The 72,089-nt window shown below is 36.8% G+C and overlaps 1 long non-coding RNA gene across 3 annotated transcripts; it reads left to right on the top strand.

Moving 5' to 3' along the window:
• Positions 1 to 15,756: 15,756 nt before the first annotated feature.
• On the top strand, positions 15,757 to 56,567 carry LOC107309483 (uncharacterized). Of its 3 annotated transcripts, none has more exons than XR_014942859.1 (5): positions 15,757 to 15,951; positions 27,584 to 27,673; positions 31,882 to 32,006; positions 33,585 to 33,604; positions 55,554 to 56,567. It is a non-coding gene; the product is annotated as an uncharacterized LOC107309483 (long non-coding RNA). The 3 variants fall into 3 exon arrangements; XR_001553197.2 differs by lacking the exon at positions 55,554 to 56,567 and adding an exon at positions 34,314 to 35,747; XR_001553198.1 differs by lacking the exons at positions 15,757 to 15,951; positions 55,554 to 56,567 and adding exons at positions 15,973 to 16,085; positions 34,314 to 35,747.
• Positions 56,568 to 72,089: the final 15,522 nt, after the last annotated feature.

Below are 72,089 nucleotides of genomic sequence, written 5' to 3'. Positions count from 1 at the left end.
ATCCTCTCCTCCCCACCTCTTTAATTCAGCTCCTAGAGCCTGCTATTGCCCATTCTGTTCTACTTGTTTTTTGAAATACCCTGCAATTGAGCAATGAAGCAATGAAGCTTCCTTTACCCTGTGTCCACTCCAGGTCCCTTACCTTTCTTCTCTGTTTCTTTTGCAGGACAACCGCACTGTGCTCTGAAATACTGGTAATTCCTTCTCAAGCACAGATGTAGAAAATGCTTCCAAGCACAGCTCTGCACACAGCATCACAGTCAGTTTCCATCTGCAGAATGATTCAGCTCTACAAGAAATGCCCAGCTCTACAAGAAATGTCAGTTGCAGCTTTCAGCAGGAGCTCCCCATGGGTTATTTGAGCATGGCAGCAGCTCCTACTTCTCAGGGAGATTCTTCAGGTTCGAGTAGCATGATGCATACACGGGTGTGATGGAGACACTTCCAAGCTTTGGCACTGTCCCTGACACTGTGTCACAGTTAACACTGCTTGTAAGAAACAGGGCAAGGCGCATGGAATGCACATCTTTGATGACACAAGCTCAAGAATACCTGCCCTGAAAGAATTATTGGGTTCAGTCACCACAGAAGTACCAGTATGTTCTACCCCAAATACCAGTATGTTCTACCCCAAAACATGAAGAAAAATATATTCTGCTAGATGAATTAAGTGTAAGGGTAAGTGAAGCACTGGAACAGGTTGTTCAGAGAGGTAGTGGAAGCCCCACCTCTGGAGACTTGCAAGGCCAGGCTGGACCATGCTCTGAGCAACCTTATCTATCTGTAGGTGTTGTTGCTCATTGCAAGGGAGCTGGACTAGATGAACATTAAGGGTCTCTTCTGACCCGAACGAATCTGTGATTCTATGACTCTAAAATGCAAATGAATATTGTTTGATTATATCAGCATTGGGGAACTATTAGGATTGAAGCTACCTAAGGCAGGAGGAGAAATTCAGTAATTTGTCCTGAGTCCAGATGGAATGAAAATAATACATTCAGATAGAAAATACTTGAGATTTACCCACTGCATATGTATTACACAAAGGTGCAGTGTCTTAATTTTAACTCCATAAATTATGTTTCAGAGTGCTATAAAATAATCTGTTCAAATATGGAGTAAGAAAAATATTAGAAAATCAAATGCAGAATGGGGGAAAGGCCTACAGACAATCAATAAGAGGTCCAAATTCTTGTAAACAACAAAGATTTTTGTTTACTGTTGAGGTAAATGAGGTCTCTAAATGCCCACAGCACATGGAACTTGGCTTAAAGAGTAACTGAATTTAAGTCAGTTTTGGGTCATGATCATTGAGCAAGTCAGAATTCTCATCCATTCTGGTGCCATGACAGCAAAACTGATGAAGATGAAAAAACACAACAGAAAAGATGCAGGACAGGCACTACTTTGAATTAAAATGTTCAACATTTTCCAACTACTTACACTCATAGAACTGAAGGATGCATTGCAACGCTTAGTCACGTGAGTCCAAGTAGCTGCACAGCCATAGAGTTGCTGCCTCCAGGAGTTCCATATTTCATACCATTTGCCAGTATGTACAAGTTCCTGACAGCCAGAGCTATAGGATCATCTTGCTGTGGTCATTCTAGTGGCATCCTGCTGCACCCACTGCAGTCACTTTCCCAGGAGCCATGTACCTACCTGCAGGCTGTGGTCAGGATGATGTTAATTATATCTTCTGCCTAGGAAAGGCATCTACCCCATGCTGTCCCTTGGGATCTTACTTAAATTGCATTACATGACTCATGTAATGAAATGTTGCTGCAAATAATTGTATTGTTTCAAGTCAACATAAGCATCCTGCAATGAATCAAGCATTCTCCTTGCCCAGTAATGAGTACACATCTTCCAGCTCAAAAAAGCCTAAGTTTTCTTCTGTTTTAAAGCTTAACTTTTAAAGGAAAAGTTGGTTGCTTGCTTTTTTCTTTAGTTTTCTTTTTTTTTTCTTTTTTTCTTTCTTTTTTTTTTTTTTTTTCTGGACTGTTATCAAAGAACTAATCAAATTTGACTGTTAAAAGCAAAAAAAGATAACACTGTAGAAGTAGCAAAACAGCTGGACTTACCACCCCACACTTAGCTCAGGAGCACTGATTTTTTCTGAGCCTTAGTAGCAGACTGTGCCTTTCCATAGGTTTTTCAACTGGCATATATACCTTGGGTTTTATTTTTCATTATTATTATTTGCTTGTTTTGAGGTTAGTATTTTGTTTATTTGTTTTTCCCAATCTAATATACTTTTCTTAGCAGAGACGAGGAAGAGTTAGCAAGTGAAGAAAATAAGCTGAGACAATTCCCCTGAAATTCAGAATTAAGGAGCCTTGACAATTACTCCTCTTCTCTTTCTCCCCTCACATCATCAGGTATAGAAAAAATAACATGTGATGTCTGCAAGAGAAGCAGGGAAATAGGAAATATTTTGTTTGCTCCTAGAGCCAAACCAGTACTTGCTGGCGATTCATTTGAGATTACAAGTGGTTAAACTTTGCTGCTTATTTTAGTCAGCTCCTTCTAAACTGCAGTTCTGTTTTTCCATGTTGCTGTTATCCATAAAATCCTCAAATTTCTCAGAAGAGTTGCTTTTGGAAAATCACGACTCAGCCAAAATGCCTGAGAAAATTAAAAACTAATGCAAAGGACCTTGAAGTATTTTGACTAAGCATATTGCAGCTAGCACATTTTAAAATGTTTAGAGAGATAACCTCAGTCTTGTAATCAGAGATTTACATAGGATGGAAGTGACTGTTGGGGATTTTCCAGTCCAACATCCTGCCCATAGTATATTCCTTTATAACAGGCTGCTTAGAGATGAGTTTGAGTACTCCACGAGCAGAGTCCACACTCTTGCTCTAAGTCACCTCTGCCAGTCTTTCACCACCATGGAGAATATGTATTTCCTTCTCCTGATGAATCACAAATTCCTGTCTTCCAGCTGGTGCTCATTTAGGTCTTTCCCTCTGCACATCTGAGAAGAGCCTGGTTCCATCTTTCCTAAGCCCTCTCAGCAGGTAGTTGTTAGACATCAGCAAAGTCTCCCCAAGACCTTCTCTTCTCCAGGCTGAACAAACCCAGCCTCCTACTCATGCATCCTGGGCTACAGGTCCCTGGGAGTTCTCCACTGGTCCCATTTCAGATTGTCACCTTCTACTCAATGGGGTAAGAATATTGTCCAGTATTCACTGGTGAATCCACAACGGACATAAGCAATGTCTCAGAAATGTTTGAGATTAACTGTCTCCGAAATGACTGACTCAGACTGACCTGCTTGTCAAGACTGACTACACAAGTAATAACAGAGACCAGGAGGTTGCTGGCTTGCTTTGAAGAGCACGCTTCTGACCCAGGTTTAATTTGACCTCCAAGGAATAAAGATCATTTTCTGCAGAGCGGACTTCCATCCATTCAGCTCTCAGTGCATTCTACTGTATGTGATCATTTGTCTCCAAATGCAGGGCTTCATAAATGCCTCTATCAAATACTGACATCTTCTTGTAAGCACATTTTTGAAGATTCTAGAGGGCTCATCAAATAGCAGTCCTGCCCTCAGTAGAGTGGACTGACACCCTTCTGCTCCTCCATTTTTATGTCATACACTAATCTGCAAAAGTACTGAAGTAATTAATAAGGTTGTTAAATGGTATTGGTGTCAGTATTGACCTCTGAGGCATGCCACTTGTAAAAGGCACAGCTGAGTTTGTGACACTGCTGAACACTTTCTGAGCCTGACAATGCAATTGGCAATAAGGATACTATGGAAGACCATGGTCTTCCTATAGATGAAGTATACAACATGTACTGTTTCTCTTCTTCACAGAGCTGTTTGTCTCACTGCAAGAGGTGGTCAGCTGAGTCAGACAGGATTTGCACTCAGCCCTTTACACAGTCTTGTCCTTCATGTAGGGTTTATTTCACAGCCTTCATAGGAAGTAATATTTATCAGAATTCTTGTTCTTCTTAAAGATATTCATAGCAATTGCTTTCTTTCAGTCTTTGGAATCTTTCTCTGATTGACATGACTTTTGAAAAACATGAGACAGCAGTGTTATAATGACATTAGACACTTCTCAGAGCCACCTCCCCTGCATGCTCAGAAAATGTTTCTATATTGATCCCGGGGACAATGTTCCTTTTTCTACCTTTTGTGTCCCTTCATTTTGCAGGTGAGCGGCATTCCAAACACAATAGCTTTTTATGGAGAAAAGATTAGTTAACCCCATACAAGAGAGGTTAAATTGGTCTCCTAGAAGATGAGAAAAGCACTCATTTCTCATGGTGATGAGGTACTACAGATCCATTTAAATAACTGAATAAAGAATATTTCTTGAACTACTGGAAGAGTAGTCTATGAGACTTGAGCGACAACTCTTGGCATGGGAGTCTTGCTGCAGAAAGGCAGAGTGTGTACCATGAATTTATGTTTAATATCTAGGGCTCACACTCTTAAGCTACTCTTAAGTAATAAAGCTTTCTCTAAAACATTCTTCTAGCTTTTTCTGCTTTGCTTCATTCTCTCCAAAGGAGCCTCCCTTGATTAATGTCTCACAGATCTGCTGATGAACTTCATCTAGCAGATGGAGTCCAAGAGCAAGACGGGGCAGAAGTCCTGAACTGGAAGCCACATGGTGGGGGGAGATCAGGGAAGTGTGGGGAAGAGTGAGTATAGCTTCCATACTTAAATGTCACTCATTTTAACATAATAAGAGAAAGTTTAATGAGCTTGTGAAAGACCCAGGAGCTCAGGCTAATGAGATTAGATCACTGTTCCTATTCAGACCATCTTTCAATTTATTTTAGCTGCTTAGGACTGGACTCTATTACTCTCCCATTCTCTCTCCATGTTCTCCAGTTCAGTAGAGGCCATGGAACACCGCTCTCTTTTTGCAGAATATAGTCTGATTAACCACATCAAGTAAAGACAAATTTGGATTCCCCAAAATACAGGTGAGGTTGACTTCTGCTTCACCTTAAACATTTAACAGTGCTCAAGTAGAAGAACAAAATTATTAAATCACCACCAGAGAGATTTAGGAAAGACTGTGACTTGCAGTAAGGAGTTAATCAACCGTAATAATAACTGTATAGTCAGAATCCTATGCGTCAGTTTAAGACTTCACATTTACCATTAACAAGAAATAAAATTACTTGTTGAAACATTCATCTGTTCATTTCATTTATTGAAAAGTAAATGCTCCTTCTATGTTCTCCTGACACACTGCTAAATTTCACCCATTAATATGATTAGTTTGCACATGTAACTGGGTAGCCCTGCAATCCAATATTGACAATGCTAGTAACAGACCAGAAGCTTTGTACTGAGCTTGCAAGGCCTCAAGACTGAAGCTGCTGGAAGTTTTCCTCACCTGCCTGCAGCTTTATTTTACTTGCTTAATCCCTGACAGCAATTACTCTTAGCTGACCACGTCTCTCCCTGTTTGCTAGAACTGTAGTTTTATAAAGACAGCAGTAACAAGCAGTAACTCTATATAGAATCAGGTATTTATGACCCTCCATTGAGGTTCCCTTTCTAAGTTTACATCCTTTCCAGATGATTGTTTCATAATGCATGTATCCTTGGGATATTTCATTAACAGCAACATCTGCTATTGAAACATTTAAGAAGCCTTGTTTTTCTGAAATGAAGTCTGTATTACAAATATGTCGAGAGGGGAATAATCGTTTGTTGTTGAAATGAACAAATTTTAATTACAATCATATCATACAGCTATAATACTAAAGCAGAGGACCCAACTGAGAATCCTGGATGTATGTGCTGAGACCCTGATAAAATCCTAATCTCTAAGAACATCTATATGAAAGCATTATTTACCTTTAAATTAATGTAGATCATCTTTAAAAGGTGGAAATATATGGGTAATTCCTTTCCACGTTTGCACCACTCTCACTGTACAGGGCAATTTGGTAACTGTATTCAAAGAGCAAAAGGAAATGGTAAATGTAATTGTTATGGGCCCAACTCAAGGTTCAGCTATGGGCACTTCAATCTGTTTCCCAATCAGCAGCGTGGAAGTGCATTCTGTTCTGAGCTCATGTCTAAATAGGATCGTCAATGAAACATCAATTACAGGCTTGCAATCACTACAGCTCTGAGGGTTCATTTGGTATATTCAATACTAGAACTCTATCTCTTCAGCTGCATTTGTGCTCCTTACCATGTCTTAGCAGTACATTTCTCTGTGAGGATGTATCTAGGAGCAAACTGTAAGCATGGATTGCTCATAATGGCCATAGAACCACAAAATCAACATCAAAGATATAACATCTAAGATCCTATACTGTTTTTGCAAGGCACCTCCTATTTGAAGACTGAAGAGTACTCACTGATTTGAGCCCTACAACTCTATAGAATATCCCCCCTCACTGTATACTTGGAGGTCTGGCAAACATTCTGGGGCCTTGTATCATTTGTTACTTTTTAAGCTACCATTTAAGCTTTTTTTTGTGAATAAGTATCAATGAATTATTATTATTATTATTATTATTATTATTATTATTATTATTATTATTATTATTATTATTATTTATTTTTACATCTTTAACGTGTCAGTGCCCTCCAATCTTCCTCCTTGCTCTCTTCCAGTATCTGAAAGGTGCTTACAGTAAGAGTGGCGCAAGTCTCTTCTCACTAGTGACAGGTGACAGGATGAGGGGAAATGGACTCAAGTTGCACCAAGAAGTTTAGGTTGGATGTTAGGAAACACTTCTTTACAGGAAAGGTAGTTAAAAACTGGAATAGGCTTCCCAGGTAGGTGGTTGAGTCACCATCCCTGGATGTGTTTAAAAGCTGTCTGGATGTGGTGCTCAGAGGTATGACTTAGCAGAGGGTTGTTAGAGTTAGGGTACTGTGGTTAGGCTGTGGTTGGATTTGATGATCTTTGAGGTCTTTTCCAACCTGAGTAATTCTATGATTCTATTCAGTAAGGCTGTGTTAAAAAGCAGTGTGCATGTAACTGTTCATAGTGCTATAGAGAATAAAAGGAAAATGACAGCAATATTACACTTGCTGCTGGCTTATGCAGAAACAGCAGCAAGATGGGAGATTTAGACTGGATATAAGAAAAAAGTCTTTTACAATAAAGGTAGTGAGGCACTGGAACACTTTGCTCAGAGATATGGTGGAAGTCCTGTCCCTGGAGACACTCAAAGTCAGGCTGGATGGGGCTCTGATCAACCTGATCTAGCTGTAGGTGTCCCTTTTCATCACAGGGAAGTTGGACTTGATGGTCTTTAAGGTCATACCTTTCAACTCAAAGAGTTCCAGCACACTGGAGAAGAACTGCATTTTATGTCACTGCTGTTGTTGCTGCTGTTGTGATGGACTAAGAGTAAGTGATGAGCTGGGAGATGCTGGCATAGAGAAAATATTATGCATATTTCACACTTCCTCACTATGGACAAAATTTCATTTAAACAAATTTTTGTTGATGATATTTTGACTGTAAGCATAGCTAGAAGTATGTATATTCGCACTGCAAGACTTAAAAGAGATGTTTTGTTGGAAAACTGGGCACTGAAATCTACAGTCAGGATATATTGTGTTGATAACAACTGCTGTCATTAGTTAATGGCTCTTGATACATATCAGATTAAACACCGACCACAGCATGAAGCATGTGCAATCCATATTGAGTTCTTATTATGCTACTCAGGTTTTGACACGGGGCAGTTAAACATTGCTTGTGTATTTCCACCCATGCATCATAGGCAATAAATCACTAAAATCCAGCTCTACAAGTGGAAAAAAAAATGTAGTTCGCTGGGAATTTTCACGTGTAGAGAACAGACATCTTTCTTCACTCTTACAAATCACTGAGGTGAAAGATAAGGGAGTACTTTTTATTATGTGAAACAGTTCACTTCTATGTACTTCTAAAGGGTCTTGGACAGAGGAGTGGGATTAGAATTTAGAAAATGAAAACACATTCATTCAGTCTATGTGTTAAAAATAAATAAATAAATAAATAAAAAATGACATGACACCCAACACCTGATGACCTGAGACTTTTGTCAAAATAAGATAAAGGAAAGTGCCTGTAATTGGTAAAGATTTTGGAGCTAAAAAATCAGTCGTACTTGTTTTGAGAAGAATAAGCGCAGAGGGCAGAGATAGCATTATCACAAATTAGAGTCCCAAATGCATTAGGACAAATAATCGTCAATGTTTTGTGAAGATTCACAGTAATGTCAGCTGTCTTTCTGCAGACCCTCCCCTCTTTGAGTCTGTTAAATTACATGTTTAGCTTACCATAAAACAAAACTGACATGGTCAGAAATCACATAAATTAATGAAAATTACATAGAGCGCTCTCTGCTAGGTCACAAGCAAAACCAGCCTAAGGGTTTGAGGACTATACTGTGCTACATTAAGACTTCCATTTTATTTTTCTTCAAGAGGAATTGCTTCTTAGCTGGCTGTTGTTTGTTTTCATCTTTAAGTGGGTCAGTACAAAGAATCTTAGTCACATCTCTGAGGTAGTGGAGTAAATGAGTAAAACAGCACAGGCTATGGAAATGGAGGGTTAGTCACTGCTTTTCAATAATTTGGTTTTTTTCACAGCTTCAGACAAGTGAGCACCTGAACAAGTAGTCATAGCCTTTGTGTCCCACAGCTCCTTCTCCACACACCCATGTGCCAAGGCTGGAAGAGGCTTTTCTCTCCCCTACTCATTTTCCTTTTCTCCCTCTCTCCCTTAGATTTCATCCTACTCTATTGCTTATGTTGCTGTTCTACTTTCTATTTGACTTTCTGTATTATATATAGAGAGTAAAATAACAGAAGCATAGAAAATAAAAAACCTCTAAGCCTACACAAGAGAATCAAGACAATAAAAAAGTATCTGCCCAATCAAGACAAACACCTCAACGATAAAATTCCAATCCAACCTGATGAACTACACTAAACTGGAAAATACAAAGGAGATGCAGTCAATAGAAGGAAATGATAACACTAAACATGCTTCGTTTAATCCTACTCTTATTTTTGTACAGCACAAAGGGAGCTCAATCATAAATATTCACCCACAAGGATATAAAAATTTCTACAAAGTCTGCTGAGTAAGACCAGATATAGTTTATTCTTTTATTCTTTGGTTTGAATCTATGGAAATCCTTGCAGTGAAATGCTTTCCCCTTCACAGGCAGAAGTATGAAGTAATCTGGCATTTACTTTAACCCAAGGTAAACAATGCACATACAAATATGCAAAGCAAGTGTCTAGCTCTTCTCGGAATAATAGTCACATGCTTAAAAAAGGGCATTCTCTGTAAAGAAAAGTGAAGATCTGTGGAAAACCTTTTCATCAAACTTACCTAAAAATATCAGGGTATCAAAGGCTTCAAACCACCCCAGGGAAAAATTCATCTCTTTCTAAAAGTATCCAAGTAGCTATATCAAAAGAAATAGTTACCAGGTGCTGGGGATAAGAACACCATGTCCCTCAGTCCCTTATCCGCATCTGTCTTGATATACTGTAGTCTGGATATGCCAGCTTCCCAACACCTCAAGCATGGATCTGGGAGAAGAAGGACATATTTTTCTCTTGGAGAAGAGTTACAGTAGCTGTGAACAAGGAAGATTTATGGAGAGGACTGGATTCTTGAGCCTGCCTATACAAGGTAAATGTGAAATAAATGTAGTGCTCTGTTAAATTAGAGATCTCCTACTAGAGAACATTTCAAAGCATTTCAAAGAACATTAGGTCATCTTTGTGAGCCTGTATGTGACATTTTGGAAATATTGGATGGTCACTCTGATTCCAGGCAAAGAATGAGTAAGGATGCCTAATAATGACATTTTATCAAATTATTTTATTTTAATTGTCTCTCAATCTCCTGCAATTATGATTTCAAAAATACTTTGCTTAAGGAAAGAGATTTTTTTTCTATAAGCCTCATAATACCTAATTATGTAGAGCGTTTGGTCCATTTTAAACCCTTTAAAATACCTTACCTGTTTATATTATGGTCCGTATTTGTCTGATGTCTTGTAAATGATGTAGTTTGAGTTGCACTAAATTCATCGGGATAGCTTCAAAAATCTATCTTGGAATTCTTCACATGTAATTTAAAATAATATTGCACACTTATTTATCTATTTTGGACCCACGTTTTATACTGGACACCAGCAGCACATGAAATAACTGAAATAACTTTAAACTTAGCTGCGGTTTTGCAGAAAGCAGAGATCAGCATGGATTACTCACATGTGTCTTCTCAGGTTTTTCAAATGGATTTCATAAATGGCCCCAAGTACACCATTGAACTGTTGACATCACATTTTCTGTCTTGAGAAAAGTGATCCATCACTGTCCATTTTAAAGGATTATCCATTTTGCATTAGCTGGTGAGAGTGCTTGAGGGAAGCATGCAATCAGGGCTTTTCTTTTTGTTGAATGAAAAAGTATATTTATAACAAAGTAAATCAGGGTGGTTTTTTGTTTTTTTTTTTTCAGTTTGCTCTTCAAGTGTTTATAGTTATTATTCTCACTAATCCACTTTGACTGCGTATTCACATTTTAAAAAACTGTCTCTTTGTAGAATCAGGTCCTTTATTTATTACATAAAAAGCCTTAAATTAAATTACCCAAATAATACAGGCAGATGGGTTTAGAACTTAGCATCCCTGGAGAACATTGAAAAATTCCTGTAGCTTTCAAGGAACTATAGTCTTTAATGCAGCATTTTTGTATGTGCGTAGTGATCATATACAGAATATATGTGTACATCCCTGTGTACATCCTTTCACCTCATGTTTTATGCTCAAGAAATGTAATTTGGCTGCTGGCTGAACCTATTCTAAAGTAACTGGAAATTACATGCTTGCTAGAAATAGTGAATTACCATAGTAGTATCCTGCTACACGGCAGGATAGCTGTATTGGTTTGTATTAACAAAACATACAAACATCCAGACTGCAAAGCCCAGAAGGCAGTCCAGATTGTGTTCTCCTTTGTGTGGGTACAGCCTTAGTCACACTGGGCCACTGAGTGACTCACTCCAGCAATTGTGGAAATCAGGCCACTGCTGAAATTAGAAATGAGCAAACCTCAGTGGGTTACTAGTAGACTTGTATTTCATACTTTGCCAGCTGAAAGTTTTTGTCATAATAATTAACCTTAAATGGAGAAACTGTTGGCTTTGAAAATAGGAAATAGCTTGGCTTGGAAAGGACCTTAAAGATCATCTATTTCCATCTATTAGTAAAATATAGTAATTTTAAAAAACATTTGCCAAATTGTCATCGAGCAGTGAGAAGCTGCACGGATGGCCTAATAGAGTTCGAGACATTATTTCACAACAGGGTCCTAAAAGCCAATAATGAGTTCCTCTTCAGTTATGATTTCAGTGTTATACGAAAGACAACGTAAACAGCTGCTGGCGGGAATGGATATGAGATACAATAGCGCAAGTATTAGCATGCATACAAACCATCCATGTCTTTCCTTTTAAGCACAACCCATCTATCCCAATCACTTTCAGATAATGTAAATCTTCATTTAAAATGTTCAAGGGTTTTGTCTTGTTTTTCTAAACTGCTAACCTCATGAGCAGCAGACCATTTACATTTTAAAGAGAAAGCTCTACCAGTTGAAGGTTCTGTTTGAATATTTGCATGCATTTTAATGAGTCTGTTCTAAGGTTGTGGTTTTTTTGTTGTTTTTTTTTTCCAGTTGTTAGAAAAACATCATGAATTGAAATACTTTAAAGCTCTGGCAAGCTACAAGGGCTATCAGTTTATAAGAACTCTCTTGGGGGTGGAAGTAGTATGTTGTCCTTTACATTTCTCAGCATGCAGCAAAATCAATTTTTTTTTTTCTTATTCCAATTCCTTTATGGTTAAAAAAAAATGACACTTTTCATTGAAGGGCGCTGACTGCATTGTTATCTGTTGCATAGTTTAGGAAAACATTTTTTGCTGTTTGCATGTCACAGTGTGCAAGTGGCTTATTTTTTGTGTGGCACACGAATGACCAAAGAAGTGCCAAAACCCATAAATGCTGAGCTCTGTAAAATGGCACATCGGCTGCTGCTGTGTTGAAAATTCCTTTTGATCCAAAGAACAGCAGTAGGAATATGCTCTGTACAGCAGTACAGGATGCATTTTGATCTCCCTAGAGGGAAACATATTTTAAGATGGACTATTAGAAAGCTTGTAAAAACAAAAGTGCCTATCTAGTGAAGCAAATGAAAATACTCTTATTGATTTAACTAAAATCAAAGTGGACCCTCTTTACTCATTGTCACTTGGTAGAAGAGTCTCTTGTTTGCATTAAATGTAGCTGCAAAGTACAGGTACTTTCAGTGGGACCTCTATAGGACAGTTTACATTGTGCTTTATTCTACACAACTAAAAGTGTCAGTACCATCTTGATTGTTTGATCTGTTTGGGCTGTGTACAACTGGGGACATTTAAAGAAGCTATGGAAGAGATAACTGTATCTTGATGCTGGTACCTGAGATTAGTACTCTCACTTCTTAGAACTTTGCAAAAACAAATAACTAAAGCACCTTTTCACCCTCCTTGAGAGAAGCAGGCAAGAACTCCTTGTTTCATACAACAAAAGTGAGAGCTGATCAAAAAAGGACCCCAACGTTTTACACACAGAAGATGAATAACTGTTCAGTTCCTAACGATTTAGACAAAAAGCAAAATGAAGTTTGGGATCTTGATATTTCTGTTATAATCTATAGGAATTGCAGAACATGAGCAGCTACACGCAGGGTGCATTAACTGTATACAGTTGTGTCTCAGCAGCAGAGATACTATGATGATTTGCATTCTCCTTCTGTCACAGAGTTATCTTGTGTGGCTCAGAGAAGATCTTACAGCAGAATAACTACAGTAGCATTAGTCTGGCAATGATGAAATAGCTGCTGTGACAGTTTTGGAATTTTTCCTAAAATGAAGACTTCCGGTTGTCCTGAAACCTAGAGGGACGTGCTAAATAATCACGAGTAAGGAAGAAAATGTTTGAGATCTTCAGTAAGAGCCTATGAAATATTATCACTAATACTTGTGCCTTTCACTCTACAGTTTCTCTGTGAGTCTGTTTTTGGGCTACCTTGATGTGGCAAGGTGACAAATCTCACATCAGCAAGTGTTTGATGTTCACTAAAAGTTTGTTTCTAAGCTACCTGAAGATTCTGCAACTTTCACTTTACCTATAAGAACATTCAATTTTTTTTTAATTTTTATTCTTTTTTATTATTATTTTTTTAATCAGGCTCAAACAGAACTTTAAAAATAGCATATTTAGAGGCTTCTCTGGAAAAATCAAGTACATAGCCAAGCCAGATGATGCAGTTCTGGACAAGAAGATAGGTTTGTACACAATATACTGCATTATTTTTGCTGTTTTTTTTTTTTTTTTTTTTAATAAGATGATGAGTAAGAACTGGAGAATAAAACAAGTGGAAGAAAATGTTTCCTTGAGTGGATGTGCGTGTTTATGCATACATATTTTATATCTATTCATCTCTTGTCATGTCACTAAAGATTCATCAAGTGTTTGACTTATTTGTTTTTTTCTCTTCATTATTACTATGTCTAAATCCCTTCATCTGCTATTCCATTTTCTTTTTTTTTTTCAATAAGTGCTAGCTTCAACACAAATTCTTTCAGCTGTGCCACTTTCCACAGGAAGGTCTCTAAAACACCAGTTTGTGGAGGCTAACCAAAACTGTAGAAAAGACATGAAATAGGATACTTCCCCATCTTTCTGCACTGCAGACAAGGCATTTGCCTTGCCTTAAAATCCTACTAAGCTTCTGACTTCAGTTGTCTTCTGAGAATGCATTCAACAAGCAAACATATTTTCATTTAATTAATATAAAACTCAGGAAATTCATATTTTTTATAGGTACTGGAACTTGAAAATAAACTCTTAGCTAACCCAAAGCCTTTTATAACCTTGTTCCTGAATTCCACATATAAAATGTGAGGAAGAAACAAAGATACAGAAGGTGAGAATTCTTAGATAATCTTACCTGTACATACTTATTACTTCTGTTCATATGGGACTGAAGGATGATTATATGCACATGCTATTTCTATACCAGAATTGTACCTGTATCTACATACATCTCTTTTGCTGCCTTTCTCATGTTAGCTTGTGACTTGTATGAATCATCTTCCAACCTTACTCAATAGTGATCTCATAATATCTCTTCATAAAACAGTTTCCTGAATGCTATACACCTAGCAATTCTCATTGTTTGTTTCTGAACACTCTCTACTTCTTCAGTCTTTTTTGGATCGAATCTACAGGGAGTGTTTCATTGATTTTCAATATGATACTTATGTACTTTATATCCTGTTCATTATCCATCTTAGCAAGTTTGCGTCCTTTAATTGCTGCTGTGAAGTGAAGAGTTCTCTTTAGCTTGAGCCATCTGCAATGATAATTACTATTTAATCTTTCAGTGAATCTTTAAATGTAGCTACCTTAAAGTAATTTACTTGAAAAATGTCTTAAGCAGCAGCTTGGTCAATTTGTAGGTTTCGAACTAAAAGGAAAAAGAAGTGAAATGTTTTGCCACCATCTTGGTAGCACATATCTAGAGCATGCAAAAATCTTTTATTTTTGATTAAATGTTTGCTTTTGTTTATTGCTGTCTCTGTCAAAAATCACATCAAATCTTAGAAATATTAGGTTAAGTTATGTCATCTTTTATATCATGTGGCATTCTCATGTTCATGTCCTCAAAAAGGCAGAACCCCGAAGATGTCACTTTCAGAATGTTGGAAATATCCTCAATAATTTTTGTTCAGGACGGTATCTCTGATAAAAGCAGTTTTTATTTGCGATTGCAATGGCAGGCGCCCTGATAGCAGAAGCACACCTATGGACACGATGTTACAGTTCTTATACCTTTTCTCCCATATGTTTTCCCCTCCCCTCTCCCCTTTGGTTGGGTATTACAGGTTACAATTTTACCCGAGGTTTGCATTTGTTAATTACATTCTGAAATTTGTTAGTTCACTAGCTATCTTGTCAGTCGCCATCCTGCTGTTTCTGTTTCCAAGATGTCTCGGTACTCTTATCGTACTGATATGTTGATTCCCTTCAAAGCTTCTTCCATTCTGTCCCAGACACCTTTGTTAAACAAAGAGCCGGGGCGGGGGGGCGTTGATTCCAGACCTTCCAGATATCTCTTCAGGCACATCCTTAGGTATGTCACGACTTGTATATTTTTACAATGCGTACAACAAAACACTAAAACATACATTGTTACTAGTTTAGGCATATTAACAAACATATTGTTAATTATTTTAACTTCTCCTCTTTGGATCCTTTATTACTCAGGACTTATTTGTCCAGCACCAAAAATCAGTAATTCTATTTCAGACAGCTGGACAGACAGGAGCTGCAGTCTTTGTACCTATGACTTCTACCTAATAACTACAAATTTCTTCACTTATATAATGAGACCTTGAAATAAAATATTCTTGTCTTATTCTGAATGCAGAAACAACATTTGATTCCCACAAGAATGCCTAAAACTGCCTGATCTGATTGTCTACTTACAAGGCAAAGACAGGATTGATTCTAGAGTCCAACTTTGATACTCTCACCACACAGCTAAAAAACTCCTCTTGACAGTGACCTTTTGAAGGTGACATTCTTGACATTGTTAAAAGTGTCAACAAATATTTCACATACTAACTGAGGAACAGCATGACCCTACAATTTCTTTGCAGTAAAATTTCACAAGAGGTTAGTACAGGATAACATTCAGCTTTGAGCTTTGAGCTCGTCCAGTTTTTCCCTGTTTGCACAAAAGTGGCTCTGTGAATGAGACAGAGACGTCTATCTTCTTTGCTAGCATTTTAACCAGGGCAGCCTGTACTGAAGACTTATACCGGGAAGCAGAGATATGTGGAAACTGGTGCTGGAAGGATTTTAAACACCTCCATGTATGTGTTGGCTCTAATTATGGTGAAATTATGGAATCTTCATTTAGAATGCAGAAGCCTTGCTGCCTAAACAACTGATTCTGTTTTGATGCAAAGAAGTCACTAACAGAAGAAGAAGCCAGCCCTTCTGCAAGGTAGAATTCAACTCTAAATCATACAGCTTTTTCTGTGTTGGCAAATATATATATATGTTTCTTCTATCAAGTCCTTTAAAACATCAGCATTGTGGCTTAAATACCCCAAGTACATACTTTAAATGTTATAAGCTAGCCATGTATGTTCTGCCTTAAGCTAGTATTATCAAGAGTAGGCAGGAGCAATATTCTGCATTTGGAGTGGAGAAACCACACGGAGCAGTGATTTGAAGAAGTAATTAGGCAAAATATTCTGTTAGTACTTGCTTGCAACACCACAGTAGTCTTTAGATGTTGTTGTTGATAATTGTGATGAAGTATTGTAGATGGGGAGATATGTTGTAAGGCTGTTCTGTTTTAACAAGGCAAAAGAAAAAACAACAGAAGGCCTAAAATGTGACCGACAGCATCAAGATGTTCCCCTTTGTCTTCCTTATCTGTGTGTGCAGAGACTTCTCCAATTGTTCTTGCATTCCACAGCAATCTTTGGGACAAAAGGAGTGTTGGGAGGAAGTAAATGACCGCCCCAAGGACTAACAGTGGACTGAAAGTGGACCATCAGGGTGCTAGAAGGCTAGATGACAGTGAAGATCACCAAATAAGGCTATATCTATTGGGCAATCACTGGGGATGGATAGAATAATGAATTTGGGAATGTAATGAATATATATGTGAAAATATAACATGGTCATGAATGATCAGCTGGTGGAGCATTCTTGGTGAGTTATCTTGATGATGCTACCCCAGTGCTCCCAACAAAGAATATCTTGCTTAACAGTAACAAAACACTGCTGTTAAGTTTATATACATATTGATTTCTTTGATTCAGCAGTGTGGGCTGGGGACAAACTAACAGGAGTCCAACTCTACAGGAAAAAAACCTCTGGATCCTGATGGAGAAGCAGCTCAAGTTAACAGTGCACCTTAATGACGAGAAAGGATATCCAGACACCGTGTGTCTCTAGAATGTAGCCAGAAATTTGAGGGAGGTCACTCTTCTCTGACAGGCCCTTATAAGACCATGCAGGCAAGACTTTGTCTGTTTTGGACTTCTCAGTCAGTGAATGCCAGGAGGTGAATTCCTGGAACAAGACCAGCAGAGGATGTCCCAAGTTGAGAAGAGGTCATTCTTCCATCATTCCTGCTCCCTGTCTCCTTGGAAGTTCCATAAAACAAACATAGGGAAGCTTCAGTGTTCCTGCAGGTGGATTGGGCAACACTCCTGGGTCCAGCACTGTCTTGATCCATGGGTGATCGGTCAACAAAGGTAAACGTGCATGTTCATAGTTATGTAGTCCAGTTAGTCCAAGACTGCCTTTAGGGGTGGTACTCCACTTGTGTCTAGAAGATTCTTTGGTGTCTTTGATGAGGGTCTTTGGTGGTTGTGGACCCTCTCCTCCATTTACTGATGTTTATCAGCTGTGAGGAGCCATGACTGGAAGTGAAGATAAACAGTCTGTCGCTCTGCCTTTGCAGAATGGTTTTCCTTTGGTGTTACAGCTTCCAACTTGAGTCACTAAAGTTCTGTTCTTTCATTCTCAGACAGTTGTTGAGGTTAGTTGCATGAGTCAACAAGTTGCTTGCACAGTAGTTAAGGAAGATTCCATTCTGAGTTTGAGTCAACAAGATGCAACAAGTTCTTTATAAGGCTCAGATGAGTATCAACTTACCTGTATGTCCATGACTTGTCACTGAAGCCAGCAGTGTGATTCTGCAGCTCAGAAGGCCAACAGTATTCTGGTCTGCATGAAAAGATGGGTAGCCAGCAGAAAGAGGAGGATAACTGTCTCTCTCTACACAGTCCTCCTCAGGTCTCAAATGGAGTACTGCATCCAAGTCTGGGGCTCTCAGCACATGAAAGATATGGAGTTGTTGCAGCAGGTACAGAGGAGGGCCATGAGGATCAGAGGGCTGGAACACCTCTCCTATTAGGAAGGTTGAGAGGTGACTTTGAGTAGATCTGCAGAAAACTTTAGCTAGAACATATTTCCAAGCACTGAATTTTTGCAAATGGATGTTTTTCCTAGAAGTGCAAATAGTCTAAATCATTTCTGATTATCTTCTTACTTTCTTTCTGGGACTGTGCTTGTGCTGCCTTCAAAACACATTTTCCCAAGCATAGGGTTGTCTCTCTTCAAAGAAAGGGCTAAGCATATCTGAAGTTTTAATGGTGCTGTATTCCTATAAACTTATGCTCGAGGATGGCTTAATTGCTTTCAATGAAATGATTTTTAAAAATCTACTTACTACAGTCATGACAAATTTTCATTTCAGATAATTATTATGCACATTACAAGCATATTTCAAGCATTCTAATAGAACTGAGAAAGAGGTTGCATGATGAAAAGTGTTTGCCATTTATTGCTTTTTTTTCTCTTCAGTGGTGTATCTAAATGCCTAATTTATTCTGTGGGTAGAATGTCTTTGCTAATAGCAGAAAACTTCATCAGATATAACATGATTTTTTAAAGCTTAGCTTGAGCAGCATATTATCTATGGAACGCTGTTGGAAAGTTAATTTGCTAAATAAGCAGATTTTCAATGACTTTTTCATATCATAAACAAGAAAAAAGAAACTAACTGAAAAAGGATTTATACTGCACATGGGGGACTTAACCAAAGAATGAGAAGGAAGTACGTGTACTAATCAGGGAGGAATTGGACTTAACTAACTTATAGAGAACATCTGCAAATTTTGGTGAGTGACTTTCAAGTTTGCAGTACACTTGGCTGAATCTTCCTGGATTTTCTGCTTGAAATGCTTTACTAACAGTCCACTGAGGTGTGAAAGTAAAATAAGTCCTTAGTGTGGGAGGGAAGATGCATTTCTTAGGAGCATAGCTTGACTAAAAATAGATGACTTTTTCTCTCACAAGGAGTATGCTGCTCTGTCCAACAGGATCAAATTTATTTTTAAGTCCTATCAATGTTCCTTCTTATCAGCTATGGCAAGTCTTTGTCACAAACACAGATTTATAAAAGAAACCATGAGTGCAATGATCTCTTACTGTCAAATACACTTTAAAGGAACAATTTTGTGAAGAATTTAATTTTCACTCTAAACTAACTAAACATAAGCCCAACCAATACAGCATCCTGGTTTGCTTTTTCTAACCTGGAACTTACTTTAATGTGTGGTCATCTTCTGAGGAATGGCTTTATAATTATGATTTTAAAAAATCTTTATGTGGCAATGCAATTGCTCTTCAGGCTCTGGGCAATTTTAGGCAGACAGCACTGTACCTGAAGAGTACCTGTATCAAATAATCTGGTTTTGTTTATGTCAATGAAACATTTCATGGCTTCCTGGAAGATTCATGATGTTGTGATACACATTATTTCAATACATTATTGTGCGTAAAATAATAGATGGCAAAAGCAGGAGCTTTATTTTTTCTGTTCCATATTACAATTTTAATTGAGAATTAGAAATATTTGGATCTGTTATAGCAATAGAACTAAATTAGGTTATACATGGTTTCAAAGAAGTGAACTGTGCACACCAATCCTTTTCACGTTGCTTTGCCAGCAGCAGGTCACCTGATTCAATGAAGTGATTTTCAAAAGCAAAGTACATTTTGCTGAGTAAAGATAATGTTTCTGTGTCTTTAGATAAGTGACACTGTGGAAATGAATACAACTCTGTGTTGTCTCAATTAGAGATCAGAGAATGTGGAGGAAGCCCACAAGGGCACCAAATCTGTGTGTGTGTGTTTATCTGTGTATGTTTTATCAGAGTGTGTCTGAAGCTGGTAGCAAGAGATGCCCTAAGGGACAGATGCTTTCTGTTATTAGTGTTCTTTCAGTTGCATTTAACTTTATCACAGTATATCTGCTTAAATTTAGTGTTTCATGTTTGGTCTTTGTTTATTGTTCTCAGTGTTAACAAATTTTGAACAAAAATTATTCTGCTTTCCCAGAAGTTAGCTTGCTTAGGGGTGAGGCTTTGGCAATGAAAGGAGTCTCTGCTCTTTCCTGAAACAAAAGAGCTGAATTGTGCAATGAAGATGGGCACACTGCAGTTCCTTTCTGTCTTGCAGTGTGTGCAGCACAAAGCCTTTTTAATACTGGCGCTACACTCATCTTAATTTTCCTGCACCAGTTCTATATAGGAGTTGTCAGATAGAAAGTCTGAAAAATAGGAGATCTCAAAGTTGGTCAGAGAATGCTCTTGTTGGTACATATGCAGGAGAATCTGAACAGTGCTGTTGAGTTACTGAAAATACCTAAAATCATGCCAGAATGCACACACAGGCTCTAAAGCAGGCATGTCCAACCTGTAGCCTTGCTTGCTCCTACTGCCTGAGGGTTGAAATACTCCTGTATCCTGCCCTTGGAACCTATGCACTATTTGAAACTAGTGGTTTTGAATTCTACAAATGGCAGGAGGTAAGTTGAAAGTATTAATTACAAACAGTTGGTCATTAAGAATTTGTATTCATAAATACAATATCAACAATGGTAATGTCCTTCCCTGTGAATCAGAAATAAATCCCAAGAATCCCCTTCCAAAATGCGCAGGCTGCTTTTTCAGATAAACTACTTCATACACACTTCATTCATGTGCCCACAAAACTTTTTGTGAGCTGCCAGTCCAAATATCAGAGAGAAGTGAGTAGAGGCTGGATAGAAACAGCAAGGACTGGATGAGGACAGAGGGATTTGTTTTCCATTGCCAAGAAGCAGTTTTTATTCTGTATGTTCTCTGTTTTGTCTACAGTCTTATTCCAATTCTTTCCTTCAAGGGCTCTTGTCATCAGTGTAAGTCATTTACCCTTTGGTGCTGTCTGTCTTGTCTCTGCTGAAATCACAATATTTAGTATCAAGACATTTGCATTAGACTTGCTAGACACCATACTTTTCCCTCTGCTCAATCATAAACACTTTTGCTAAAGCCCAATAAATTACTTGTCAGTTCAACTCCTGCGGATGAAGACAATCATTTCAGGTTTATGAAACCTGAAGTGCCCAAAACAAGTGATGTCCCAATACAGTTGAGGTAAGGTTGAGTAATGCAAATAATAACATGAATAACAACAGTAAAACAGTATCATGACCGCTTTCCAAAAAAATATTAGTTTTGAAGAATGCTAAATACGAAGTAATAGAGAAATTCCATAGAAAAACCTTGCCTAGAAAAAAACTCATGGAAAATCCTGTGTGTCATCTTGTCATTACATCATTGCTCTCTTTTAGTAGGAGTTTAGTGAAGAGAAGATTCATTGATTTATCCTCATCAAAACCAAATCATCTTTTAAGGTGGCTTCATTATACAATCCTAACACAAGTCTAGTTCTTTCATTTAGTATAATGCTCCTTTTTTTTTTAAATTCTTTTTTACCTGTTGTGTACCACTTTCAGAAGATGCATTTCATATACAATTTATTGGGTATAAAAAGAAAATAGGCATTGATTTTTTGAGTACATATAACTTTTTTCCCTACTTGACATTTTGTCAAGTTTCTATGCATAATATCCAGGCCCGGTGAAAGTCACACTATTAGTTTAAAACTTGCAACAATACTTTGTGATTGCCTTATTCATTCTGAAACCTATGGAAATGAGCTAATTTAAAAGAAAACTTCTTCTGAACACAGATATTAACCTAAATCTGTCTCAATATTGCACGTTGTCAACCCACTAAGGAGAGCTAAATAAATAAATCATATTCAGAGTTGCAAACTACCATTTCAAGCACCAACAAAGTCATTTATGAAACCAATTCAGCTAATAGATTTGCATAGAACAAGTCATTAAATGTCTTCTGCACAGGTTGAGGTTGATGGTCATTTAACAGACTCATAACTGTGGCATAACATACTGGCCTGTAATGGTCTACTTCAGAAAAAATAGGTGCTACAGTGATATGCATTTGTTTCTATTTATGCAAAAGTACTGTGGGATATAAATGCAGAAGATATGCTGTGTGAACCATGGTAATCATCTGAGCTGACGTACTCACTGTGACTACAGTTCTACTACTTTCATTTTTAGATAAGTGAGAATGTCCTTTAGATAAAAAGTTCACTCATCAACAGCACTATCCTTGTTGTAATCTTATTTTCCATAACTCAGTAACTACTGAAAGAGAGAGAGAGAAAAGGAGAAATTATTCTCCTTTTAAGTTGTGGCAGTGTGACAGACAGCAGCCATTAGGCCCTACAACTATTCTCAGGCATGCTGCTGTCACTGAGAGCAGAACCTGACCTTTACAAAATGTACGCATGTGGGATTCTTTGCCTGACCTTAATTTAAAACTGGGATGGGGAGCAGCATACTGAACACTTGCTGAGAGGCTGGTATTGTTTTGGGTATGCAGTGAATGTATCCAGGTTTGAGAATAAGAAAATTATGATAACGTTTAGATTACCAAATAGACTGTCTAAACTGCATGAGGTAATTCTATTCAGTTGAGTTTATGTGAATGTATACTAGCATTAAGGTGGGCCAGTATTTCTATGAAGAGTCACATAGTATGAACTAGCACATGCATGAAAGACAAGGGCAAACCTTAGGTTTATCACAAGATGAACCCAAGGCATCTGCAGATTGTGGTTGGGTTAGTGCAAAATGGAAGCACATTCAACAGAACAAACAAAACGGATTATCCATCTGACATACTGGTGTACTGGTGGACTGCTAAATAAAAAACTAATAAATGGTTAATATCCTTTCTTGGTTATGGCAGTTGGTTTTTGTTTTTTTGCTTGCTTGGGTTTTGTTTTTGTTTTGTTTTTGTCACTTCAGCTCCCTTAGAACATTCCACTAATTCTTCGGAATATTAGAGCTTTCCTTAAGTTCATAGTTCTGGTGATTCTCAGGCGATAAGACAGAGAAGAATCATTTGAGAACATCTCATTCAAATGCCACAGTTCCAAACAGAAGAATCCAGGATCACTCTATTAGTTTCCTCATTTGCATATTTTTTTCTTCTTTCTGTACCTTATTAATCAAAGCATGATTTAGAATGTGCATTTTCTTCTTAGTTAGTACACATTGTACTACAGCATCAGTGCTTCAGCATAAATCTTTGCTTTTGTCAGCCTTTGAGAAGATGGTCCAAGCTTTTATATATAAATCAATACAAGCTGATCATCAATTCCAAAGATAGGTCAGATAATATTTTAAATACAAGTGCTACTTTCACTGGACAGCAGCTCAGAGAATGCCTTTGCATACTTTTGGATGCATTGTCCATGAAATATGAAATTATAATAAAGCATTCTAGAAATCAGTATCATAATTTAGGTTTGTTGGAAGATTGGAGGAGCTTTAGAGGCAGGTTTGTGCTTTGGATATATCTAAAACTGAAAAATCCAGGAGTTTAGTGCAATTCAAAAAGTGCTTAACTGAAGGCAGAAATACTGGTAGAAATATTCACAAATATTCACGTTCTCATTCAGTCTGTCTCTCCAAGGAATCATTAAAACTTGATTTTGCCAGTTTATTCTTCGTGAAGACTTCATGAGGGTTGATCCAAACCCATTTAATGACTTTATCAGAGTTCCTGTAGATTACTGATCATGCAAGTTATGGCAAACGCGATGCTAGATGAGGTTTCAGTACTCAGAACATGCTCTCTGTAAAAATACTGGTTGCCCTTAGGACAAAGGTAGATGTGCTATACCTTGTCTACATGGAAGGCAGTAACGAAAGTGGAACACATACAATCATAGTACATTTTTTCACAAACCTACTTTGCATGATAAGAAATTCCCTGGAAGAACATTCTTGACCACCAGACTTTAAGTAAGTGAAACTCTGAGTGCCTGGAGTAAGGCACAAAATCCCATAATTTTCCACCTCCATTATTATTGCAGTTGTTATAACCGCAAGTCCTCTGTGGGGGGACATCACAGTGGGACTGTTCTACTGGAGTTAAAAGAGTTTAAAAATGCATTAATAACTCAGGTATTAAAATTACGAGATCCAGAATTTTCCTGTTAAACTGTAGGTTTCACAAAAAGATCACAGTTTGAGTCTCTTGAGAAATGCATTATTCAAGTTGCATATCGCTTCCAGAAATGCTGCAAGGCTTAATTAATTAGTGATTATAAGCTGCTTCAGGTCTCTTTAGATGAAGGGTACTGTATGTTTTCTTGAATTTACTATTGTGTTTACTGATGATAACTATGTTTTTCCTCTTTCTTATGAGAGTGAAAACACACAATAACAATTACAGACTTGATTTTCTGATTGTGAATATGAGGGATTTCTGTGCTCCTTTTTTATTTCTTCCTATCTATCTTTGAATTCAAAAACCCATTTTTCTTCACTAAGGGCATATGAAGAATTTGGTTGCTGCTAGCTCATTCACAGCAGATTTCTTTTCATCCAGCCTTTCTACCTACAGTGGAAGTGAACACCCCAAAGTGGGCTGTCAGGGGTGCTTCCGCTATCAGACCTGATAACAAAGCAAATCCAGCATTTGAAAATGCAGAGAGACATATCTCTACCACAAGTCTGTAAATTATGACAGGATTGCAGTGTTTCAACTGAGCTGAGTTCAAGAGTACATCCACATAGGAGGCAAATGAGATAGAAGCTGAATTTTATAACTTGGAAATCATTGTTCACTTCCATCTAAGGAAAGTTAAATTTGTTCAAGGTGAAAAGAACAAAAGACACAAAATATTTCCTGATTGACTTGTTAAAACAAACAAGCAAATAAACAAAACAATTTTTAAGGGGAAGGAGTTTCGCAATGAGATTAGCAACTTAAAATAAATCTAATAGCATTTCCTAGTTATTGCCCATCAAAAATTCAACAATATATTCCTGGACTGTTAGCCAGTTTGCACAAAATAATATATGGCAGTGCCAGTTTCTGAAGTATAAATGCAGCTTGTGGTACACAGTTCACCTGTTTCTCCATACTGGCCTAGATGACTTGAGAAAATATAATGAGAAAATATGAGAGGAAACTCTGAAGTAGCTTCACAGTTCACAATTTGAGCTATCTTCCCTGTGTATGTATGAGCTTTTCCAGTTAATATCTTTATAAGGTGCTCAATTTTATTTGTGTGAAATAAATATTCGCCTTAAATAATTAAATACACTGTTTTTTTTGTCCACCCCTCCAGCCTCCCATCTCCTCCCTGAGGCTTAGTGCATGTACTAGATACTCTGTTTATTTCAGGACAGTAATATTTATGTCAGTTCAAAGTTGCCCCATCCCTGGATTTGTTCAAGACCAGGATATATGAGGCCCTGGGCTGCTTGATCTTGTGGCTGGCAACTGTGCCCACAGCAGGGGGACTGGAAGTCATTCTGTTACTCTGTGATTCTACAGACTGAAATGAACAAATTTACAAGAAAAATCCACCAAGCACTATTAAACATAACGATGCAATTTTCAGCTCACATATGAGCTGAAGACTGTTGAAGTATCAGCACAACACCTATACAGTCATACTCTTCCCTAATTATCAAGTCTTAGGTGATGTCAGTGGCAAGTTGCTGGCTTAGAAAGATGTTTGCAGATACAGCTCTTTTTCTGGCCTTATGGTTATTCCTGTCAGGGTCTGTATAGACACCTCCTATGCTACAGGGGAGAGCAGCTGAAGTCTAATATTCAGAATTACTTTGAAGGTTTTCCAACAGAGTGTTCAAGTTTTCTAAGCAGTTTGTCCCAAGATTAACCTAATCACAGTTTTTCCTAAGATTTCATCTCACCCCTCACAGATTTATTTACTTAAGGGGAATATAAATGTTGGTTTAATTTGTTGGGCTCTGGCTTGTGTAACTGTGTGGAAGCATGCTTTGTGAAGTACTGTGCCATAGCCGAAAGTAGAGGTAGGATAATAGTGTTTCATTGTTAGCTCACAAAGAAGATACATTTGAAGTGTGGAAGAAGCAAATTTGAAGTCAATGTGCCATTTAATTGCTTTTAGTTCCTCAAATGACTGACCAATGAAAAAGGCATTTCGTATTAAATGTGGATTTTGGTGAACCCTATCCTTAAAAAGGAAAAAAAATCCTAGGCTTTTAATTATCTCTCCATCTGGTTTTTTATTTCTCTGGGTCTGCTAAATCTTGTAGTATTCAGCTTGTCAAAGAGACCATATGAAATGTTATGTTTAAAGCCCCTTTAAGTATTTGTAAATCAAAGCTGCTCTATAATTTACAGAACATTTATTTTAATGAATTATGTTTTTACACCAAATTTCAACCCAAGAGGTCTCACACCATTTTACAAACTGGATTCACTTTCATCAGCACTGAGATTCAGTTATCTCTCAGCCATCTACAGTAGGTCAGAAAATTGGCAAAATCAAAACTTCAGCTATTGCTGGGATAAACAAATGTTATGACTATGTTGAAGCAAAGTCTCATGTGGGAGCAGCAGTCACAAAGAATGCTGGTCTTTTTGTTACCTCACTTTATGAGTGTCCTCCTTATATCAAAAGATTATATCATATAATCTGTTCTATTTGTCTGCAGCAGATGAAGTGGTGAATGGAGTTCCTTTCCAAGTAATTTGCCAAAGCAGGTGGTGACCTACTGGAAAATGGATAGACTTTGCTCTATCAAAGCTGTCTCTTCCAATGCCTTACTCTTTGATAACTTAGACATGCACAAAAGAAACAAATTTCCTGAGCTTTGATTCTCTAGACTTACAAGATCAAGTCCTGGTTGGAGGACCCATAACAGCTTCAGTGTGCCCCTCCTGCAGTCAGGGGTGGTTACTTCCTGTTGCTTCCTCCTGTTGGATCCTTCTGATCTTCCCTGCTTGGAGATCTGCCACGTGAAACTGAAGAAATCTAGAGAAACTGAAATCTACACATCATCCCTCTTGTTTCTCTTCACTCTGGAGTAAAGAGAGTTAAATGGGACAACACAAAGTGCCTGAGAAACAACAACTGAAAACAGCCCTTTTTATATCTTCAATTAATGATATAATTATAAATAGAGACAAAGCGATTGCAACACTTATTCTGAAGAACAAGGGTAGCCATGTCAAGCAAATTAATTCATCTTATTATCTGATGCGAAAAAATGGAGTAATTTTAAAGAATGAAATATGATTAAAATGAAATGAAGTTTGAATTTACTAGATCTGAACAGGCACACAAGTGCTTCCACTTATTTAGATACCCTCAGTCAGCAACATTGATTTATATACGACATACAGCAACAGAAGATTGTGGATCTGAAATTACAGCTTTTCAACCTTCTTCTTCTTCTTCTTCTTTTTTTAAGCTTCCAAAAGATACTGCAAACAGCGGGCAATGAATTTGCCTTATGCAGCGTGTTTCAAGAATAATGGAACAAATAATTGTTCATCTATGAAAGTTGGTATTGAAGATGAGTATCTCATTGTCTGAGATTTGCCATTCTGACAAGAGCAGAAAGGCATAGTCATGGATAGCAATTCCAGTGTATGGAATAGTCATGAATAGCAAAATCCAATGCATGAATTCCTTGCAGAGGTAGCCTGAACAAAATATGTAACAAATGCAGTAACAGAAATCAGTGCATTTTATCTTCATTTTCAGAAACACATCAAATGAAAAAGATGTCAAAATAACTTGTACACAGTGGACTGCTGGAAAGATGGATGACCCAAGACAACCACATCTGTTCAGGTAGGATTTCAAATGTTTCTCATAACCAGAAATAATGCAGTTTCTTGGAATGTGTAGGGTAGTGTAGGGTAGTTCTTTTATTTTTTTATTTTATTAATTTTATTCTTTTGATCTAGTTTTCATGCATACATGTCTGGTCACTAATTTACCTATGAGTTCTGATATTGATACATGTGGGAATACAAGAAAAGCTGTTCAGAGCAGCAGCTGTGGAGCAAGATAAACAGCAGATCCCTATTTTGTGTCAATTTAAGAAGGTGCTTATAGTGTGCAGAACAGTTGAAAGGTTGTGTACTGAAGAGCCTGGGCTCCATCAGAAGAGGCAATTGTCAGCATCTCTCTGCTCTGCCCTTGTGAGGCCCCATCTGGAGTACTGTGTCCAGGTCAAGGGCCCCCAATACAAGAAAGACAAGGAGCTGTTGGAGAGGGTCCAAAGGAGGGCCACAGAGATGATCAGAGGGCTGGAGCACCTCCCCTACAAAGACAGGCAGAGGGAGGTGGGCTTGTTCAGCCTGGAGAAAAGAAGGCTACAGGGTGACTTCATTGCAGCCTTTCAGTACCTACAGTGGAGCCTATAAACAGGAGGAGAGTCAACTCTTTACAAGGGTAGATAGTGGGAGGACAAGGGGAAATGGTTTTAAGTTAAAGGAGGGGGGAAGTTCTTTACGATGAGATTGGTGAGATGCTGGAGGAGGCTACACAGAGAGGTTGCGCATGCCCCATCCCTGGAGGTGTTTAAGGCCAGGTTGGATGGGGCCCTGGGCAGCCTGTGCAGTGAGTGGTAATGTGTTGCCTTTTAACCTTTTAGAACACAGCCTGTGAACAACCAATCAGTGTTTATTTTTATTTATTGTTTTAGATAACCTATTTATTTACATGCCTTATATAACCTCTCTTGTTTTCTACTGTAGGATTTATTCTGTCTTTCAGAATACCTGGAAAATACAATAACTAATTCAGTTGCTTCTCCATTTCAGAACTGCATCAATAAACACAATTTTTTATTTCACACTTTCTGCTGATCTGACCACTTGTCTTTCACTTCTCAACCAGCCATTTACATTCTCTCCAGCTATTTTTTTTCCCTTAATATGCTAAACACAGCACTGTCTCTCGTTCTTGAGATATTTCAGTGTTCTAATAACACAAAAAGTTAAATATTGTTTAAAAAATATTAATCCAGAAATGTATTGTGGTTAATTGTGGTTTTCTGTATCAGCTGTAGCTGTGTATCTGTTCATCTCTTTGTATGTGAGATGTCACCCATATTTGCCACCCGTAACTCTTTGTTCATCACTTGGTAATTGCGTGTGTATTTTATCTGACTCTTTTCAATTGATTTTCTAACTCACAGCACTCTTGAGCTGCAGTCCTGTTTGTTTGAATAAATTCTGTACGCTCTGTGAAGAATACTTCTTTCAGACTAGAGAAAAAAAAATCATATAATTGAGGGCATTTTAAAATGTGAATCTTCTGATTGAAAGTATGAGCATAGGAAAGCAATATTTTTCCAACTGAACATATTGTGAGTGCCCTATCTGGAACATATCAGACATTTCCCGGAGCTTACAATGTTATGGGCACTTGCATTTAGAATTTTAAAAGTTTTCTGTATATAAAATGTGCACACAAATGATTAAATTTATGGAGGAACTTAATAAATAAGAACAAGTATCATTATATAATTTTCATTTACCATGTAGGAGATTTTCAGGCTTTTCTGTTTATAGGAAACCTTTGTATTTTTAAAAGCACTTTTCATCATATGATATCATTTGTGTATGGAAGAACTGATACTTTTGGAAAAGTAGATCTTTTATTTTAACTTTTTGTTATTATTATTATTATTTTAAAAAGCCTAGTTCTCATAGATAACTGTTATACTTCTTAGTCTTTTTATTTTCAGGGATCAGAGCATTTTTTCTTACCATCCTTCCTCATCTTTTACTTCCTTAACGTTTTCCTTTGTTTCTGCTGTGTTCAGAGAGTCCCTCCCAGTGTTGATGCTCAGTGGGAGAGACCAACTGTGCAAAAATGGAGCAGTCGAATGCTGCTTCTGTATCCACCAGGAAGCTATAAGGGCAATTTCTGTCACAGGGTTCCATAGTTACCTCATCAGTGGTCCTACATGGGCTCTTTGTGGAAAGAAAGGATTTTTGTGGAAAGATCAATTTATTTTATTTTTATTTTGACTTTTTCTCTACTTGGATATTAGTGTTTGCAGAATGTTAGCTAGCATAAAAAGGGGCAGAGTTTCATCCTCTGTGCTGCTCTTATAATCCTTTGTCTCTCTGTTAAATATGCTGTCCAGCACAGCTACTGCCACAAGGACATCTCCCTGCATCAAACTGCTCTGGAAATGTTGAGATCAGCAAAGATATGTTGGAGATTGCCCGTGTAGGGTGATCTGAGCTGCATAACTTGAAGAAGGAGGTCTTCCTTCACTACCAGAATGACAACACACCTTCGTGTATGTGATTTTGATTGGCTAATGTCACAGGTTAACATTAGTGTGGACAGGTATGGACTGCAAAAAGAACTGACCATAATGTTTCCAAAGAAAAGCAAAAAGTGGCTTTGAAAAGATAACCAGCTTCCTATAGCACATGGTCCGAAGAGTGCAGTTGGAATGATTATCAGACTTGTGCATGCTGAACTCCCTGTTTAACAATAGAATTAAGTCTGCCCTTTTGATCATTTTTGTATGTGGAGCAAACTGCAGGGGGAAAAAACAAAGCATCAGCACTGTGCTTTTGCTGCACCTGACATAAAGAATGTACCAATTAGTTTCATGATGCATCTAAAAAGGCTGTTTCTTTTTTTTTTAACTTGTCATTAACACAATTTTGTTAGAGCATACAATGCTAATTCAACAGTTTTAGAGTGTGAAGCTCACACAGTGCACCCAGTATCAGCTCTGAGCTTGGAGAAAACCAATACCACATGTTCTGTAATCTTCACCTTTTCACAGAAGCACACAGCCGTTTCACAGGAAGAATGTGGAGAAAAGCGTGGCATAACATAAAATGAGCAATAGTGGCTTTTGCCTAATCTATTATACATTGTTATTCCAGTGGTTTATACATGTCTTGGTTTATGGCAGCTCAGTCTGAAAAGGACCACCTCCCTCTTCAGCCTCACCTTCAGGCATGGATCTCACTCCAGAACAAAGCACACTGAGGCAGTGAGTCTTGCTGTGAGGACACAGCTCTAGGTGTGGTACCAGCCTTCAATCTTTACAATCTGAGCAGCTCTAGCAAATTATTGTGCCTCTGTGTTTTCTAATTTCATCTGAAGTTGACAGTCACTTTATCCCCGCAGTGCTCTGATCCTCTAGCATTCTGTGATATGCTTTCAGTCCTGCATAGTGCATGAGCTCATTGACAGGATGAGTGAAGAATGAGGAGGATTATTCATTGTTCCCATTACATGTAAATCCTCTCAACAATAGCTTAGCAGGAAGGCAGTGTTACTTCACTGGGAAGTTCACTTTGGACAGATGCTTTAAAAATCTGCACTTCACACTTGAGATATGCTGTCATTTTCTTCTTTTCCTTTCTCCTTCCCCCTGTAAGGAGCTTGTTTGCTTTTTGTAAAATAGTGGTATTCTTCTGATTTTCACCATGATTACTAAAACTGGCAAGGCCACTGAAGCGTTAGATCATGAGAGGCAGCTGACACTTTGGAGAAATGTGGGTTGCATAACGTGGGTGCAGGCACCAGTAACTGCAACCACGGTTTCACAAGCTGGTTCTAAATGCACATCCCTATGAGGAACCAATCAAGTATGGCTTTAGTTTGCAAGTTTGATGAGCACTCTGAGGATGAACAAACTGAACTAGAATACAAGCAGGTTTTAGTTCAATCTGTTCACATACTGAAGGGTAGGTCATTCATTTTGAAGCTAGACTGGAATACTTTCAAACCTGTTTCAAAAGCAATAATGTTGGCCTTCAGAGCCTCTGAAATACATTTGGCAGGGAAACAGTATTGTATCTGAAAGAGATGAAAAATCAAGCATACGTTACCTAGAAAATGAGGGTAGACAGGGATCCTAAAATTCTCTGAATCTCCTTGTCAGTATAGTTAGAAAAGAGCTCAGTTGATTACTGTGTGCTAAATGTGAGCTGCATTAGTTAAGGCATAGTTATGACTTTCTGTGTCATTTTTGTTGGCTATTTAAGAAAACGATGATTTGTGTTTGTTAGGCTTCCTACCTTGATGGGAGATGAACTGAGTGAATTAATAGGCTGCTTTCCATTTGTGACTTCTGATTCCATGAATAACATTTTTCTGTGATGGAAAAATAGAACATCAAAAGATGCCTATGCAGGTAATCAAAACTTCATTTTATCGGATAATAACTGTACATGTAATATTGAAACATTTTCAGAAGATATCGCTACTACTGTATTTCATAGTGATAGTTTATCAGTTAGCTGCAATTTAAAATAGATTCAAGTACTAATCTAGATGTGGTGCTCTGTTTCTCTTTAATGGCAAGTGGAAGGAGAGATAATGGTGGAAGGTGGCCTGAACTTGTTTTTCTGTCTCAGGTACAGGCTTAGTCTATTGCTGACTTACATAACCTCTCAGTTTTATCTCCAACATCCCTTTTAAAAGTTAGTTAAAGGAACCAAGCAAAAAAACCTAGTTATTTAATCTCTGCTCAGTGAGATTGACAGCTTCAGTAGAACTCCATAATGACAGCATTTTGCTGAAGCACACTTTCTGCCAATTACAACAGTCTCCACTAACATTGTATATTTACAAATCTGTTTCAAAGCCCTACATACATTGATGCTGAAGGAAATGCAAACTAATAATAAGCTAACAAAAGCTTTGCAATGTATTCCCACAAGATGTTACAGGTAAAACCAAGAGTGAACAGTCTTCCAAATTTGAGAACATAGGGCTGAAATCAACTAATGGCTGGGAGAGGGAGATGGTACTGCCCAGATCCCTGAAATAGTTAAAACTACTCAGCCAGGGACCTGCTGTTTATTGTTCCTCTCTTTGTAAAAGTAATCCCTCTTTCTCTCCCGGTGAACTACTTTATGTCATCTTATTTTGTTCTTTTTTTTTTTTTTTTTTTAAAAAAAAAGGAAAAATCAGATTTGTACTGGGATAATTCTAGATGTATTTGCCAGTATGAAGAACTTTTCAGCAGGACTATGCAATACAGTATGGATTAGAGATTCCATTCAGAAGCGGGGTTTCAAGTGTTCCTCAACACTGCATCTGTATTCCATATCTCCCCATCTTAATTTAGGCAAAACAAAGGATTTTCCAAGAGCGGGGTGAAACAATAAAAACTCTGCCTTCTTCTGTTTGTAGTATACACAGTTTTCATTGAGAGTTTCACAGTATTCTCATAAGGGTCATTATAGCTCTAGTCAAGTATAAAAGATGCACATACACACTAAGTGTAAAGCCATATAAAACTAGTATGGATTTGAAACTCAAGCTCATAATTACGTTAATTAAAAGAACTTCTACTTTTCCATTTCATTTTGTTGTTCTTTCCTGTAGTACTGATTTTTTAATAGAAATCAAGTATTTTAGTGTTCTGGAAGACTGAAAATGGTCTTTATTTGCAAAATTACTTAAGCACAGAACTTTAATGGGACCATTCACCTGCTTCAGGCTAACGTGAACTTAAATGCTGAACTGAATCAAGGTCTCCAGAAGGAAGAGAAACACCAGCCACTCAGACCCTGATTTTCCCTGCTTGTTCTGATAGTTGAGCAATTTATAATTGACCAAGTAGCACTCAACAAGGCAAAAAAACACAGCACATATGATTTATAAGGTGCTCTAGAAGATGCATTAGAAAGCATTATGAGTTGAAATCAATCAGTGACTAGACTACTCACAAGATACTAAATGTTTTTCTCTTTTCTACTTTCAGCAAGCAAGAGGACAGATCAGGTATCAGTACCGCACATTTTTCTAACTGATGGCATCATTTTCTAGTGCCTTTTCCTGATTTATGTTTCAGTGTTTATCCAATTTCCTTTATAACATCATCCAAAGCAGAAACATTAGCAATTTGTTATTTAACCTCTATGACACCTTCAGAAATTGGCAGAACAAACTGGACTTATATTCTTATTGTCACTTTAGATGACAATTTGGAAAAACTGAAGAACTCCAACATTATTTGCTGTTGTTATCATAAAATTATGGAATTGTTAGTGTATTTTTGGCCTGAGAAGAAATGTGATTTTTCTCACTAGCTAGCCAAGGTCAAATGAAAAAGTCCTTCTTCAGTTTCCAGTAAAACATTTAAGAATATTGGCACCAACATATAGTGGGAGGAAAAGTATTTAGGGATGTTTTTTGGTATCAGACTGAGCTGCAGAGGATTCTGAAAACTGTGGATGATTATAGCTCATAATTTATAAACAATTAAAATTTATACTGTGGAAAGAGAATTTTGTTCCCTGCTTGAGGAGTTTCTGAACGCTTCAGAGCCAATGAGAAGAAAGTGATTTCACTGGAGCCTGTTGCTCATTACTAACTACAATCAGAATAATAACCAATGAAGAAAATGCACACTGAAGAGCTAATGTTTCCTCTGAATCAGCCAAATGCTCATGTTTCTTTCCCCAAAATATTTCTTTCTTTCCAAATGCAGCGTATCTGGTGGCATCATTACATGAAGTACAGTATGAAGAAATTACTTGCAAAATGTACGAGTTAAACTGAACAGAAAGGATACGACCAACCTGACCCCAGCAAAAGCATTATCTTTGCTTTAAAGACAAACAAAGTTACAGGCTGGGGATTGGTCTTAACTATAGTCCACACACACCTTAACCTATTAACATATTATGGCTGTTTTACTCAGTCCAATGGCCTGTCCCTGGGTCAGCAGATTTTGATCTCATCATAGTTTAAAAAGACTACTGTGTAGTGTCAATGCAGATGAAAAGTTATCAAACTCTATTAGCCTCCTAATGCCTCACAGCTCCCACGTGTGTCCTACAGGACAGACAATTCTCTTTTCAGTATTAGCACAAATGAATTTCTAATGTATGTCATCTTATTGCAGCAATAAAAATGATGAGGTGTCAGAAAAAGGTCTTAGAGCTGTAAGTGAACTACTGACACTAGTTTGGACTTTGTAGTTCAACTATTATTTTACTGTGATGCAGATATTCTGACTAGATTACCTTAAATGTAGGCTAACATAAGCCAAATTGGCAGTGAGAGCACAACCTCAAAGAAATATTTTAAGAAGTGGGAAGCATTCCCTATGGGCTGAGCCTAATTTGCTTCTGATTTTCATATTAACCAAAGAAAAAAGAGAAATCAGTTATTAGCCTGCTCTGCAATAAGTAATTCAGCTCAAACCACTGGCTATAAGGGAACAGAGCCAAGACCAGTCCAGTGCACGTGATAAATCAGGTTTGGGCATCAAAGAAGAGATTGAAGGATACACCAATTTGATCTCCCATCAGTGCACAGTGTCACTTGCATTGTTATCTAAACAGCCACTGAGGGAACCTGGTGGCCTGGAGTAATGACCCTGACTGTACAGTCTAGACCTCTGGTATGTCATTCCTCTTTAGCAGCTGGAGAGCCCAAAGAATTCATCCTTAGTTTGTGCACCACTGCAGTTCACAGCTGTCAGACAAGAGCTGCAGAACAGGATATCTAGGGTTTGGGCATCTGTTCTCCATTCTTCAAGTGTGCCGGTCTTTGGAGCACATGGCTTTGTAACTGGTTAGAGTGCTTGAGATCCAGATCAGAAACCATCAGTGGTGGTAGTAGATAAGTATTACATTGGAAACTCGGAAATGTTAAACCTAGGCTGTATCTGATAGAGCATCAAAGTAAAAGTGTGAAAATGTTGCCTCTCGCTCCCCTGTTCATGCATGTGGTTTTATGAATCTAAGCCCAAACCCACAAAGGCCAGAAGCCCTTGGAAAAAATGAAGAGTGGTTTCTGTTGGTCCAAAGAACACTTAGCTAGAAATCCAGTGTTAATATTTATATTTCTCAGAATCTCTCAATGTGCTTCATTCACTGGAATAAAAGTTGTATATTTTTATAAAAAAAATCAATAAATGTCAGATATTTGTTTGCCTTTATTAACTTGAGTATATCTAAACTTCTAATTCTGGGAGCTAAAAATACCAGTATTTGTCAGGCTCACAACAGCTTGACAGTACCGTGTGGGAAATCTTTGAACTACCCAAAGTGATTGACACAGCCTTGGTGTGCAGGTGACCAGCATTTTGGACTGATCCATTTGAAACTCAGTTTTCTGTTATTTCTGAAGAAAGATGGGTCAGCCTTCTGGATCTCAGAGCTACATGGATGTACTGACAGAGAATTCAGAAAATGCCTTTAAACAAACATGTTCCTAGCATTAAATCTTCAACAGCAGTTAAATATAATTTACCCTAGAGTATTCATTCACTCTAAATCTGAAAAAGGTAATGTATTACACTGTGTATGACTGGATAGGAAGCTTACTATGACAGGACAACCAGGAAAGAAACAATAAGATCACACACAGTGGATAAGGCGTTGTTCTCACAGAATGAATTGCTTGAGTGAATTCAAAGTAGTGACTGATAACCTTGCTGCCCTTCACAGTGAAAGAACTTTATGGAATAGGTCTTGTTTTTTCTCCCCTTGAATGAGCTGGTAATTGCATCCTGAAAGTTTCTCTAATCTCGGTCCCAAAAGGATATAGGATGATTTAAGGGATTTATGCAAGTTAAGCCTGGTGCAATAGCAACTGGCCTTACAGGAGAAAGAAAACATTTAGATTTGTCCCTTCAAAGTGCTTGATTCCTCAGGAGAGAAATTTAGAGCAGTTTTTGAAATCTCCTGCTAGATCTGTTCAATCATAAGGGAAAAGAAATGAAGCAGTTTTTTCTGAAAGTTATAAACTTTTCCAGAGGAAGTCTTAGCCCGCTTCAAGAAACAGGCCAAATCTTCTCTGGTTTGACAGACTTAGTCTCTATGGTTCACTAGTCCACAAATAAAATGAGAAAGGTTCATTTTCTGTGTGATCAGGCTTGTCAAAACATTAGAGGCACCTGAGCCTAATGGTAGAAGCAGCATATGATATTGTATGCTTTCTTTCTTTCTTTCTTTCTTTCTTTCTTTCTTTCTTTCTTTCTTTCTTTCTTTCTTTCTTTCTTTCTTTCTTTCTTTCTTTCTTTCTTTCTTTCTTTCTTTCTTTCTTTCTTTCTTTCTTTCTTTCTTTCTTTCTTTCTTTCTTTCTTTCTTTCTTTCTTTCTTTCTTTCTTTCCTTCTTTCTTTCTTTCTTTCTTTCTTTTCTCCCAATACACATTTATGTCATATTCTGTATGGAAAAACACTCTATCTGGTTTCTCTGCATCTGTTCTATAAGTTTTGATGGAAGAACTTGTGCAGACAGAGGATGCAATTGCCGTGTTTCTAGACTTCACAGCTAGGAGAGCAGTATCTTGCAACATAGCCTAATTCAGGGAGCTCTTTTCTAATTTCCTGTCTCAACATTTGGCTCCTCTCTGTCTGGGCCAGAAAGAAAGCTCTCCCTTCCTAACTAGCATTTCTCTTTGGATAAAAAAATTCTTCCTCTAGCAGGGGTTTACAACTAAACCTATGAAATGAAAACCAGCATTCTTACTACTGGCAGCTTTCAAAAGAATAATCTGAAAAGCATAATAGAATAATAACCTATAATTTTCCTCCCATCACACAGTGTGTGGTGGTATTTATACATTTTTCTATGTATTTTTTGCAAAGAAGAGGGCAGTGAAATTTTCAGATTACTGTGGTGGAAGAAAAACATCATATTGTGTGAACATTCAGTAAATCATTGCATCTCTCGTAGTACTTCTGCAATCACGATAAAGCCATTTGTCCTCCAGCTACCTTCGAGCCATGCTTTTCTTTTAGCGCTGTGCTATCAAACGACTAGAATACTGCTTGGATTGATGTAATTTGACATGGTTCTGATGAGATTCTAGAAATCTAATATGACAAATAGACATAAGCCACACAAACCTTCCAGCTAACAAGTTCTGAAAATAAATAACTAGAGAGAAGAGATGTCTTGGGAAAAACAGAGAGATACATTGAAAAAATAGTAAATGTCTTAGCTCAAAAACATCTCTATTAAGTAAAGAAGGAAAAATATAAAACCCAAAATTTCAAATTAGAAAATAATAATGAGGTAATGTAATAGAATTTCCATTGTTTCCTCTGAAGCTATTCACTAAAAATATCTGTTGAGGGAGAGTCTTGAATTTCAATTTTGCAGTCAAAACCAGCTAAATTATGCTTATTATTATTATCACTTTTAAACTTATGTAGTGGTACACTTCCAAACACTTAAATTTCAGTAAAAAATATTATTATCATGTTAAATGTGTTCTAGAAACCGAAGAAAAGAATGTTCCTACTTCTTTTGATGACATAGATAGCCTTAAAAATATGAGCTAAGTATACATGATGATGCTATTTGATCCTGAAAGATGAGCTGCTAAATGTGACCATTCATCTCAATAAGCGGCTAACTCTGTAGTTACATGGTGACAATTTAGTTATCCCCATTGTTGACTAACTGCAGAAGAAGTCAAGTACAATGCATTATTTTTCTATCTATCTACTACTATTTATGTCCTTTCCCAATTAACTTTTGTGCTGTCAGATATGATGAATAACCCTGTGGTTCTCAAACTCTTTTAATAATTTATTTGTTGGTTTAGCATTGTTGTTATGCATTGATTACAGAAATCTGTAATACACTGAAAACAGGCAACAATGGAATAAGCAGTAGAAAATACAGCTCAGCAGAGAACAGAAAGCAGCTTCTACAAGCCCCCCTTGTATAAGCCTCTTAGATACTATATATGCATATTCATGTACATACCTATGTACATGGTTGGTTGCAAGTAAAGCAATTAAAAGAACTGCAATCGAAAGAAAGCTGAAGAACTTAAAGAAAGACAAAAATAAAAAAGAGACTGTCACAAAAATATTAATTTTGTTGCAGTATAGAGTACAAAATTTAGGTCATAATTTATTTAAAAGGTTATGGAAGTATGTACCTCAAAATGTTTTCTGAAAAGTTTTTTGGCTTCCTCTCTATTGGTCACTTCACATGCTCTAGTGAGAGTACCATGACTATGTTATTTCAAAAAAATGAAACAGAGCCTTTTGTCACTTAAGAAAACCAAGAAGATTCTGGATAACCCAGGATTTGAGCAAAACCAGTTTCATTTTTTGTATGAGTTGTAATTAGTCATCTCATTTGGGATATACCTGATTTGTTTTTTATTGGATGGACAACTCAGTGAAGTGGCCTGTCTAGAGAAATTAAATGTAAAGCATAACTTATCCTTCCCATTGATCAATGGTACATGTGATGGGATGAAGTACAAGGCTAAGAGAGAGCTATGGAAAACTAAACAAAAAACAATAATGAGATGAAGGACAGGAAATCTAGGCAAAACATACTGTAGGTAGCACTACCAGCAAAACACTACAAGCTGCACATTTCCTACAAGATTACAGATTTAAGGCTTCATTCTCTTTCAACTCACTTTTCCTGAATTGACTATTTTTCCTCAAACCATTACTTTCCATTAGAGACACCAAAAAAAATAACCCCAACCAACCAACCAAAAAAAACCCACCAACACCAACAAAAAACCTACAAGGCACTTTGTTCCACAATGAAAGAACGAAGAAGATTCAGAAGATTTAAATTTTAAAGCATTGTACTGCCATACATCCAGCTCTCTTTTGCTACTTTATTTAGTGGTGAAAAGCAGAAAGGCTGTAGCTAACACCAAACTAGAGGTAAAACTGAGTAGTTTTGGAGGATTCCTCATGAGGAAATAGAGAAATCACTACTTTTTATTCCAAGTAACAACATGATAATACAAAGTTAAAAAAGGTTAATACTTAGATTTTCTTTCTTACTTATATATTTTGTTGGAGTGATGGCAAATATTATTTTTAAGATACATCTTTTTATTTCCTTCCAATTTTCTTTCCATGGTTCTGCTATAGTTCTTGACAGTTGTAGTTATGCTTGCAAATATAAAATGGAAGTTGTGATTGGGATGTATAATGCAGGCAGAAGACAGGCTTACCAGAAAAACAGTGCCATAGAAGTGAAATTGTAACATTTCCATTTCATAAGAAATCATCTTATTTGGTACATTTTGATAAGGCTGAAATGAGGTATTTTCTCTCAAAAGCACTTAATGTGTAAACTTCCCAGACTTCCCTGAGTGGAACACATGGAACAAAAATGTTTGTTTATAAATGAGATGTGTGTGACCCTTAAAAAAGTCATAACACAAACAACATCGGTATGATAACATGAATTATGCAAAAGTAGAAATCCAGCCTCCCCAGAAAGGGCAAAAACAAAACAACTCTTCCATATTCACTGTACGCGGTTTGTAAAATTATAAAAATATCTGCTTTTCTAATCGAACTTATGAACTGCGGGTGAGACATTATTCTTAGAAACTAGAACTTAATTTTCTTCAGTGTGCTGCAAATGTGCAGCTGGAGTCATTTGACAAAAACAAAACAAAACAAAACAAAAAAAACCTAGGATGATTATCAGATTATTCTATGTGTGTTATGGAGCTTGATTCTGTATGTCTGGGGGAATGCTACCTTTGAGGATTATGAGAATGAATACAATCTTCAGTACAATCTTGCAATTTTCTCCAGACTGCAGAGGCATAAACCTTTAGTTCAGGACCAAAGATCACAGTATCACAGCCTCGTGCGGGTTGGAAGGGACCTTAGAGATCATCGAGTCCAACCCCCAGGATTTGAGCCTCTGTATAGCAGAGCGGCACTTCTACCACTTGCGCCACAGGGGGGATTCGAACCCAGGCCTCCGGTGTTGCAATGTGGCACTTCTACCACTGCACCACCGGGGCACACAAGATGCTAAGTTGTGTACTGTTAAATGAACTTAGAGGCTGATAAAATTGTCATCAACACTAAGCTAAGCAATACTACACTGTTGAACTTTCTAACAAGAACTACAATGAAATGATGTTATAAACATTAGTGAGCTTATACAATGTAATGAGTGACAAAATTAATATTTTCAGAAAGGAATATCTTACATTTGCTAATATCTAAGGTGATGCTGTTTGAAAATATATCCTGTCTTTTCAGTAGGAAAATTTTATAGATAATGTTTTTTTTCTGCTGACACTTTGGTTTTCTTCAAAACCTGGCATTTCTTTGGCAGTTGTTATTTTTTATGCTATGGTATTTCAGATAAACAAAGAATTCAGCTCAAGGCATTTTTTTGTGAATTTTGACAGCTTTTCCAGATTTCATTTCTTTGACGCTCTTTATACTAGTAACCCACTAATATGAGGAACTACAAAACAAGGAAGTTCTGACAAAATATACATGGTGTTTGAGCCTTCTGTAAAGCACATTCTGACTCTTTTTTCCTCCCTGAAAACTGCTGTTTTAGTTGATGTTGAAGCATTTTATAAATGTATCTGCAAATGCAAACATGCTCCATCTGACCTGAGCTACCAGATATAGAAGACTGAGTATATGAAGTGTCTGATTATTTTTTTGTCCTTTACTTGTTCAACTGCTTCACATTGTAGAAAGAGATGCGAATATAGTACATAGGGAAAGACAGCTTGCAAGATTTTTCTTTATATGAAAACAAAATACATAAGACAGGAAAAAGCCTTTAAATACCTTTTAAAAAAATAATCTATTTTTATTTTTTTTTTCAGATACCACATTTCTTTCTTTCTTCCTCTTTTCCTCTCTTTCTTTCTTTCTTTCTTTCTTTCTTTCTTTCTTTCTTTCTTTCTTTCTTTCTTTCTTTCTTTCTTTCTTTCTTTCTTTCTTATTATGAGTCTGCATCTAAGACCTCATATCCTATGAAGAAGCACATTAGAGTCCTCTTCATTTTCCTTTTTGTTTTTCAAAGTTTAATTTCTCTTATGGAAATCTTTAGCATAAGAATATCTTCTCTGACATTAAAACACAGTATTTCCATGATCTGATCCACCATAGCTTTATGGCTATTCCTCCTCCTCAAGGTTCTTGACTCATGACTGTCTGATCCTTAAGGCCGTCCAACTGACTGGAGATCAAATGTTATATTTCCCTTAAATGCTGATTCAGCCTTTTATGATAGCCTCACAAATCCACAGTTCTTTATGTTACATTGGAAGTGCTAGTCTCAGGCACAAAAAGATTCAAAATGACAGCAGTACTTTATTAACTGTTAAACCACATGCTATATTCTTTCAAAAGAAACAAGATTTACTTTATGGCAGGGCAAAGCCATTTTTAAAATCTCTTTTTAGAATGTTGTCTTGCTTCTGTGAAGGTTTTCATCTGTCTACTTACATACTTACATATTCTGAGGCAAATTCCATTTTCCATCTTGTGTTAACCTGAACAAAGAGAAAAGGAATTGTAGAGGTATGGAAGAAACAAAAGAATAAGGATCTTATAAAAAATGTTTAAACCTACCTGCTTTACAGCAGATAGCTGTGATGTTTAGGCTATTTATTTGGGTAGCGTCTGTTACTGGACTTCTGAAGAAAGTATCACTCTTGCCTTATCATTGTTTAGACACCTTGGGAAAAAAAAAGGTAGTGATACAAAGCCACATCAATTGCTCTTGAGCAGCGAGTCTGATATATCTTACAGTTGCTCCTATGTAAGTGATCAGTAAACACACAATATCCTCTTTCTGAATAGGTTCTTGCAAAATTGCTATGATAGGAAATTGATGGGAGACAGCAAGATAACCTTCCCTTACGAGAATGTTTGTATCAGCACCCTGTCTTTTGCAAAAGAACATTCTGCAAACTCCATTCTGTCTGTACTTCACATTTTGAAGTTGTGCAAAATCATTCTATTTTCTCAGTGGCTTTTACAGTAAAGGTTCCATATAACTGTTCATTTGTTGTAGCTGATGTGCTAAAACAAGAGCAAATTCATGGGCAACTCTCATTTTTTCACTACTTCTAATGAAGCGTCATAATTTTATTTTAGAAGAACAGTGACAGCATAGCACAAACACAGTCAGTAATAATATCTTCTCAGTGTTCTTAAGGAAAAGACTAAATTCTCATCCTTACAGGAGCAAAAAAATGATGCACCAGTGCCAAGAAAAAGTTTCAATATCAATTCTATATTAGCAGGTGTGAGATAGCTAAAGAGCTCTTCATTTTTTCCAAGAACCTGAAATGATTGAGTTGTTATATTAACCAACCCCAATAATTTATCCCACCTATCAGCAGATATTGTTATTTCATGATGCTTCCTGTTGTGAATTCTTAAAACTGAATTTAAAACATTCATTCCAAAACTTATCAAATTCTTCTGAGGCACAGGTCTAAAAGGGTTGTTTTAGCAAAATGCTGCTTTGACAAAAAATAGGAAACAAAAGACATTTATTAGTGTATCTGCACTAAGTGTCTACCAAAGAAGCAAAGGGTGGCAAAACGAAGTTGAGGTAAATTTCTTTGAATTTCTACTGGATAGTCACAGCAAACATCTTGCATCATTTACTTTGCTTTCAACAACTTGACTATGAAGATCTCCAAATTTCTGTCCCATAAAAATTTTGGAGATTCGGAATTAGCTTCAAGCAGAAGCTTGTATATATATATACACACACTTAATAGTACAAGAAGTGGCATTTGCTGACAGCTGTTTGTTAACACCATATTATTTAACTAGGCAAAAAACTAAAGTAAATCTAAAATCCAAATAGGTTTTCTTTTTGGCATCTCCTATTCCACCATGAAAGTCATTGATTACAGACTTCAAAACAAAGTAGATAAATAATAATATCATCCATTTCCATGCTGTCTCACTGATAAAGGGGTATACAGAGGTGATAACTGAAAGGTTTTCTTTTTTTAAGCAGGATATATATAGTAGAGCTAGAAAAGAAGCATAAATGTGGACCACCTCATGTAAGGAGACATTTTCTATGAGAAGAAATTTTTATATGATGTTAATCTGTGTTCAAGATACCACTTTCTGAAAATAAACTGAGAAGGTGTGTGATTTAGGTCTATAGAATCAGGGATTCATAACTCACTATTACTTATAATATGAGAAGATAGATGCACAAGGTGACCTTATTGTCATTTAAAAAATATGATTTTTCTGGCAAAAGAGCATATATCTTCATACTGTTTGTACTGTGGGACTCAGTGCCACACTATTTAGAGGGAAAACATACAAAGGGTTCAAAAGTGAGGTTGGAAGATTATTATTTGAAGTCACTGATGCTTTTAAACACAGTTGTCCTGTAGTGTTTTCTGGTTTAGGAGATCTTCATATTTCTATCTTCTGTAATGGATTGCATTGGAGTAATAAGTTGAATCTTAAACTTCTCCCTGGTTCTCATCACTGTCAAAAGAAAGATAATGACATAGATATGCCTTTGGTCTCATCCAGCAGAGAGGGTACAACAGGATTTTACTTAGCTCCGTACAATAAGAAGTTGAAAACTGCACACTGTTTTCCTGAGAGAGGAATGTGCTGTAAAATGGTTGAGCATTTTCTCTTAACAAAACCCTAAACATTTTCCTCTTTCTTTGTGACAGAGGAGAGTAAAACAAGTTTAGCAATAATAATTTTATTCCTTATTAGGCAACTAATATTCTTAACTCTTATCTAAAGATGTGAGAGCAGCTGTAGAGAAATTTTGCTATTTAAGCCCTCAAGTCCCTTATTATTATTAGTTTATACATTTATTATGATTATTATATATATTACTATATATTATTAGTCCCTCATTAGGCCATTCTTAGAACATAAATTGGTTACAAGAACAGCAAAAACAAGTTCAAATTTACGCTTACATCTCTTTTCATACTGAAACTACTTGAGGAATGGCGGTGAGGATACATGAGTTTTAAACTGCTTTTCATATCAGTTCTGTGAGTTTGCCTTGTGATAGAATTTCATTTTATCACAATTAAACTTCAGTGCTGATAGAACTTGTTCCTGCTGTAATTTAGTTGTGCTTTTTTTTTTTTCTTCCAGTTTTCCTTCTTTTAAGAATCTAAAAAATCCCATTTCTTTTAAGTCTAAACAGCATATGACAGGTATATGGTGAAGAAAAAGGTTTTCAGCTAAGTACATGATTTTGTGTGGCTGGTTAGCCTCATTGAAAAGTAGACTGTGGAGTGAGAAAAGTGTTGTCTCTGCAGGACATAGGAAAAATGGAATAGAAAACAAATATTTTCCAAACAATCTGCAGCATTTAAAAGATATGTCTGATCAATTATTATTTCTGCTTGTACCTGTGGAACAAGAGGATGGAAAAGTTTCTACATCACATGTTGAAAGCTTTTAATGGTTTACACTTCTTCATTAGCTGGTGATGACTACAGAGGTTTCAGCAGCATCATGATTCCAAGTCAACCAAAATAACATCATGAGAAGTTACACAAGCACCCGCAATGTATGATGAAGAGGCTCTCAGGCCTTGTTCTAATGAGGCTGTGATCACTGACAGGGACTGGTCACATCCTCCTCAACCAGAATACCCTTTTACCACTTCCCTGATTTTTTTAGGGTGCGTGTTTATGCCTTATGCCATGTATTCATATATTTATATCTTGGATGAAATAATCAATCTTCCACTTCCATTAAAGCAGCTTGCTCTGCTGTTTACTTATCAGAATAGCTCAGTGGTCTCAGGATTCCACAGTCATTTGCACATTTGCTGAAAAACTGATTAGCACCTAATTTTGGAGGCACAACCATCTCTCAACTACATATTGGTTTGTCAGACTCAGAGGGCTGATTTGACTCATTTTAATATCATCCATATTGCAGATTACTTTATCTGAGTATACAACTGGGACATGAACTGAATTAAGTGCCTCTTTTAAACTTGTTGTTCATCTTTAATATGTAGCCAAGGCCTTTTTGAAAGATACTATCTAATGGAAGATGGAGAGTGAGGGGAACACAATTCAGTAAAGATGTAAAAAGAATTAACTCAAAGAGGGGGGAGAGGAGGAGTAAAAACCTTAGTTCTGTAAAGATCAGTCATAAAAATAGCCACCAGAATTTGTATTATTTAATGGTATAAAAAATTATGCTACTCTGATCAAAGAACTGAAAATTTACAAGCCAGATATATATGGTGCATGTTTCAAAAAGTAATAGTGTCTTTTTTAATAAGCACATATCCATTCACCCCTCTTTATCAGTTATAACTCAACACAGGTAGCAGATCAGTTAGTATATTCAAAGATCCACAGTTCAAAGTGAGTGCAAAACAAAATGCAATAATAGGTACCAGCTGTTTCTTCACATTAAGTATATTAGAGTGACTGCTCATGAAGACTATTTTTCCTTCCTAATTACCAAGGTATAAATAGATCCAACAATCAACAGATAGTCATGACATCAATATGTGAGCCCTTCTTATAGGACTGTATGTCAAGAAATGTCTTAGTTCATATTTTACACATTGAGAAATTTACTTTAATCAGTAGCTACAGATTCTATTTAGTACATTATTTTCTTCACTTGGTATGTAAGCAAAATGATGGCTCTAGGTAAGTCTGAATTTAAAGTACAGTACTGGATATTGTGTTGTTTGAATTTGCATTTCTTGTATTTAAAAGAGCTGTTATGTCAAAGTTACTGACAAAGTTACCAGCAAACAGTTCAGCCTTATTTATTTTTCCTAGAGAAGGACAGGTTGGTGAGGATTCTGCAGTACTTGTACAAGTCCAGTTTATGCATACCCACTGCAAATCTCCTATTCCAATGCTTGGGTTAGATCCAGAAATTGATTATATGTGAAAATTTAAGTAGATAAATCAGCACGTCACCCTGAAATAGCAAGAAGATAATTCAAAATGAGTATTGCTACCAAAGAAAATGCAGCATCTAGAGGCAACATCCTTGAGAATTACATTTGGAACTGGCAAATTGCATGAATGTGCAGGAATAGAGGTAAACACGTTGTCTGAGAAATTCAACAAGGACTAGAGAAATGCAGTTTACAACAGGAGACAGATGAACAGGAAGACAAAAACGGTTATGAAGAACACTGCTTGGGAGGAGGGGCAGGAGAACAACCCAGTCCCCAACTGTTGAATATTTCATTATAAATTAACTGGGAAACTATTGCCATATTTCCAGCTTCCCAAATTCCTCTTCTAAGTCTCGTCAATTACTGTATTGATGGATTGACTAATGTACATGATGATTAAGCTTGATCAGAGCTGACCCTTATTACAAAATCACTGAAATAACCCAAATTTGTATGTAACAGGAATTGATTGTGTTCCTTAGTTGAAGACTGAAATAGAGCATTAACTCAACAACAACCAGCTATGGAGGAGAGAAAGATTATTGTTGGGATGGTAATTAACTCACAAACAACTGATCTAACATCATTCTAATAACAAAACATCATTTATCTGCCATCAGCTTTGAGTTTTGTATTAGTGCTGTGGAATAACTTCTAGAATTGTCATAGAAGCATAAGAAATTAGTATTTATCACAGACTTTTAAATTTGAGAGGGATGATTTAAAGAATGGATGCCCAGCCTTTTGGCTTGCCTGGGTCACAATGAGTGATGAAAAATTGTCTGGGACTGCATAGGTCACTCCAAAAGTAATGCCTCCTATTTATTTCCATGGATACTACAACAGGTACAGTGAACACAGTAACTCTGTCTGATAAAGCAAATTCTTAGCAATGAAACATAATATATATATTCTTATCATGGTCATCACATTAGCTACGCATTTTCACCAGGGATGAACAAGAGTGTATGCCATGCTTGTCAAAACCTACACCAGTAGAAGTGATCCAGGACTGCAGTCACCATTGCTGAAATGCACCACTGTGCTCATATCCACCATTTGGTCAGCAAACACCAATGAATGTCAATGGGCACTTTTTTTTTTTTTTTTTTTTTTTGTGTGTGTGTGTGTGTGTGTGTGTGTGTGTAGAAATTAAATTACTTACCTCTTACCTTTGCTGTGTACGCACTTCCATGTCAGATACCATTTGTCATATTGCCCCTCTGCTGCCATCTGTCACAGGGCAACAGAATATACAGACTGTTGGTGGGAAGGTTCAAACACTATTTGCATAGCACCAACATTTGCCTCTGATATTATGGGCCATCATCATAAAATAGGAGCTATTGCTTTTGGAGCAGCCCAATGTACAAAAAAAACCAACAAACAACTAGTGGAATGGGATATGTGACCCTGTAAAAGTAGTGCACCAGCCAGGTTTGATGGCAGAGCTTGCCATTCTTACTGAGTTCTCAAAGTACTTGCCAGAGGGTTTTTTTTATGAAATTTTGCTCTTCATGCACTTCATCCTTGGCAATAGTTTCACACAAATGTGCATAGTTCCAAAAGTACTGACATGAATTAGGTGTGACTGTGAAGTGAAGGATATTTTTCTCTGTTAAGAGAGGTCTTATAAAAGTCTGGTAAAGAGACATGATCAGATATTTGAGTTGAATGTGATGTAAAGTGTAATGCCATGTTTGCATGGTGCTCAAACTATATTATTTAGATTTTAAAACTGTGCTTAATTCTCTCAAAGTCTGTTCAGTTTTATTAAACTTCATTTTGGTAATGCTCTTCTCTGCAAGAAATATTTTTCAGTAGAACATAGCATAAAAAATGCACATAAAAGAAAGCTGCAACAATAAAATACATTATTTATGTTAGATGATGAGTCCAAAAGCATCACATGTTAAAACTGTCATATAGTGAACAGAAAGAGACACTTCAGTTGTTCACAAAAGGTTTGAATAAACCTCATGGCTAGAAATAGCAATACTTTACAAGAAAATTATAACCAGTTTTTACCATCTTCTTTTTTCATTAAGACCAAATGCTGTAAGCCCTCGATTGCAGATGCTCTGATCTGTACAGTTTAACTTTATGCATTCAACTTAGCCACCTTTTTAAGAATGCACTGTTTCTTGCCTTATCAGTGGTGATAGCTCAATACCTCCAAAGTGAAATGTTGTCCTATTAGGATCTGAAGGTTCCTGTTCAAAGCACCTCTTCATGTACCAGGATGACTAGGCATCTAAGTTAGATGTTTCAGCTGAGTGCTTCAAGTTAAGTAAGAATTAATCTAGGTTGTAAGAGATCATATAAAACTTTACACTGTTTCACATAGGGAGAAATAATTTTGTTCATACTATCTATGCTCTTAGAAAGATTAGCTTCATCTTCCTACAAAAGTGTTTGCAGAAATGTCTGCTGCCCCTCTTTTGATGGGATGGCCTTGGAAGCAGTCAGGTGTTCTCCTAGCTTATCACTCCCCTTCCCCAAACAAGGCCAGGGGAGAAAATCAAAAGACAAAGTGTGTTGGTCAAGATAGAGGAAGAAACATCATTTAATTATAGTCATAAGCAAGAGAGACTCATATAGGGGAAAATGAGTTTAATTTATCACCAGTTAAAGTGGATTTGGATGTTGAGGAACAATTACAAGATTGAAACACATCCCCCCTCATCTTTCTTTCCCCAAGCTCAACTCCATTTATGACTCCTCTCCCTCCCCACAAGCCATCCAGCATCACAAAGGAGATAGCGAACAGCGGATTGCAATCAGCTTGTAACATTTTCTCCTTGCCCCTGTTTCCTCCTCCACGTTCCAGTGTGGCCTACCCATGGGGTGCAGTTCCTTCAGGAAAAATCCACCTACACCCCTCTTCTTCATCCTGTAGGGTTCTGCGCTTTCTTCCCCAGCCTCTTCCTGAGACCCACGTATGGCTGCTGGGCTTGTGGTGGGGCTATTGGAGCTGGCTATGTTCAGCACCAGGCAATTCAGGCCTTGCCTCATGTTCTCACTGCTAATGCTTTGCCATGCAAGCACAGTACACCTACTTTCTCAAGAAGACACAAGCATATTTTGTGAGTTGCAATGAGGTTGTAGATAAAAGCTTTGTATTATTCTACAGAAGAAATTAACGAGTCAGGTGTAAGACTTTCCTCATTAATTTTCTCAGTGATAATTCAGTTGATTGAAAAGGTAAGAGTTTTTATTCTCACCAGTGGGACTTCTTAATTCTAGATGAAATTACCCAGTTTCCCTCCAAGGACAGTTCTTTGGGTGTAACATTTAACTAAGAGTATTCACTTTGTCATTAAACAAGCAATTACTTACATCCAGTGATTCCAAAACTGATGAGCCTGTTTCTTTTAAAAGGCTGTTCAGATACACCAGGGATCCAGTCTAATGAAGGTACTGAACTACTACTCCACAAAATGTAATATGTTGTGTGTACGAATGTTTTGGCCTATAGAAATACTAACTTTAATCTGAAAAGTGTCTGATACCTAGGGAAGAAAGAGGCAGTGTGCAGTCTTCTGAATGTGTAGATATAAAATCATAAACTCATAGAATCCTCAGAGTTGGAATGGACCTTCTAGGTCTTCTAGTCCAACTCCCCTGCAATGAACAGGGACATTCACAGATAGATCAGGGTGATCAGAGCCTGGTGTAGCCCGGCCTTGAATATCCCCAGAAACAGGGTTTCCAACACATCTCTAGGCAACCTGTTCCAGTGCTTCACCACTCTCACTATAAAAGACTATTTCATAGTCTCGTGAGGGTTCGAAGGGACCTTAGAGATCATCAAGTCCAACCCCTGGGACTGGAGCCTCTGTGTAGCAGAGCGGCACTTCTACCACTTGCGCCACAGGGGGAATTCGAACTCCGGGCCCCAGTGTTGCAAGGCAGCGTCCTTAACCACTGCACCTCCGGGGCACACATTTCTTTATATCCAACCTAAATCTACCCTCTTTAAGTCTGAAATGTGAATATATTTACTCAAAATTGCTTTAGGAAAAGACCTGAAGTGGCTCCATTTGTACAAAAGAAAAATAAGATAGGTAAATTTGTCTCCAAGGTTATGTACAGACCTACACATAAATGGAATGATTAAATAAATATCTAATCCACAAATTTCACCTCTGATTTTACTATTGGTTTCTTGTGCAATTTTTTTGAACATTTTGTTGGATGATTGGAAACAAATCCCTGGAGCATTTGTTGGTCTCAAGACTGGAACAGTCTAAAGCTAGAGGTCCATCCTGCTGCAGAACTCTTTTCTTACTATTCATGTCCTAACACTATGAAGGCTATATTCCATCCGAGTCAGAATTGACTAATGGATCCTAATTTCAACAGTACTCATAGTTTAATTTATACCTTGTTGTCAGATAGACAATTAAGGCAGCATAATTAAATAACTATTTATTGGAGACAGTTCTGGTTTTACATGAAAAGTGCTTTGTGAGGCTTAGCTTTTTACAAAGGGATTCTGCTTCTTAGAGGAACAAATGCAGGTGCATGGATTTTTGGTGAACACTCTTCATAAATGTTGCACTACAGTAGTAAATAAGACTTTTACAAGTGCTAACTGCTACAGAATAATTGTAATGTCATAGAATTACTTAGGCTGGAAAAGACCAATTAGATCATCAAGTCAAACACTACCACTAAATCATGTCTATAAAAGTAGACAACTGCCTTTCCTGAGAGTTGGCTTCTAAGCACACCACATAGCAGCTCATGCTTTTGGGTGTGGAATTACCTGGAATATTGTTAAGGCTTGGAATTGTTACCTCCTTCAGAACATCCCTTGAATCTTTGCTAGTGTATACCAGATGCAATGAGAACTCATAGAAACTTTCCAGTTCTGAAATCTTTGTTCGACTCTGACTTCTTTTGAGGCTACTGATGAGATGATGAGAAAGATACAGACTTTGTGCCTTCTTGTTCTATTGATTCTTGCGCTGTAATTGTCATCTACACTGGCACTCAGTTCTTCTCATAATGGTCTATTTTTTGCTCTACCCTGTAAGTTTATGTTAAACCCTGTTTTCTTATAGTGCTTTGTGCTATAGCTCTTTTGTGTGATTTTCAGCATCCAGGTGAAATCATAAGGTATGCACTTAAAAGTGATCCACTGTTTTCTTCACACATGCTCACTCCAGCCACTAGGTCTTTTAAGAATTAGATACTGGGATAGAGAACAGAACTACTTGGCATGCATTTCACATGCCTGTACACCACCAAAGAGAGATACATGCCAGAGCTCACTCCAAGGCCCATCCTCTTCCAGCTGGGCTTGTAAACAGATTACAGATTCCTTGGATAAATATTGTTGAGAAAATCTGTGAACCAAATGTCCAAATAACCTGAGGCTTAGTTTGACCAATGACAAAATATAAGTTCCGAAGCTCTGTTCTCAGCTGAAAAATGATATGAAACAATTTTCCTGTGGCTTTTGCCACCTGTGAATCTAGAATAAACAACTCCTATTAATTCCACTGACTGAGATAAAGATCAGATTTATTAATGTGGTTCCTAAGAAAACAGCTGAGGAAAACAGTCGGCAACTGACTGCAATGCCCAAAAAGAAGCTGTGACAACTTTTTCTAAATATATCGATCACTAATCAGTTGCTGAGGTAAGGCTGTAAGGAACCTGCTTTGGTAGATATGTTCCATGAGTGAAAACTATGTTCTAAGGACTCGTTTATGATTTATTTCCCCTTACTTATTTTCTGAAATAAGACACACTCTACAAACCTTGATTCTGTGACAGGGTCTTGCTGAAAGATTATTACTGAACAGTAGCTCAGGATAAAAATGATTTTACATCCCATTGTCACAGTGAAGAAATCCCAAACCAAATAATTAAATAGGATTCCAAATGAAAAAGGTGAAAATGAAGAGAGAAAAAGGGTACGTGCGAAACTGAAGTCTTGTAAATTAATGGACCTTGATTTATTCCTCTCCAGGAGCAAAGATGAATTGAGTAGCAACAGAGATTATTCTTTAATTTAGACTTGTTGGGAGAGGAATAGCATACAAACTGAATGCACATACTACCTCAAAAAAACTAAAAATAGGACTGGTGAAAGCATTTAGAATTCACTGCTCTGTGGTTTGGATCCATGTAGACATACTTTAAAGGCAAATAGTATTTGTCTTTCAAGAATGGTCATTACTTTGCAAAGCTAAGCTTTAGTTTTCTTCAACAAGATTGTTTTTAATTTCCAAATTAAAACCCTAGAATGAAAAAAACTATTTCCTTCTCAATATCCAAGCACTGAAACTTCCCACTCTCAAACAAAATACCCTTTTCTACAACCTGATATCAGTCTAAGGGAATAATTACATGCCATAGTGACTCACCTTCTTGAAGGCAGCATGGTTGACAATGGTGAACCCAGTGCTTGTTAAAGTAACCTGTGTTTCATGCCTCAAGACATTGCAGAGGGAACAGTGCTTTCACTCTGCTGCCTTTTGGCAAGGCAACAATTATGTACTTGTATACACTTGGCATTACACTTGAAAAAAAAAAAAAAATTGGCTCTGTTGAACCAAGAAGGATTTGTCCTTCAGCCTCTGCTCTTCATGACCATATTTGTTATAATTTCTTTAACTGATATGTAAGAGTTTCAAGGCCAAATCAAAATATAGGTATATAACTTTAGGTCATTATGTTTTGCTCTTGTTTCGCTTTAAATAGAAGTAATTTTCAAGTTTTAGAAATCACGATTTTCTACAAAGAAAGAGATTTAGGAACAGACTTTCAAACAACAACAACAACAAAAACAAACAAACAACGAAACAACAAAAGCACAAGATAAGACCAGCTTTATTAGACTCAGAAGATAAGCACATTTGATGTAACATAGCAGAGAACCTGGCTTCTGTTCTCAGAACATCTTTAGCTATGGCAGCAAAAATCTTCACAATGTGTTGTTACATATTATAAACTTGCTGCTCTGAAAAGTCAAGGTAACTCAGACAAGCAGCCTGGCTAGGCCTTGAGATCAGCCTAGATTTCCTAGATAGGACACCACATATAGATAAAGCAGGAAAAAAACCCAAAGATGTTTCATTTTCCCAGAAATATGGGAAACTGCTTTGGATGACATTATTATTCAAATGATAATGTCAAGTCAGGGTAGAGGTTACAGCAGCTACTTTTACATGTGTTCAGAGTTCATTTAGCCTACTTATAATATGATTTTTGTTATTGCTACACAGCTCATACCTAGATAGATCAATGTTACTATCTTACTCATCTGAAATGCAGTTATTACTCTAAAGAAGATCATCACAACTTTTTTCAAGCTAACACAAATGCAGCATTCTTGGTAGTGAAGAGTGCTCAGGTTTAGTTGTTTAGGTATTTCACTTAACTTGCATTATTCTAAGATATATATATATATTTTCCTGTATCATCATTCAGATTTTATGATGTCCTCAGACTAAAATTTGCTACTTCATCAATGTTGTTCTGATCCAATAATGTTAATGTCCTTCAACAAACAGAGTCTAACAGTCTTAGATCAGAGATCAATTTGTTCTTTTGCTGCTAAACAGGAGCTTATCACCAAGATATACCATTCCAGATTTTCTCACATCAATTCTCAAAGTCAAAAATGAGGAGAGAGGGAGTTTGCTTAATTACTGCTCAGCTTCTCTGGCATTATCTAGAAGTGCTGAATTGTACATAACGAACGATTTGGTGATGTTTGCATATGAGAAAAAGTTGTTCTGGGAAATCAGATTATGAATGTTATTGATCCCAAGGTCCCCAGGAAGTGTCAGTGTTAAAATCACAAAGCAGTGAACTGAGTTTGACATGCAATATTTTCCATTCTATCTTTCCTGGCAGATGAGCTCTTTCCCTGGTTACTAAAAAATGTCAATATCTGCAGCACTCTTTCCTGCATGTGTTATGAACATCTCCCTATAATGTGACATTCAAGTTCTCTCTCAGAAAGAAAAAACAATAACCCATGCAATTTTAAGGACAAGCATAAGTGTCAATCACACAGGAATTTGCCAAATAGCTTTACATCCTGGAAACTTTTAATGACACAAGGGAAGAGGAATCACTGAGAGCTGCTCTCTGCAGACTGTCGTGAGTGTGTTATATTCATTCAAGTAAGCACTGTAAGGTTTTCTTTTCAGTGCCTATACCCATGCCAGGAGCAGCTGGGGAAAACCTGGGTGATCTGCAGTTACATCTATAATGAAAACATATTGTACTCCTTCCTGAAGGAATAAGCATTCAGTTTATCCTGAGCTGATTTATATGGCAAAATTGATTGGTCTAATTTTAAAAACCTTGTCAAATCACTGTCACAAGTCTTGCATATTCTCTCCACAAAACTGCATGAAAAGTGTATTTGAACTGCTCAGTAAAGATTCTGTCTGTGCTTAACACAAGCAAAAATGAGAACATCACAAGAGCTGAAAAGACTAGACCAGCTTTAGCTATCTTCTCTTGCCGCTGTTATTCAGGAATTATGTTGGCCATATGACAACTTAAAGAGCAGAGTGGAAAATAAAAACATTGTTCATTACACTTGCAAACTGTGAACTACGTGCTTTCCCACTCCTTTTTAGAACATACAAAGTTTTACTCTTTTCCCAAGGACAGTGAAATAGCACTCATTTCAGACAGGGCACACAAAATAAGAGAAAATAAGATATTTAATGTAGAGGGCCATTGGAAAAAAAGAGGTAAAAGTACTGCTCCAGGTTCTGAATACAGTAGTGAGAAAGCAGAAGATACAATTTAATATGGACAAATTCCCCCTCTCTACCACCACCACACTCTTATGCAAAAGAAACAGTATCTCCTGTTTTGTGTGGTCTTGTGCTCCTTCCAAAGATGCCTGCCATGTAACCCCTGCATCTCTACTATCCAGTTGCTCATTGTGGCTTTGAAGCAGCTGTATGTTTCCGTACAATAACACCGTGTTCATTTGTCAAAGATATTTTTGTTCCTTCAGCTACCACTTGTTGGGAATATGAGAGATTTTTCTTTTTCTTTTTTTCAGTGTTCAGAAGCCACTGGAGGTAACAAAAGAAGTAAAAAGAAATTATAACTTTTTGGGTAAACAAACTGTCTATTCCTGAGTCCTTAATGATGACACATCTCCTACTCTCTGTGTGTGTACTGTGCTTAAGTGTCCATAGATTTTCTCCAGACTTTATTAGATCAAGTAAAAGTCAAAGTTAACAGAAATCATTACCCTTGATATAAGTGACCTTAATACTATTTCAGAAATGTGTGCAATACCTGTCTCATCGGTCTTAAGTTATAGCTTTTTTTTTCAGCAGAACTTTGTTTGCTCTTGATGTAATCTATGGCAAAGTGGTTCAGCTGTCTGTAGACCATGGCCCAGTTTTGTATGGCGTGGTTATGTGACCCTGACTCAGATTTAAGGAAACACTGTCATTGAGATGATATAGCATAAAGCCAAGAAAATGAGAAAAGTGAAAATGAAAACAGGATGGGAAATGTTGAAACAGTAGTAGCAACTCGGGGACTTGGAGAAAATATTGATATGAAAAGGCATAAGACACTGAAAAGAAGCAGTGAGTCAAAAAACAGTAACTCAGAAAGACTGAGAATCAGCACATTCAGAGAACCAAGGCAGATCTGACACTTTTGCTTTTGAATAATGATTGTCTTGGAAGCAGACACTTATTAATGCTTGTGCTGCTAAGCATACTCATGCTTAGTCTGGTGCTTGTTATTCTCATCTACATGTTGAGTGTATTTAGCCAGTAAATTACTATATACTACAAACTGTACATAGAACTGCTGAGGTACTATTATGGAGCTTCTGTATAAGGCAAAAGATGCCCAGCTTAAGAAAAGTCTAACAAATGAAGTGTTACATTTGCCCAAGAATAACTTGAATGTTCAATGTATATAGTGGTATACCTAGAAGAAGTACTCTGACTCCCAGAAGAAAAAAATTACTCTCATAATTCTAATGAATAGTAACAATGTGGGAGCATTAATGCCATCTGAACTGCACATATTAATATATATTATAAGCCTTATTCTCTAAGCACTTTAAGTATTTATACTGAGACATAATATCCATGCCTTGTAAGAATTTAATTGGTGTATAAATATTGCAAATAGAAGACCTATAACATTCAAAATAAAAGCAGGAAAGAAAACACACAACTGTATATCAAGTTACATAAGACTAGAATTCTATCAGACATAGACATAGGTTTGGAACATAATATCAAATATCAACAACGAATGCCATTTCAGGGAGCTTGGTACTGATTTCTCATTCCAGCAAAAATCCATGAAAATGTAAATTTGTTCACTCAAAGTTTGGTTTGCTTTCCAAGCATGTTTGAGAAAGATACTGAATAAATACACAGCAATTGCGTGCAGCTGTTCTACATCCTTCAGGAACTCTTGGGATGTAAATGGTCTGGGGTGGTGGGTTGATCCTGACCAGCTGAGCACCCACAAGCTGCTTGCCCTCTTCTCATCTACCTAAGCAGAATTGAGAGAGAACTGGAATAGCAAAAGCTACTCTTGGTTCTTATTTCAAGACTAGACACGCTCATTTTATTTTTTTCTCTATCTGGACTTTTTTGATCACACTGTGTAGCAGCCTGAAATCCTACAGCAATAGACACAACCCAGGTAAAAGTCACTTGGATTAAGTTTAAGATGTCCTGATGCACTGCATGTGTTATATGTACAGCATAGACTACTGCTGTGAGAGCAAGATAAGAATTGATTATGTATGAACATCCCCCTTTTGTTCTTGTATGTTGCCTGGTAGAAGGGCAGAAGCCAAGCCAAGTGCAGGGCAGGCCCCCTGTTCCCCACAAGTAGCTTCTTCCAATTTTATTTTTCAAAATCTATTTTAAAATTACATAGCATTGCAATTTTGTTTGTACAATGGCAGGGAAAAACAACAAAAAAAGGCTAGTTTTCAAATACATCTGCACTCGGTTCCTTTCTCTGATATGTCAAATTTTCTTTTGTAAAAGCAGGCTTGAAAGTACCTCACATCTGAATAGATAAGTAAATTATGAACAGAATATTCAATTAATTACTGAAGGCTTTATTTATTTATTAATTGAGCATAAATTGAGGACAGCTGAGGTTTTCCACAAGCCTGTTAGAATTTAACCTTTCCTTTTCCTTTCCTACTTCTTTCATAAGTCTCAGTGCACTAGAAGCTACGGAACTACTGAACACTTAAAAATATAATTAATACAAATAATATGGCTATTACTGAAAGAAAAAGTGCACCCTGCCCAGTATCTTATTATGGGCCTCCAGGGCTTTGCTGAAAATCTAAGACTTCTTTGATACTGTCAAATCAAAATCATTTCATCTCATGTACATTAACATTCAGAAACATTTTTTTACTATTTAAACAAAAGCCTAAACTGTCCAGAAGCACTGATCTAAAATTGATGTCCTGGATTAGGTTATGCTCTGCTTGAATTTTGTGAAGAATGTAAATGACTGATCTTTCCAGGCTGAGAAATTGTAAACTGACAAAGTGAAAAAAATTAAGTCAATCCTTTTTTTTTTTTTTTTTTTTAAATGAACAAATCGAAAAACAAAGGAAACAAATACACACAAAGACACAAAGATGATAAATGAAACTCACACACGTGGTACTCAGTATTCCCATTCATAGTGACATTGCTTCATGCAACATCATCACTCATCAATCACAAGAGTGAGAAAATACTTACCAAGGACCATAATAAGGAAAACATATAGAAATCAGTTAAAAGGAAAACATATTTGTTTCTGTGCATGATATGGTGGTATGCATAGAATCACAATAACAGTTATGAAAAAGATTTTTCCTTGAGGTTACAATAGACCAGGATTCACCGTTATTGGATATTACAGATGCGAATGTTTATTGGTAAAGAACATTTATCTACCATTGCGTCATTCACACTCTTTTGCTGGGATTATTTCATCTAAACTGAATCCTAACTATATTCAAGGATTCAAGGATATTCAAGGATTCAGTCATTGCTGCTCAATATTTAATAATTTTATGTCTTCAGATAGGAACCATCTGTGGCAACAAGAACATCATTGTGTCAAGTCCAAAAATTGCATGACACAGTAACTCTAGATACGTGCTTACATTCACATTTTTGTATTTAGGAAAAAAAAAAAAAAAAAAAAAAAAAAGAATGAGGATGTTGAGGAGTTGAGGAGTTGAGGACGTATAATTTCCTCCCTAAAATGGAATGCGAATCGTATTAATTGATTTTGCTGGAGAAGGTATTTTTAACTGGAGAATATTCTTGAATCACATCACCTAAGTAAGATATTCTGGCTATACTGGCAACTGAAGAATTCAAAGGCTGTGAGTGATACGTTACAGTATAATAAAATAGCAAACACAGTGGATAGTAGTCATAAGTAATTTATTTTGACTGAACTGTACCCCTTCAACAAAGGTCAGAATAATAACTAGCTGAAGCACAAGAAAACACACTCATGTAAGAATATGAAATGATAAATGTATTTCCTGAAGTCAATCATAAATTATCATAAATTGCTCACTGCAGTCCTTCCTCATTTGCTTGTGTCTGGATTCACGTATGGCACACAATCCAGCACTACTAACAGAAAGAGAATCAGTAATGACTTCAGAGCACATCTGGACTTAAAATCCAGAATACACTGGCCACATTGACTTTGGGTCATTTAAGTCTAGATATCCATGTAGCTCATTGCTATTTCACAAGCTGAAAATTACGCATTGAGTATCTGAATCAATTAGGCATCCATACTCTGGCAGATAGAATATTATGAGACCTATTCACTTAATTTTCATCACTGCAAGGAAATGACTCAAATCCTGTTTTCATTCAAATTACAAGGATAACTCTCACTGACAGAATATGAAACCAAATCCTGGTCTCATTATTTCTTTTTCATGTTTTCATTTAAGAGCTGTACAGCTAGCAAGGATTTGCTTTCATACCATTCCTCTTAGGATATGGGGAAGGAATTTGCATGGATCTATTTTATTCAAATTTACTTTCTTCCAGTTTCATTCCAAATCTGAAAAGGTCTTGTTAACAAATTTCAAAGGAAGAATGAAGTATGTTCTGATAAAATTCCTTTCAGTGGATCACAAATATAATCTCTCATAAAGGATGATATGACCAAAAAGATTTCCATGATAAAATACTTCCCTAACCAAGACTAACTACTACTGTCAATACCTTAAGGGCTTCTCAGACCTTTTCTTGTTCTTTCTCACTATATTGTGTATTTTATGTATTTTTAGAAGGTAGCTCTCCTTTTCATTGCGACGAGATTTTCATAGACCATTAAGAGCAATGGAGTATCTGATAAAATACATACCTGCTTTTGCTAACATTTATGTTCAGCTTGGGTGTTTTACGATGCCCTTCACCCACACCAAACACACCTGCAAATATAACTTTGAAGGTTTTTAATTTACTTCTACATTTGATATAAGAAATTATTTGAGAACATGCTAGATACCCCTGCAAGTGTTTAATGCTACATATCTCTTGCTGAAGCAGATGAAGTTGGAAAAAACAAAACAAAACAAAACAAAGATAAACATTTTTAAAGAAAATATGAGATACTTGAAGATGTATGGTGTATACAAATGAAAGAAATGAGAAATGAAGACGTTCTTTATGATAAGGGTAGCGAGGCACAGGCATAGGTTGCAAGAGAGGTGGTGGGTGCCCTATCCCTGGAGACATTCAAGGCCAGGATCTAAGCAACCTGATCTAGCTGCAGGTGTCCCCTATTCATTGCAGGGGAGTTGGACTTGATGACCCTTAAGAGTCACTTCTAACTCTAACGACTCTATGTTTCTATGATCAAAAAAATAAGGATATTTTAACCTCATTATGAACCCTCATCATGTCATTTAAAGCATTCTAATAGCTTAGTATGGTGAGATATAATTAATCAAAGCTGTACTTTTATTAACTGGTAACAGTAGCATTGAAATAATAATTTTTAAAAATTCAATGAAATTTAAAACTCTATCCAAGTTTGGTGAAATCAACTTTAGTTATGCTCATATTAATTTTATTTCCACATTTGACCTTATTTTTCAGTGACAAAATATATTGCTCCTTTTGAATGGATAAGAGGAGGGGTGAACTTGTGATGAAACCTGAAAAAAACATAAAAGCATTTTCAAGGTCTCCCTCAACTCATAAAGTAGACAAAAGTAGATTGTTTTCACATGGACTGTAAAGAAACACTTTCTGAAGCAAATCCTTAGTGTTTTGTTTAGTACTTTATGAAGAAGTCAGATACGAAAGGATCACATTCATATAAATACACTTCATTTCTCAGATACAAGAGGATTCAAGAATTGCATGTATGTTCAAGTGCACTACATGTGGAAAATATCTGGTGATGAAAATTTAGATCTTATTAATTCATTTGGGGAAAGTAAGAACATGAGAAGTTAAGTTGAAAGAAATATAGGACTTTTTAAAGTTGTAAATATAGAAAGTGGATATTGTTCTAGGCATCTCTCCCTGAGAATTCTGAATAAATTCAACCATAACTCTATTAACTTATCTTTACAATGGAAATTGGTCCAAAAATGTCAACATGCACTAAAGCATTGCTGAAACAGTTTTACAATTTGTAATGATAGCACGACTACAGAATTATCTCAGCAACTGTTAATAAAACAGAGCAATGTTATTAAAGGATTACAAACCAGCCAAGGAAAGGCAAGCAACCAGCCAAACAAACAAAAACATCTTATTACCTGACTGTTGATTTCAAAACATTGACAACAGGCAAAAGAAAGTAGAAACTGAAGAATACAAATGAGAGATAATCTCTTCCTCTGACATGTGTCTGATGCTCTTGGATGCTAGAAGTTTCAAGAAAGGGGAAGGAATGTTGCAGAACCACAGGAATGTGCAATGAAAAAAACTATATTTTGTCAGAGAGTAGGCAAATCAAATAGTCCTCCAGCAGTGTCAGACATAAGATCAGTGTTTCCTAACATAAGCTATTTACATGTCTTCAAGCTCATTCCTGAGTCTTGGTTAAGTACATTAGAATGTCAAGAGGCAGCATGTATGCTTGTACCTACGTCCTTTCTGTGCCTGTCTGCCTCCCCACATGAAGGCTGATTTTGTAGCACCAAGCCAGAATAAACACAGATACAGCATAAGATATATTTAAATCATGTTCAGCGCTATCCACAGCCACCTGATGTTTTTCCCTGAGAACATAGCAAATGCTACACAAACAGGGTGTCTCAAATTTAATTTCTCACTATCCCTACTTTGATGGTGATTCTCTTGAAGGAAATGGGCACCTTTTCCAGAGTCGTGAAATCAGAGAGCAAAGCTGCTTGTAAAATACAGTTTGCAGGTAGCCCTACAAATATATTGTATAAATGCACTTGATTCTTTTTATCTTTTCTGTGATGGTGAGAACACTGCCCATGGTGAAAGAAGTGAACACATGAATATCAGTGAGTAGTTCCTCAAATGTATTCCCAAAGCCTTTTGACAGATTTGTAAGCAAAGCAGCTTCAGAATATGTGAAGCATATAGACAACACAGTGTGCTTACTGTACTGATAACTGCAGTAGTTTAGCTAAGCAGTTTCTGGTCCAGTTCTAGAAATATTTTACCAATATGAACACTGTTGTGATTCACACACAAGGAGGATTTCTCCCAGAACACAATGTTAGGGAAGAGCATGCAGAGGGGCTTGGCACGATGAAAGATCCAAGTGTTTTTCAAAAGGGACTCAATTCACTGAGAGTATTGTGCATTATTAGGGGTCTGTTCAGATAAGATGGCAGTGCTGTGGCAGAGTTGCATCAGAGCTCCATCAGAGTTAAATCACAAATAACGCTGGTTTCAATAAAGATACTTCTCATTTATACCAGTTTGACTAAAATTTTAAAGCCTGTGTTTCTAAACCTCTTTGATTTTATATTAAAACTTACCACAACTAAATATATTTTAACTTCAGATGATCGGTGTAGGGTTTTCTGTTGTTGTTATTGTTCTTATTTGTTTTGTTTCTAACAACCTAAGTAAAAATAATTTTCTTTCTCAGCAGGCTGCTTTTCCTTCCTTGTGAATGACAAATAGAAAGGGATCTGAAGCTGTCAGGCAATGACAGTTTGAACGAAAGATTTCAAAGGAATAGGAAAGCGGAAAAATGTCTCAGGGACACAAAAAAGTAAGAAGATGTTTAAGAAACATCTTCAAATTCATGCAAAATAAAAGCTCCTCCTGCCAAATAAGTGAAACTTGTCAAGTCTACTAGATCTCTTAATTAACCAGGAACATGAAAGGAACCCCCTTTGAGGGATTCAAGCTCACAGGCATCATGGGTAGCTCTTTTTTTTTTTCTTTTTTCCTTTTTTCCAAAGAATATAAAATGAACAATTCATTTATTAAGCTCATTAAGCAGCCTGGGAGAGCTGAAAAATTAGGGTAGAAATTATTCGTGCTCAGTGCGGAAATATTTTAACTGGAGGCAGGGAAGGGTTAAGAAGAGTTCAAAAAAAATCACATTTTTCTGATATTCTGGAGGTTAGAGAGAGGGCTTGGACTACGTCAAATCCATTCTTCCTCTCTCCCCTCTCCCTACCATCCCACTCCCTCCAGTTCCTTTCTTTCAATTTTTGCAGATCTTTGTTATATTTATCATACTTTTGCAAAAATCCTTTTTAGGAAACAGAAATCCAGGAAGAAATAGAACAAAATAAACCTAACAGTTCAGCAGATGACTTATATGAAATATTTTTGTTAAAGCAAGTATTGCTCTGGGTCCCATAGTCAGCAAAAAAGCAGAGAAGCACAGAGCTGATATTTTTATACAAAATATTCTTTTAAAATATTCTATAGAGGGCAAGATTCCCCATACAAGCAAAGGGACTGAACTATAATCAATTTTAGTGGGGCACTGCAGTGTATAGAAAATATGTTTGTGGTATTTGAAAAATCCATTCTCTTAGCTGAGCTAAAAAGAAGAAGAAATCTGCTATACAAGGAGATAAAAGTTTTCATTCCAATCTTAACATTGAAGGTCTGTGCGTACACAGACCTTGGAATGTTTTAATGACACATACCTGCTATGTACTTTTCTTACATTCCTGTAATACCGCATGTTAAGTCATTGCAGAGCCATTAAAATCTATATGTTGGAAAATTTATCAGTCTTGGTCAACTCCCTCTTTTGTTTCCAAACCGAAGAGAGCTTTGATAGCCTTCAAAAAGCCTGGCAAAAGCAACATACTTTTAATGAAGATAAATAACATGTTATAGGTAAAAAGCCAGAAGAAAAAAGACCAGTGGAGTAGCCTTTCAATTTCTAGTCTAGTGCTCTGTTGATTACCCCTGCTAGTTCTTGTGCAAAAAAACCTTTTCCTCATTGTGAAAGGTACAGCCTATCAGGTACCAAGAGGCCTGGTGTTGTGTAGACTCAGTGATTCTCTCATAAGAATGACTCTTATGAGAGAATCACTGAGTCCAACTCCTGGCTCTACACAGGCTCACCCGAAATTCAAACCCTTTATGTGAGAGTGTTGTCCATATACTTCCCGGACTCCAACAGGCCTGAGGCCATGACTGCTGCACTGGGGATCCATGGCACCTATCTGTGGAATCTCAATGCAAGAGGATACTACTCTCAAATAAACAGATATATTATCAAATAAAAATCTGTGCAACAGCTGAGGCTTCTGAGAATGGCTACAATCCTCTTCGCAGTTTCTGTTGCTGGTGGAAAGCAAGACAGGCTTACAGGAACAAATTAAGCCTCAGAAATCAGTAGGTTGGTTTGGTTCTGATGCAGTCCAGCCAGGCAGGATGGTGAAAATAATAAAAGAGAAGCTTTCCATATGTTACTATGGCATTACACACGGTGGCTTTACTAAACACTGCATCTACTTTGCAGCAGATAGAGAACGAACATACTTACATACCTACTGGACATCCTTGCACTGTCTCTTACTAGTGGCTATTTTGCCTATTCATGTGTGTGGGCAGCAGAGGCCATCACAGAACAGTGAAACACAGCAGCTTATGATCTGAACTCATTTTGAAGACACCTCTGAGAAGTCACAAGTCTAGTAAGAAGTTCACTAAAATAAAATATTTAACAGAAAATAATGTGAATGTTTAAACTTGCGGGACTTAGGCAATTAAACGAAAATGTCATTATGTTGTATTATGTAGCTGGATTTGTTCACTTTCAAATGAATGAGTGAGAAGAATCTGACTTCTCAAACTAGAAAACTCTGGAAATAAAATGTGCATAAGCTCTCTGAGTGCATGAAGTCTTCGTATTATGGATTAAAACTGGACGATCTTCTAGCTTTGGGTGATAGGGATTTCTATTTCTTTATATGTTATAGTATTTTTTTCTGTGGTATTTATAGTTTTTATATTACATTATTATTTATCAATGAATGAACAGCTTTACTAACGATATGTCAAAATGGATAACTCCTATCACTAATGTGCGAGCGCGGTTCACATCATTCCCTGCTTAAGTCTTTCCCATCTGTTCTCCTTAGGACCATTACCATTCTCTGCCAAAAGAACAAGACCTGAACAAATGTCATGATTATTTTTCCAGTCCGTTTTCTATCCATCATCTATCATTTTCTATCTATTTTTAGCTATATATCTATCTATGTATCTAATCTATATATCTATATCTATCTATATCTATATCTATATAATCTATATCTATAGCTATATCTATATCTATACCTATATCTATCTATATCATCTATATCATCCATATCTATCTATATCTATATATCCTATCTATCATTTTCTATCCAAAAATGTAATGTTTTGTGAGCAGGGAATTCCCAGGTAACTTTGTAAGCAGAGTTTTCAGTGGCTCCATATGCCACATAGATAGCAACAAATGCAGGAAGCCTTAACATCTATTGCTTGCCAAAGGATGCTACCTCCTTTATGGTCTAGTGTAACAAAAACAGGTTTCTGGTTTGACAGACTCCAAGTTCATGCATATACCTTACCATTTTTGTTTGTTTTTGTCTTCCTTTACTTTAAGCTCTCCCAGTATAACTTGTATTTTTATTTAAGTGGGAGAACCTTAGAGCATTTCTTAAAATATTAGCCAAATACCCCTGATTCTATGATTAAAGATCCTAAGCCAAAGAATAGCCATAGGGATCAACATAATGTATCACTGATATAAAGGCAAGGACAGAGAGATTTGGAAGAAAGTTCAAGAGTTCCTCAAAGATATATGCCCAGGTCCTTCAGGGAAACTGTGGACATAATGAAGGAGAAGGACCAAGTGAACAGAACTTGAATACACAGAGCACATTTTACAGTCTCATTAACTGAAAACAAAAATGAAATTCCTGTCTAACTCTTTAGGCATTCGGGAAGCTGTTTAGTGAATTTTGTTAAATTTCTTCTGTTTTATGGTTCTTCTTTTATAAGTTTATAATTCTAACTAAATGTGGTTAGGAATTTAGGCCATCATTTCCATGGATGTGGTAGCCTTGTAGCATGCAGGAACAACAGAATGTGACCAAGTCGTCTCAGCAACAGAAATACTCATTAGAGACTGCTTCTTGCTGGAAGTGATTTAACTTAAAGAGGGGTGGCTTCAGGCATGTACCAATGTCTTTCCTTGTAAGAACTTTCTATTTTGCAATGACAGACTTTAAACTTGAACAAATGTCCAAAAGCTTTAGCAGCTTATGTAAATTGAATAAAATCATTTAGCACTTGTCCATTATTAAACCACATCATTAAAAACTCTTTTACTTACACAAAATTAAATCAAACAAACACGATAATACTATATTTGCAGGTGGCATTTAAAGGCTTTTCAAGTCCCACGAAATAAAGCATCAACAGGATTAGCAAGTCTTTTGGTTCCCCCAAAGTACAAATATAGCAGCTTCAGTAAAAAAGCATTTGGTGGGAGAAAAAAGAAACGAATTCATGTCTACTATCAAAGTACTTGATCACCGTGGGAGGTAGGAATGAAAATTGTTGAATGAAAGCAAAAGAGTAGCCCTTCCTGCATCCACTTTTTGCAATGCATGCATCAGGGGGGATTCATGTTATTAAAATCTAAAAAAGAGCAATAAAAAACCAACAGACAAAAATCATTTGATGTGACAGGTGCATGAGCTTCTGCAGATCTGAAGGGATCTTTGCAGATTAAAGTATCTGGAGAAGATAAAGATTAAAAGAAAGTGTGGAGCTTTCATTTATAGGCAATAAAAAAATGCAGTGACTTTGCCTTAAATACACGGGGGTAATGCATGATATGATGTGTTATTTCTGACAAGATAGAGCTATTGAAAAATTCACTCCTCTAGACTAGTGTAAATAATCACTTAAAAAATGAAGATATGGATTTTTATTAGGGCATCAGTAATTCACATCTATTAAAAATCTTCTCAGATTCCCAGGCTGGATCTGTACAAAATTGGAAAATCACACCTTAATTCAGTAAAGTGCACTAATATCCTCCACGGAACTAAATATGGATTTATATTACTATGCGTGCCATAAGCAATGGCCAAATAGATTTAGCAAAGGAAATATATACGAGCTTTAGAAGGCGTTGTATGATAATGCTTCCTTTTTGATTACTGTTTTCCCAATATTAACAAGGAAAAAAAAAGGCGGAGTGGGTTGGTTCTAATACAAATGACAGATAAGACAGATTCTGGCCACAAGCTGAAATAATTCACATGCAACAAGACTTCTTCAAGATATAAAAATGCATATAAAAGAACCAAACAAACATGCAAAAAATGGCATTACACATATTTAGAAATGTAAGCGTTACAAGAAAAACTGATAAAAACAAGGACACTGATACTCTGCCATTTCTGGAAGGCATGCTCCTGGGCATAACCACTAGAGAAAAAAAAAATGACATGGGATATGACAGAACTATGAGAATGCCTTGTAATGTGCAAGATTAATTGCAAAAAATTGGAATATTTGTGTGCCTGCAGTCCCCAGCTGATAAAAATTTTCCAAGAAGGGCACAGGTCATAATGTACTTACAGATGTTCATAAATAGATAATGACATAGGCTACTGTATTATAGATCAAGATGTCACTGATTAGCCAGAAATATTGGAACTTTCTCTCCTGCCTGAAAAGATGTCTTCAGCTGGAGCTCCATAGGTCTGCAAGGTAGGTCTAATGATCATTCTTTTATATTCTCAGAAGAACATCTAAGTGAGACTGCAAAACAAGATGGCCATAAACTACAGTGCTTGTTCAAAGCAGATTTTCTACCCTACTTTCTCCCAGGTTTGGACAGGAATTTTTTCTGGATGCTTCCATGCTTAATTACAATCATGCATACACTACTCTCTTAAATTCAGTGTTTTTCTAGTAATGTCTCCAGATTTCTTTATATAATTAATATGTTACTCCATGACTAAGTTTAAAGGGTAACTGTTCGTTTTAAGCATTCATAATTGAAGTTAATACACCTAAAAATGTCCTGGCCATAATTTTCTATTAGTGCATTATTGCTGGCATTAGTTATCCAAATGTTAGAATTTAGCAGCCCTGGAGAGACTGGAAATATAACTTTCCTAGCTCCATTTTTGTTTTGCTTCCACACTATACTTTATCCAAAAGAATGCTACTGCAAAGACTTGTAGAGAAGAATTGTGACAAGAAGCAAGGAGCTGGGAACTTCTTACCTTTCTGGGAAAAAACATTTCTAATATCTCACAGGAGAATATTATGCCATTTTTCACATTTCAAACCACACATACTTAGTGAAACATAAGGCAGATTTTCTTCATGGAAAATAAAGTAATCCTGATCTTTCTGCAATACATGATGCAGAGACAACTTGAATCCAAAAGTACTTTGTTCTACAAGGTTTGCTGACTAACAGCCATAAGCAAAACCTGAATCCTTCAGTTCTGATCCTCTTTTCCCGTCTTTTCACATTTTAAACCTACCAGCTATTCCTTCTCTTTTTATTTGTTCCTTAACCCCCAATTTAATAATAGCTTCCTTTTTCTGTCAAAATACAGGTCATGGGGGGATGAATCATGTATGCACTTTCTTATAATATATTTTCTGTTAGGAGCTTGTGAACAAATATATGTAGGAAACTGAAACCATACACGGAAAACACATAGGACTATAAATGAGCAGTGGTACATTAAATAAAAATGTTATATAATGAGTTTGAACAAAAATAGCAAAATCTCTTCTGTTTCTGCACCTCCAGACCACTTCACCATAGTATTCATTTCTCTCTTATTTTACATATTTACTTTCTATACCAATATTATTACCTTTTCCTTTCTAGCTCTATTGGCCACATGAATTGCACTGGAAGTAACTAAGACAAAGCTATCCAAGCCATGGTGGGTAGTTCTGCTAGCAACAAAGCAAAAGAAAAGCACAGAACACAGTAGAATCAAAACTGTTTCCACTTTCCCAGACTGTCTACTGCTTTGACTGGGCAGAACACAACATACAGTCCTAGTCAACACCAGCCTCTAAAAAACTGGTTGGGAGATGCACCTTTAGATATATCTTCCTCCTTTACAAACTCATTTTCCACGCACTGGTACAATGCTACAATACACAGTATTTGGTATTATATAATTTTGCATGCATTTAGATTCCCATTCACTTTTATGTCAACCTCATTATTCATTTGACTTAAATCTATCATAGTTGCATTTTTATTACAGCTTAACCTAATTGCTCCCTATCAAAGACCTAATTTTGAAACAACATCTGTATATGTTTTCTACCAACTAGCTTAATGAGCTATCACATTTTCTCTTCACTTGTTAGAAATAAAGACAATGTTAGGACTTTTATCTCAGCACATTCACACATTATATGATTCAGACAAGGTAAAATGCTTATTTATATCTGCATGCATTTTTTACACAATTAAAAGACGGGAAATGTTAGCTAAAAGTCATTGCCAGCTTGAAGGGAGGAATCTGTTCTTTGCAGTGCTGGTACAATACTGTTCCCCAGGCTTCCACTTAGTTGTCTGTTTTCAAATGGTCATTTTAAGATCATTTTCTTACAGGCTTCTCTAAAGCAGTTCCAAAGTGACTTGGGCACCTTTCCTGACAGCAGTAACACTCTTGTTTAACCTCTACAACCTTTATTCTTAATTTCTGCAAGAACAATGGTGATGGTTTCCGTTGATTAAAAATAAAATGAGTGAAGCTTGTAAAGTGTCTTTATCAGTAGTGTTCAAATTAACATAAGCTTCCAACTATAAATGGCTGTTTTCTTAATACACTCACATTACCACTTGCTCCTATTTTATCTTCTCTGATATCAGGAAGTCCAAAAGAAAGTAAACTTTAATAGTTTAAAATCTACTACTTCCTTACAGGCTATCATTTTCTAAGGCAGACCTGTGAGTTTGCCACTGTAGCATATAGACCATTTAATAATACTGATACTAAGCAGTTCAAAATGCTAACAAATATTGTGTTTTTTTAAGACTACCTGCTACATGTTGATTTACTTAAAGGAATTCCATCACCTTCAATCTTCACTCAGTTTCTCACTCCCCTGGAAATTTTTTGCAATATGAGTAGTGACATAAAATTAACAAAAAGCATTAGAATTTGATTTATAGCAAATATTTCACACCAACAATAATTTGAACTGCAGTCTAACTGCATTCACAGTCTCCAGTCCTGAAAGCTTATGAGCCCAGCTGCTATGGGCTGCTTTTACAAATTCTCACTAGGCAAGCATACTGAACAGTCAACTATTTACAGGCCTTGAACTTCTTATCCCCTTTCCTCTCCATTTTCCTTCACTCTTGTTTCTCTCCAACTCATCTAGAGCCCTCCCTTGTCTCACCTCAATTTCCTTTCCTAAACATCCCATTAGTCCTGTATAACCTTACACTGCTTTCCCCCTTCAGCCCACAGTATGTCCAACCTCTAGGAAGCAACTCCCTTAATCTGATGGGAGGAGAGCTGCTTCCCACAACTTCTGGCATGAGTTTCATGCTTGGACACTGGGACTGATAGCACTGCTGGGACAAGGTGACAGCTCCTAAGGAATTCTGCATTCACATTCCCACCTGCTGTTCTTTACCCCCTTGGGGGTTGTGGCCTTTGCTGAGCAGATAGCCTGGGAAGAACTGGACAGAGAGTCATCTGAGGTCCCCCTCTTGTCGCCATTCCTCTGTGCTCCTTTATGTGTATGTATTGATGGGCTATAATTATAATCATCTCTTATATATCCAGTATGATTTACACCTAATGCGGTATAGTTGATTTTAGTCACTTCTTTAATAACACATCTGAGATAGCATTTATCCCAAAAGCCACCTGTTCTGTATCCAAACTTCTTGACTCTATAATGCAAGGAATTCCAATTTCCTTCCATCCATGTTTTATAATGATGTACTGGGGAGTGGTGGGGGAGCTTCCCTTCATCAATTAAGGTTTTTCTAATGCTTGTTGTTACTGCTTCAGTGAACACTGAGCCCAGAGCAGAGAAGGGGAGCAACTACTGACCCCTGGTGTGCTGCAGGTTGAGCAGCCAGAAAAGCTGAGTCTGTACAGGTATCATCTAGCAGTGAAGTGAACATGCAGCAGGACCCTTGATGAAGATTCAAGCATTAAGGAGAACACTCCTTTTAAGCTTTAGTAAAGATACTTTCTCATATTTGAGGTAATATTAGATCCAATATTGTTGGCAGATTTGGAGGTGTTGCAGATTAATTCTGAGAATTAAACTTTTCTGGTTCATAGTGACACCTGCTGAATCACATCATCTTCAGTAGTTGAAATTTCTAATAACATACAATAGCAAATAAATGTATTGAATTTTTTTCAGGGTACTTCAAGGTGTTAGGTAATGAACTTTATTGTTTTATCTGGAAAAGGAAACAATATATAAAGTTAACTCAGACAAGACCATGTACCCAACTAGGTCATGACTAAGGAAGAGACTGACTTTTGCAAAGTAATGCTTAAACCACTTTCTTTTTGAAGTAAAACACTATGTATGCTCTTTCATGAACTCCAAATGTTTTGTTGATGAGTTGGACAGAGAGCCCCAAATTCTGCCATCCATTGATACACAGTACAAATGCATGGAAAGGCATGCTGAGTTTATACATACTATGGAAGTAGAGTTCTGAGGTCAGTGAGAGATGTTAAGATGAAAAAAAATCCACCAAGTGACTGGACTCATCAGATTTTTCATTCCTTAGATTGCTTCCCCATGAAAGCGTATTTGAATTCTGAAAAGAAAACACAGTACAATTACTTTCATCTTCAGTAAATGCCATTCAGAATACTTTCAGCTACCTTTAAACCCAGTATGGGTTGGTGTTATTTTGTGTTCAAAGCTTATTTAAGTGCAAAACAGTCTTATCTGTGCCCATGGCATTTTTAATGGAGAATTTATTTATTTCCTTATCAATGAGAACCCTTTTAGAACCAGAGAAGATTTCATAATGATCTAAATGTTATGTGCTCAGTGGCAGAAAAATTCCACAGGAAGGGATTTATTTCTTCAGAAAAACT

The sequence above is a fragment of the Coturnix japonica genome, chromosome 2 (genome assembly GCF_054131305.1).
Source record: "Coturnix japonica strain WE chromosome 2, WE-NBRP24, whole genome shotgun sequence".
NCBI lineage: Eukaryota > Metazoa > Chordata > Aves > Galliformes > Phasianidae > Coturnix > Coturnix japonica.
This window is presented reverse-complemented; position numbering and strand designations above follow the sequence as displayed.